The following is a 72,089-nucleotide window of genomic DNA, read 5'->3' on the forward strand; positions in this document are numbered from 1 at the left end:
TCTCTGCAACTTTGGCTGCGATGGGGAGGAGTAAGATGGGCCAGTAGTTTTTGAGGTCGGTGGGGTCAGCTGTGGGCTTCTTGAGCAGGGGCCTGATTTTTGCGCACTTCCAGTCATCTGTGAAGGTGCCTGTTTTGACTATGGTGCATTTTAGTGCGGGTGTGATGGCGGCCGTGGCTCTGTGGTAGATGTGGGGAGAGCATGGGTCAGTGGGGAGTGGGGACCCCCGAGTGGATGCCTTTCATGGTCGAGGCGGTGTCTTTGGTTGTGATCGGCGTCCAATTGGAGATGGTGGGCTGGCTGGTGTCTCTGGGGGGCGGTGGCCGGCTGTTGCGTCTGGTGGATGGTCTACGAAGTTGTTGTAGAGGTTTTTGATCTTGAGGTGGAAGTAGGTTCCAAGTTTGTCGCAGAGGTCTTGGGATGGGGTGATGTCTGTGGCTTCGCTGCGTGGGTTGGTCCTGAATGACACTGAAGAGTTCCTTGCAGTTGGGGAGGATTTTGTTGTGGATGAAGTTCCTCTTGGTGGTTCTGATTTAGTTGTGGTAGTCAGTCATTGCGTCCTTGTAGGTGGAGTAGTTTTCGGTTGTCTTGGTCTTTCTCCAGTTCTTCTCCAGGTGTCTGCAGATGTGTCTGGCTTCTTGGAGATCAGTGGTAAACCAGAGGGCTTTCCTGGGCCGCTGTTTGTCGGCGTTGGGTAGCAGGGCGAGCTCGTCTGCGCAGTCGGAGATCCAAGTGTGGAGTCCTCTGGCTGTGATATTTGCGTCAGGTGCCCAGGTGTGGCGGTTTCCGATGAGGGTGGAGTTAAGTAGCTCGTCTGTAACTTTGCTCCAGTTCCTTTGTGGTGGGCGTGGTGGTGGTTTGGGTACCTGGGGTTTGTTGACGGCGAAGTGTACGCAATGTTGGTTGGTCCATGGTGATTGTGTTGTGCGGCTGAAGCGAACGCTGTTTCCTGCAGCGAAGATGGGGTCGAGGGTGTGTCCTGCTCTGAGGGTTGGTGTGGTGACGAGTTGTTTAAGTCCGATGTCAGCGAGGTTGTCACAAAGAATTTTGGACTTGGGATTGCTGTTGTTGTTGAGGTGGAAGTTCAGGTCTACAATGAGTATGTTGTTCATTGAGGCGATGGCGTGGGGTGCGATGAAGTTAGTTATGGTGTTGGTGAAGGGTGTCCCGGGGCTGGGGGTCCATAGATGAGGGTCCCTCGGAGTGTGGCGTTGGCGCTGGTCTGGATCTGGAAGTGCAGGTTTTCAGTAGAGGGGACGGTTTAGCTGAAGGTGGTGAGGCGGAGGGTGCTCTTATGGGCGATGGCGAGGCCCCCTCCCGGGTGGTTGGGGCAGTCCTTCCTCTAGATCTTGTATGCATCCGGGATGGCATTGTTGATGTTGGGGGCGAATGTTGCATTGGTCCAGGTCCCCATGAAGAAGGCGAGAGAAAGTCAAGTAGGCTCCAGATTTCCATGGCATGTTTGTGTACAGAGCGCACATTGAGGAAGATGCATCTTAGGGTGTTGCTGGTGCTGGCTTCGTGGTTGTTGGCAGCGGGGTGGTGGTGAAGGTCTGGCGGCAGGAGAACTGGCCGTGGGTCGAGTTCAGCGAGGCCTGTTGGCAGCCTCTGGGTCTTCTGGGGTGGGGTGCGAGTATGGTGGTTGTGTTGTAGTGATGGATGGTCAGAGATCAAAGGTTCCTGGTGCTGGTCGCGGTCGGGTCGCGGACGAGCGTAAACGGGCTTGCCTTTGGCACGCCAGCGGCCCATCCACGGCGTGACCGCGGACGCAATTAAGTAGGGAAGGGACATGAAGGCTGGGAGGTGGGGGCGGAGAGAGGGGAGGGGTCAGGGGGTCAGAGGTGTCGGTGGGAACAGGTGAAAATAAAAAACAAGAACAGACCACAATACAACAGATTGACACAACAGACAGTAAAACAAAAAACGGATGGGCACAGCAGCAGAAAAGCAAAATAAAGACGGATGAGCACAGCAATAGAAAAGTGAGTCATCAGAATGGGAACAATGCAGGGACGAGCATGGAAGAAAATACCAGCACACCAAGGGGGCAAGTGCTGCTACGGGCACCAGGGAGGTGCATGAGGCACAGCGCGGAGCACAGGTTAATTTAGGGTTCTTTGTACCTCACCCTGGCAAAGATTTTGTTTGCTGCTTGACCAACATTCACACCCCAGTCGACCAACAACCCATTTTCTTACACTGCCAATATATAAATCAGGCCTTTAATTAATATGTCCCTTTATTTCTCCAGACCAATTACTCTTGAGATATAATGCCAGCCATTATGGATAAGATGTGGCTTCTACACCTTGCAGTCCTCACTGGCTTAAGTAACATTTCCAATACATTTATTTTCAAACTTGTATGACTCATTACCTCTGTATACGGTGTTTGTGATGCTAAGTACTCTGACAGTCTGCAATGTAATGAGAAGGGTGTCAGATCCCCTCTCATACAGGGCATGCAGGGGCTAGTGGGCCCAACCGTGGTGGTTGAGGCATTTTTGTCCTGATGTTCCAGGTACGACCTTCTATGGATCACGAGCAACTGGGCCAAGTACCCCTTCTGCACTTGACTATCAGTGGTAGGTGTGGTCGAGCAGTCTAGGCTCCCTTGGGGGTGGGGGGAAGTCTAGATACATGTCAGTGAACGTGCCTCAAAGTCAAAGGCCATACAATACGAACAGTAAATAAATGTCTAGTCAAATACTTGCTTATAGGCAGACAACATTTTTTTGTATTTCTAACTCTACACATGCAAATGTTTATTGCATTCGGAAGCAACACAATCCCACTTGAGGTCAGGGTTTTAGTAGTTGTCAGGCAAATCCCTGTCACACCCTTCTTTGTGTAACGTGTTTGGGGTTATTCCCCATTCATTGGTGGCCGCATCCAGGGAATGCCCACTATTACACCGTTCTCAAGAGTTTCTCTTTCACACTCACAAGTTCAGTCAAAAGTGTCTATGGTGCCACAGTACTGCTAGCAGAGTGTACCCTGGGGCCCAACATGCTCCATTCATGTCTTACCTGTTCTTGCAGCACAGAGGGGTTCAGCGGAGCAGCGTTTGCCTTTGGAGCGAGCACCCCTGAGTCCTGCTCAGTGCAGAGAAGTTGGGCTGCTTACCGTCCACACTGTAGTACTTGTCAGCACAAGCTCTCTCCTGAGCAGCACTGCTGGAGTGCTTTTCAGCTGTCAAAGCTGCCCCCAGCTTGAGAAGAAGCAGTAAGGTGGCTTTACCCAACAGAAGGAGAGGGAATCCTTTCTTCACTCCCGACTGGAGACCAGTTGAGGATTCAACATAATTCACGCCGTCTTCGATATCCCTTAGGTCAGTAAGGTGCAGTTCCATCAAAGTGCAGGTCCAACCCGCCGAAAGTGTTGCTGTAAGGTTCAACATTACGCACAAAATTTCCTTTTTAAACTACATACTTAACTTTACATTGTGTTCTAACAGTGACTTATTCTATGCTTTGCAGTTATAAGATAACATACTTAGAAATTGTTCAGCATGCAGCAAATTTCTTCATAAGCATTTACACTCTCTCCAAGGCTAGGTACGTTGAAAGATTGCCCTTCGAATTAGTTGTCCAGTTGGAAACAGCTCTGAGTCTAAAGACAAACAGGATGGGCCATCTCTAACTTTATAAGGGTAAGAGCTGTCACCTACCACACTTTTTTTTTTTTTTAATTATTATTATTATTATTTTTTTTTTTTTTTGGGCGTATCATATCAAAACAATAGACGAAACAGCATTTCTCCACACAGGGCGAATAAAACATAAATCCACAATCAACAGGCTTATGCTTATCGGATGTGATCCAGTTTATGCAGTTCACATTGGTGTATAGGTCATTTCATGGTCTGATATGTATTTACTCAGATTTGCATATTATGACAATCTTTGCAATTATAACTCAGGGTGATGTGACCTCCCTTAGTGCTTGAGATGACAGATATTGCCTCAGCGGCTCCCAGATATCCTTGGGTGGAGATGTTACTGGCAGCTCCTCTACATACAATTCAAGGGTTTCCTTGCAATACACTAAATCTTTGATCCACCCATCAATCCGAGGACTAAGTCTGCTCTCCCATGTTATTGCCACCCTTCTTTTGGCCAGCAAAAGGGCAATTCGAACTTATCTACCCATCAGTCCTTTTAACTGGGGAACATAACCAAGCAGACATTTTAGTGGATTAAGGATCCAGCCATAGCATGTAATTGGTTGACCACTTCTTCCCAGTATCTAAAGATTGATCCACAACTCCACGCAAGGTAATGGAAATCAGCTTCCCTCTGCCCACACCGTTTACAGTGATCTGAGTCACGAAGCCCAATTTTATACAGTTTAGTGGGAGTGTGATATACCTGGTGAATGAATTTGAAATGAATAATACGTAAATTTCCATTAGGCGAAAGTCAACCAGTCAAGATGTAAATGTGTCCCCATTCTTTCATAGTTATTGGGGAAATCTAAAACGGAGTTCCAGCGCTCCAGACGTTTATCTGTTGCTCTCCCTGTCTCCTCCTGTACTGTCTTGTATAGTTTGGTGATGAGGTTTTTTTTTGAAGGAGCTACAATAAGAAGCTGCAGAGACTTAAGAGCCAGTGGCTCGTCAGGGAAGGACGGGTAGTGACTTCTCATGGCACGCTTCAGGCGGAATATAGTGTAGATGAAGAGTGGGATGGGATTTGCAACAAAACTCAAATCACTATCGTCTATGTGCAATCAAGGTAGAGATCGCGCATATGTGTTATCCCCAACTCCTTTCAAGGACTTCAGGGGGCCAGCCTCCTGTGTAACAGATAGTGCTGCGTGTCCAGCTAAGGGCAGAGCCAGAGCATAAATAGGAAGCTTGTTGGCCAGTTTCCCAATTGACTGCCATGCCGCAACAGTAGTGTCAATGGTGTTAATCTCCAATTTGGGTGTGCCTCTATGCACATGCGTGATTCCCCCTGTTAAAGTTATTGGGTGGGTGTCCCCATCCTCTACAGGCATGTGGCCTGAACCAATAATAGGCATCTTGGGCTTGCGCACATAAATAATACATGTACATATCTGGTGCCCCGAACCCCCCCATAGCATATGACAGTGTCAGCGTAGCCCAGCTTATCCTGGCCTGTTTGCCTTCCCAAACCAGTTTAAGTAATTGTGTTTTGATTGTAGAGAAAAAATGCTTGGTTAGGCTAATTGGTACTTACAAAAGAGATACAAAAAAACCGGGAGAATGACCATCTTGATCACTGCAATGTGGTCTGCAAGGGAGAGTGGGAGGGGGGTCCATTTCTCTACCTGATTCACTAAAGTGTTGTATGCTCTTCCGTAATTTTCTCTGACGACTACCTCCCGATCACGATGTACCCAAATCCCTAAATACTTGACTGGGTCTGTTGTCCAGACTAGGGAGAATTCCATCAGAGGAGGAGGAGTGCACTGCATTAGAGGGATGACCATAGATTTTTACCAATTGATCGTGAGTCCGGAAAAAAGGCCAAATCGGATGTATTCACGCAGTACTGTGGCGAGATGGTCCTATGGGTCTCGGATGAAGAGAACCATGTCATCCACATACATTGAAATGCCAACAGGTCGTTGATTGAAATTAAGGGCTGTATGTCTGGCGTATTATACAAGCCAGTGGCTCCATCATGATAGCAAATAGAAGGGTCGAAAGGGGGCATCCTTGATGAGTTACTCGATCTACACAGAATGGTTCAGAAATGAGGCCACTCACCCTTACCTTTGCTGATGAACAATACCTGCGACCAACGCAACAGAAAATTGAGGAACCCTATTCTCCTCAAGACATGAAACATATAACTCCACTCTATGGAATCAAATGCCTTAGCGGCGTCAAGCATAACCGCTGCTGCTGGGAGATCAGGGATTAAAATGTGATACATGGCAAATATCGTACGGAGATTGTTAGACGTGGAGCGTTCAGGCAGGAAGCCGGACTTATCGGGTAAGACCATAATAGGTAGTAGGGACTGCAGTTTAGTAGCGATAATTCAATATTTTCGCATCTAAATTGATCAGTGACAGAGGGCGATATGATTTGCATAGTGTAGGTTCCCTGTCCTTTTTGAGAAGAGAAATACTTAGAGCTTGTCTGAGTGATGGAGGTAGAGTATCAGAATCGTGGGCCTCTGCATACGTTTATTTTCTAGCAAATAAGGGATAAGGAAATCCGCATATTTTTTATAAAATTCTTCTGTAAGCCCGTCTGGTCCATGGGTCTTGTTGTTGGGCAGAGACATAATTGCCTCTCTGACATTGGACTCATCTATAGGTTGACTAAGGTACTCATGGTGTTCATCCGACAGCCACATACAGGCAATGTCAGCAAGATAATCATTCAGGGCATCTTTCTCGCCTCCCCCGCGAAGTGTATAAATCTCTGTAGAAGCCTCTGAACTGTTTAACTATTTCTTGTAGCTTGTAGTGATCTACCCCTTGAGCATCCACTGTTTTGGTAATGTGGTGATGGTCGGACCTAAAGCGTAGCGTAGCAGCGAGCTTCTTACCAGGACGTCCGGCTTCACCATACGCACTAGTCACATGGCGGCATGATAAGTAGCGTGCCTCTGATTCAGCCAGCACGTCATATTCCGATTTTAATTCGTGGATTGTGGCTAAGGGGGTTTCAGTCGGGTTAACTATATACTGTGCTAGCTTGTTTAACAATTGCTCAGTCTTGGAGAGCTGACCCCTGATGTCCTTCAATATGCCCGATGCAGTGCTAATGCAGATCCCCCGTATTGTGACCTTGAATGCTTCCCATAGTACAGTGGAACTCTCCACCAATCCCACTTTTAATTCAAAATACTGCGTTATTGCTTGCCTAATAGTGTCCTCATATACAGGATCATGTAGGGCCTCTGCTCTAAAGCGGAACGTGAAAGGGTAATGTATGTTTTCAGGGATTTATTTGCCCAGCAAAGTCGGATTATGATCAGATCGAGTGCGCGGGAGATTATGTATATATGCCGCCCATCCGCTGGCTCCCTCATTCAACAACAAATAGTCAAGCCGCGACCAACTATTGTGAGCTGGAGTGACGTGTGTGCCCACTGTAGCTTCTGCATTACGAAGTCGCCATACATCTACAAGTCCCATTTCAGACATAGCATCTCGAACACACTGTGCAATTCTGACAGTTCGCACGACATGTGGGTTGGATTTATCTAGACTCAAATCAAGATGTGTGTTGAAGTCACCACCCCAAAGGATTGTCGTCTCCGGCCATGTGTGCAGTACTTCTAGCAGCTGGATGTCGTCTTGCGGGTCGTCCACCACTGGTCCGTATATGTTAATGAACGTTATCAGTGTATTACCCAATTTTCCCAGTGTCATAGCCAAAAGTCCTTCGCTATCAGTGTGTGATAAGATAGGAAAGAAAGGTACACCTCTCTTAATCAAAATAAGGACACCCCTTGCTTAGGTGGAGAAAGATGATGCTATCTTGTATCCCGCCCATTTGCGCGCAATGGTGTCTTCTTTCTGTTTGCTCAAATGTTTTTCCTGCAGTAAAGCGATTTGGACTTTGTGCCTCTCAAGATATGCTATAACTTGACAGATCTTTTTAGGAGTGTTGAGCCTGCGGACATTCGATCACATCAAAATATTCAGCTCCAAATCAAACCCTCCGCCCACTTCCCACCCACTTTGGCAACCCCAATTTGCCAAAGCCATGCCCCCCCAGACAGAAACTGCCCCAACAAAGAACATAATACAAAAATTGCGTGATGGGGTATACCCATAGGGGGAACGTAGCTGCACCTACTGCTCCCAGTTGTAAGAGGGAGGGGGCTGCCTGGAAAAGCGTAGGCCTCTGCCTGTGGCCTACCCGCGATTGAAAGGAATAGTCATTATACAATACTTTGTAACAAAAGCGTCTACCCTCGCTACGTAAAACAGTCCCAAAAAACAGACCTAATTCTGCGTACGTTTAAGTGATTGCCAACAAACATATTCACAACAGTTGCGTATGTGCTATTGCAGTGAGAAGTGGAAGTGGCCATGCATTCATATGCCAGCTAATTAACTGAAGTCAAATATGGGACAGGCACTACCCCAATAAACATATGCCAGATATATCAGCTCCAGCTTGTTGTCCTGCTAGAAAAAAGAATTAGATGACACCAAACAGGCATGGCCCCAGTTGACCTATAAGCGAACATGATAACTGGGCACAAACTGAAGTTCTAGTCGTCGATGTCAGAGGAGTGGCCTGAGGGCTGCTTTTTGCATCTCAAAGTTTTAGCGAAGTCCATGGCCAACTTCGGGTTAACAAAAATCTTCGCCTTGTCATCCCCTCCTATTCGAAGACGAGCAGGGTATAGCATCGCGTAGGGCACTTGCTCCTTCATTATCAGTTTCTAAACACCCTGGAATTCTTTCCTTGCCCCCTGAACAGAAGCTGTAAAATCAGGATAAAACAACAGTTCATTTCCCTGGTATTTAATGGCGCCTTCCTGCCGGGCAGTGCGCTGCACTGTGTTGCGGTCCCTGAAGTTTAATAGCCATGCTATAATGGGCCTAGGAGGAGACCCAGGGTGGGGGGCGGGCAGCAAGGGATCTATGGGCCCGCTTCACAACCAACATGTTTGAAAGATTTTCCGCTCCACAGATATCTCGAAACAGGGCCTCAACGTATTCCTCAAAGCGCCTCACGTTTGATGATTACGGCAGACCCAAAATGCACACGTTATTGCGCCTTGAACATGCTTCGATGTCCTCATTCTTGTCCCTGATGAGTGCCAGAATCTTTTCAATGTCTGAGGTCTTGGCTGCTACTTGTTGTAGTCCATCTTCGGTATCAGATATACCCTGTACTCTTTCCCCCAGCCGCATCACCTGCTTATCCAATTTAGAATACATGTGGTCTATGTGGCCATTCGGCGCTTCTATTTTTCCATCTATTGATTGCAAGCTGGCTTGGATGCAGGCAGCGTCTTCTCCAGTGTTGTTGGGGCCTGTGTCGCCGAGTCCAGCTCCGAGTCAGACGCTGCATTTTGTGCCGACTTCCCACTTTTGCGCAGTTCGAAGTTTAGGCGAGGCTGGTTTTTGTCTGGCTTGCCCATGTTGTCTGCTCGCAAACTTTTGAATGTTAAAGGGCACTGTGCAGGAAGGTCCAGATCAGATATATATCAGTATCACCAAATGACCTAGTCGGGCCAGCCACAGCTCAGATATCGTGTGTCTTTTAACCAGACAAATAGTGTATGGCCACATATACTTCCTTCTCAGATGCTGTTACTCAGACCCCACAGAGCCAGTGGGACAAGATAGAATGGGGCGCCCGGTACACTCCTATTGGCGGGCAGCGGCCATGTTGTGCAGTGAGGTCTATCAGGCAGTTCAAAGCCGGGCTCTCATGTTATACTCACTACTGCAGGACGGGCCGAGCTCCATACATAGGCCCCCTGAGGCTGTGCGACTGCCGCGGGAACCAGCGACCAATGTGTCGGGGGTATTTTAACCCCCCTTTCTATGTTTCTCACATTAGGGGCCCAGGCCAACACTCCGCAGCTCTTCAGCGTCTGTTCAGGACTCCACAGGTCATTCGCGGCCGCTAAGCCACGCTCCCCTCTGTCACCTACCACACTTGCACATCACAAAGACTCTGTCTTAGCACACTCGCAATGGGTTTCACACTAGATTTTGTGCCCCTAAACAAGCCAGGGTCAGGTCAGAGAGGAAGACATTTCAAAACACCTTTGGGGTGGAACCCTCTAGAAAATTCTCCTACCCCAAAGCTGGCACCAAGGATAAATAGTGGACCCTCTGACCCAGCTCTTCAGAACACCTCTAGAAGACTCAGAAGGACAGCTGTGTTGATCTTATGCAATAAGGACTGCTACGCTACTGCCCTTCTACTATGCTTCCCTGCTGCTTGAGTAAAAAGAACTGGACCTGCATCTTGAACTCAAAACCACCCACCCCCCTAAGTAGTGCTACCACTGTCTTGGACTCTTAAAAGTGGGCCTGGAGGTGCTTTGACAGCCCATCTGTATTCCTAGCAGAACAGATGCTGTGTTACTCATCACCTCACAGCTTCGCATCAGAACTACTCCTGCGCAACGCATAGCTGACGCAGGATCTTGCAGCTCCTCAGAACTGCTCCTGCACTCCGCATCCTTGACACAGGACCTCGTATTGCAGCTTCGCAGCTCCTCGGAACTGCTGCTGCATGATGCATCCTCGATGCAGGACCTTGCATCTGCCGCTACTCAACTTATCCTCGACACATGATCTCACAGCGCTCTGCCACCAGAATTTAATGTACTTTGTTCAGCTGGTCTAACTTGGTCACTGTATCTGGCTCATGCTCCATCACAGTTGACCTAAACTTGGACTTTTTCCTGGTGCGGCACAACCAGATAACTTCAGTTGGTGCTTTGTGATTTTACACACTATTTTACCTAAATATTTCAAATAGTACATCTCCGGTTGTACTGATTTTTTTTGTCACTTCCATGTCAAGTAATGTATTATATTTCACTCTATTTTTCTAAATTTGTGTGCCATTTTTCTTGTGATATATCTTCACGTTAATACTGGTTGTGTGCCATATAAATACTTTACACATTGCCTCTCATTTAAGCATGACTGCTTTTGTGCCAATCTGCCAGAGGGTTGAGTACAGGAGTTGGGTTTGCTTATGTTTTGCCTTGACAAGAATTGTGTTTGCTGCTTGAGTAGAGTTTCATAGCCTCAACCAGTAACCCAATGTCCTACAGCTGTGCTCTATTCTGTCAAGCAGGACTGCCCACTCTCCCTTTTCATTTATGTAGGTTGCTGCATGCAGCAGCCTACATAGAGAAAATGGCCCGGGTGGGGCGCGCTCCGCTGCGCCTCACCAATCACAAGCTGCCATTGCAGCGTTGTGATTAGCGGACGGGAGGGACGGAGGGAGGCTGCCTTTCCTGGCTGATGACGGTGCAGGAATTCAATTCAGGGACGGCGGGAGTCGGGAGTAGGACCGCAGAAGCTGAGGTGGCAGCGCGCAGGACGGTAAGTTAACCCCTTCCATGCTGATGACGAACCCCAGCCGTCATGCACTACGGTGCTCGTGTGCTGATGACGGCTGGGGTTCGTCACGGCCCGCCCCTGTTCGTGTTGTTTACAGCACACCAGGGGAATCGCGGCCGCATGGAAGGGGTTAAGTTTTATTTTATTTTGTTAATTAAACAAACCCTTTCTACCTCCCCCCATACTCCGTTGATCGACCCCATTTCCACCCCCTCTCCACCACCTGCCCGTCATGCCGGCCGCGCATTGGTCTGAATAAAGTTTGGTGGTGTCTGTGGGATTAGCTGTTGTTCATATTTTGTAAAGCGAGTTGAGTGTGTCACAACAGGCGATATAATTCCATCTGTATTTCAGCTTGTGAACCCTTTAGGTGAGTTCGGAAGGCGATTTATACTGCTATCTTTTTTTTTTTTTTTTAAGATTTTTTATTAGACAATTACGCTGCCGTGCACTGTCCAAGCTTTTCGAAACTGGAACAGAAGTGTCAATGTGTTTAACAAATCTAGCGAGTGAAGAGTATTAACAATGAAAATGTTCTTATTACCCTTGGTTGTCCAATTAGAAATATACACTTGTTGTCGTTATTTAAAACAAAATCAATTGTTCATAGAAATAAATTGTTGAGGGTTTGTACAAACAAGTGCACAAAAGTAACGTACATAGAGAGTCACAAAAGCAATTTTAAATGTGTATATATAGTTTTTTTTATCGTTATTTTTTCTTGGAGCAGGAGAGAAATTAAAATGTGTGGGATTCTGTGATGTAAAGAACGGTAACAAGGCAATGCCATGCTAATATCTTTATTACGTGCCTTTATTTGAAATGTGCTTTCCAGTTTTAAAATTCTGTATCACGTCTCTTCGTCACTAGTGAGTGCCTGGGATTTCACTCCTTCAGAATAAAAAAACATCACTCGACAGTTTGGTCGACTCCCATGTGTATAGAATGAGTGAGCGGCTGATTGTTGATAGTGCCTCTGTCTGTCAGGCAGCTGCACGCCGCTTTGTTAGAGTGACAAATGGATGATAAAGCTGAAACAGGAGAAATAGGACCCTTTCCTTATACAGGAAAGTAGGAGTACCTTATTACCTTACCTTTGCTTGTGGGTGCGGGCAGGTAAGGAGCATGGAATCCATCCTAGTCCTGTAAAAATGTCTGAACTGATGTTATTCACTGGTGATGTCTTGAAATGAGCAACATGGACACCAGCCTATTATAAGCCCACATAACTCGAGCTATATTATTTTTAGGTCTCACCTCTCAATGCGCATGCGCATTGAGCGAGACTATAGGGGCTTAAATAAGGTTTACCTAGACTGGCGATTGACTGGCGATTTGATGCTGTGCCCGTGCGCTTTTAGGTCAATGCGCAAGCGCATTGACCTAAAATGCGCGTGCACATCATCAAATCGCCAGTCAATCGCCCGGCAGCACTCCTCCCACACTTTGAAGTGAGGCTTAGCTTCACTTCAAAGGCCCCTGCTGCTTCACACCCTCATCGCCGCTCTCCCCGCTCCGCCCCCTCCCCTGCCCGCCGTGCCGCATTTCTCCTCCCCTGCCTTCCCTCCTTCTTGTTTGTAATCGTGGCTCTCCCCGCTCCGCCCCCTCCCCTGCCTGCCGTGTCGCATTTCTCCTCCCCCCTCCCCTGCCTTCCCTCCGTCTTGTTTGTAATCTTGGCTCTCCCCGCTCCGCCCCCTCCCCTGCCCGCCGTGTCTCATTTCTCCCCCCTCCCCTTCTCTGCCTTCCCTCCGTCTTGTTAATTATTTCTTTTCAGAACCTCTTTTAAACAATTCCCACAGAGTACAATGGAAGAGGAGCTGTCTAACATGAAACATTCTGGTGTGCAGTATTTTTAGGGCCAGCCGAGCACCACAACAGTTTTCATGTTCTACTTTATGAGCACCTTATAAGACTTGCACAGATGGCACACCTTCCGGAAGCAGATCACCCATCCCCCTTTCAAGAGTCAGATTTAAGACATGAACAGAGCGTTTACAGAAAGTTAATATTTTGTAACTGTTAGTTTTCAGTTCCAGCCAGAGGGAGAAAACTTCACTATTATATTGCATGTATGGGAGAAGGGGGTTCGTAAAAGTCACATTTATTACTGATGTGTGGAGGCCCAGAGATCGTGATTTACCATTAAAGCTGATCAGTATACTAGTCAGTCCAGGCCTTGCATCCATGAACTCGCTGTACTTAGGTTACTATGGAATCTCTGCCGGGAACAAAGATGACATCACAGGCTCACGCTTTGTGCATGAGCAGTATGAACTCTACAGCGATTAGAAGAATACTGAACATATGTGCGCGAGAAGTGTCTCAACAAAACTCATGTCACTGCAGTAGACAAATGGAGAATGTGCGCATGACAAATGTCTCAATGCTCTTGTCACTACGTTAGAGTTAACACATTAACTGTGTGTGAGAGGTATCTCATGTTAGGGGTGGGCTGCAGGCACAAACTCCGCCATGCGGCGGTATCAGAGTTTTTTGTCAAACTCCACGTTCTAAGTGGAGCGTGGAGTAGCAAAACACCTCGAACTATGCCCATAGAGTGGAGTTTATCTTTCACCCTTAGTGGTGATGTATTGCGCTTGCTATTATGAAGTGCTTTTATTTGCTTCATTGTTGTGTACTGTGCTTTCAGGTTAAAACTTTGGTATGAAGTGTTGTGCTGTAATGTGATGTAGTGTGCTGTTGTGTGATATCATTTGGTATACTATTTTTGAATATACTTCATTGTCATACGGTGTGCTCTGCAGTGAGGTATCCTACTGATATCTGGTGTGCTGTAATATTATGGGCTGTAATTTGGTGAATGTAATTTGATAGACTGTGATCTGGTCTCTTCCTAATAGCGAATCTCCATGCCATGTACTGTTGTTTTGTGACTGCATTTGTGGCCGCAAAACACTTGCAGTTTGCCACTGCTTCAAGTAGGTGGTAAACCACTCACAAAGGGGAAGGGGTCCCTTACTCTCAAACAGGAAGTGGTCCCCAAAAGACCCCTTCCCCTTTGTGAATGGGTGCGTTAATATTTTTTAAGATCAGTCAGTGGTAGCAGGACCACTTCCCGCCCTTAAAAAATGAAACTGAAAAGTTTAATTTGTCTTTTTTAAATGCATCCCATTTTCCTTTAAGGAAAACGGGCTGCATTTAAAAAAAACGCTTTATTTAAAAGCAGTCCCAGACATGGTGGTCTGCAGAACCCAACAGGCCAACATCCTTGGGAGTGCTTGCCATTCCCAATGGGGTCGTAAAATGTGACATTCTCATTAATATTCATGAGGCATGCCATTTGCATCCCCATTGCGAATCGCAAACAGTGTCTGAGACACTGTTGTACATTAAGTTTAGCGAGTCGCAAATTGTGAGTCGCAATTTTGCACAATTTGCAACTCGCTAAACTTAATGGTCGTACATCTGGCCCAATGACACTCTACTCCATTCTATGCCACTTTGCGTCACTCCATGTCACTCCACTCTACAACACTCTACACCATTCTACATCACTCTTCTCTATGCCACTCTATTCCATCCTGTGCCACTCCACTCTACCCAACTCCACTCTATGACACAGTACTCCATTCTATGCACCTCTACTCTACTCCACTCTAACCTGACCTACTGCACTCAAGACCACTCTAATACACTCCATTCCACTCTATGCCACTCCAATCTACACCACTCCACTCTGTACCAGTCTACTCTTTGCCACTTAACTCTACAAAACACTACTGTTCTCCACTCTATGTCACTTCGCTCTATGACACTCTATTTCACTCTATTACATTCCACGCCCCTCACCTCTACACCACTCTGCTCTAGGCAACTCTACTCCACTATGCAACACTCAACTCTTTGGCACTGTACTCTATCCCAATTCACTCTGTCTACTCCACTCTATGATACACTTCTCCACTCTATGTGACTCCACTCTACTCCAAACCACTCTATGGTACTCCACTCCAAACCACTCTACACTCCATTCTACAACAATCTACACCACTCTATGCCACTTAACTCTACACCACTCCTCTCCACGGCACTCCACTCTATGGCCGTCCACTCTTTGACACTCCACTCTACATTACTCCACTCTACCGACTCCACTCAACTGTGACTCTCCACTCAACAACACTTTACTCCACTCTACGCTATGCCACTCCACCCTACAACACTTTACTCCACTCTATTTCCCTCCACTCTATGTCACTCTGCTTTATGATTCTCCACTCTATGACTCTCTGCCACTTTACATCACTCTATGCCCCTTCATTCTCTGCCTCTCCATTATATACCCCTCCACTCTATGGCACTCTATTCCACTTTATGACATTCTACGCCCCTCCACTCTTTGACACTTTACTCTACTCCACTTGACACTTCACTCTATCACAATCCACTCTATTCTACTACTACACTCTATGATACACTACGCCAGTCTATGTGACTCCACTCTAGGACACTCCATTCTATGCCCCACTGCTGTATGACTTCCCACTCTAAGTCCCTGTGCCCTACAACCCCAGCTCTATGCCACTTTACGTCACTATACGCACCTCCACTATGACACTCTATTCCACTCCATGACATTCTATGCCCCTCCACTCTTCGCCATTCTATTGTACCCCACTGTATGCTACTCTTCTCCGCAATACTTTACTCCACTTTACACCATGTCATGTCACATCACTCTATGACACTCCACTCTATGTCACTCCATGACACCACTCTATCCCTCTCCAGTCTACACCACTCAACTCTATGCCACTCTACAACTCACCACTCTACGACACTCCAATCTATGACACTCTATGACATTCCACTCTATGATACTCTACACTACGACGCTCCACTCTGTGACATTCCCCTCCATGACACTCTACAATACTTCACTCTATGACACTCTGTGACACTCTACACCACTATGTGCCTCTCCACTCTATGCCCATCCACTCTAATCTCAATTCTACAACACTCAACAACATTCCACTCCATGACACTCCATTCAACAACACTCCACTGTCTCACTCCACTCTATGGCACTCCACTCTACAGCATTCTACAACACTCTACTCTACTCCATGCAACTCCATGCTACGCCTCTCTACTCCATTCTGAGCCCCTCCACTTTGACAGTTACCTCAACTTCACTCTATGACTATTCATGCTATGCTGCTCCCAGCCCCACCACTCTGTGACCCACAACTCTACAACGCTCCATTCTTCGCCTCTCTAAAATACTCCACGCCACTATACACAACTCCACTCTGTGCCATTCTACTCCAGTCTATATTGTTCCAATACACTATATACCACACCACTGTATGCCACTCACTCTCACATCTACTCCCCATCACACCACTCTACACCATGACCACCACTCTATGACACTCTATTCTATGACATTCCATCCTGTGACACTCCAGTTCACAACACTCTAAAATACTCCCCTATATGACAATTTACTTTACTCCACTCCACCCTATGCTACTGACTACATATAAAATGACTCAGATTTCGGTGCAAGTGGAAAACACATGGCACATCAAACATGAAATGAGGCCTAGTCAGTCTGAAATGTTTGTGCTGAATTAACATGTGTTTTTGCAGTGTAGAGAAAACTCGTGATTTCAGTGGCCTTTTTAGCTTTGAAGATAATCATGGAATGTGTTCTTTCTTCCCAGATCATTTTCCTTGTAATCTACACTCCCTGTTCCTGTCTTAAGAGACTTTGGCTTTGTTGTATATTTGGACAATGCATATTCAGTTCATAACACATCTTATAATGTGTATTAATCAACCATGCACCAACACTACACACGGAAAACACATTTTGCATGAAAAGCTATCTAAAACATTAGAGCATGTTGCCATGAGTATGTATTAACTCTGTGTGCTTTGAAAATTTGCACTGGTGCATGATTATTCTGTGTTGTACATTGCACATAATTGCATCAGTTCATGAAATTATAATTATGTACAGAAAGAGGTGATGCATAGGTCACTTTCCGGGGTGGCTGGTCTGTTCATGGGGTACCGTCTTCCTGGCGTTGGTCTGTTCCCCGTTGGCTCTGCCCGGAAGGAAAAAGAAAAAAAAAGGTCGGGATCAGTCAAACTGCTTTTTCTCCTGTAATGCTACGTGCTACCGTCACCATAGATAGTGGGGACATAAGGGAAGGTAGGGAGTGTGTGGGAAGGAGGCCGGCGTGAATCACCCAGTTATCATCCCCACTGGAAAGCACCCTTCAGTGGTACTTGCCTTGGGCCACGGCCCGTCCACAGGGCCGTGGCGTTTTCTCCCTTCCTGGGACCACCGGGCGTGAGCACCTTGTACAATCTTGGGATGTACTCCCACGGGTTCTGGTCTGCACCTCCTCCGGGACTGCTGGGCTCCTCCGGACGCTGCTCCTTGCGTGACTGCTGGGCTCCTCCGAACGCTGTTTCTCTCCTGGTCTGCTGGGCTCCTCCGGTCTCTCTTCCTCTCCTGCTCTGCTGGGCTCCTCCGATCTCTGTTCCTCTCCTGCTCCGCTGGGCTCCTCCGAACGCTGTTTCTCTCCTGGTCTGCTGGGCTCCTCCGGTCTCTCTTCCTCTCCTGCTCCGCTGGGCTCCTCCGATCTCTGCTCCTCTCCTACACTGCTGGGCTCCTCGTCTTCCTCCGGGCCCCATGGAATCGCTTCCTGTAGACGCCGCCGGGACTCTGTGAGTGCTGTTCTTTTATTGTCCCTCCTCGCTTTCCCCGCCTGCTTATTCACACGAACAACTAAACCGGCAGCTACTTCCGGGCAGTCATGGGTGTCTCCACCCGACAGGCTCCACTTCCGGTCTTCAACCGCGGCGGACTCCTCGACCTCACCACAAGCTGCTTTGAACTAATGGCTTTTGCTAGGTAATAACTAATACAGGGTACTAGTATGGGGGAGGTAAAACATAATGGGTTAAATTTCATAAATTAATACTCTTATTTTTGTTTTCTTTATGGGCCCACCATAAAATGGCTGCCTAAGAATCCAGCATGGCTGAGAATCGTGCCGAAATGAGAGATGCATGCACAGATTATACCAGCTTGCCTCAAATGGAGAAAGGTGTCAAGGCCACAGTGAACTGTATATTCTTGTTATTGTGCCAATGTACCAGTGTTTGTAGAAAGTATCCTTCCTGCATGCTATGTGAAAGGAAGGAAGAAATGGACCGATACATTTTTCTGCCTTGATGTTGCATATTTGTATAATAATTGATGGTGAAACAATAAGACTGTATTAAACATTAACGCTTCCTTTGTTAAAACTGGTATGGGTTGGATTTACCAATGAGAACAGGAGGGTGAGACCTTCATGTCATCTATGCTAACCAATCACGGTGCAAGCTTTACTGAAAACTGCAACATTATTAGTATAGTCAGCCAAGAATTAGAGTATAAATAATTACCTCTTAGGGGGTGTGTTTGCTCGCTTTTTAAGCCTTGAGCCTCAGGGGGCCTTTGTCTGAGAGGAAGGAGAGGAGAAGAAGCAGATGAGATCAGATATCATATGGGTTAGGTACGTGAACGTCGCGGGTGCAGTCTGGGAGGAGATTGCGTCCGACGAGAGATAGAGGGATGTGGGGGGCATAGGCTTGCCTTGCACGTCATATTTTTGGAGGGTGGGCTGTCTGGCTCCTTGTGAAGCATAGAAAGGCAGATTGAACAGACCAGGGAACAGGTTTAGATTTAAATGCTAAAACTCTAAGTTTATGGTTTGACTAATTAATTAGTTTTGAAAAGATTTATTTGTCCATGCATTTACTTCTCTTTATGGGAGATTTTTGCCAATTTTAATTATTGATTAGCGGTGCATAATTCACTCTTGAATCCTATTTTCCTAAACTTTTTTAAAGAATTCTGATTGACATTTGATTGCATCATTCCCTTCTTTTATGGAATGCTTTGTATGCAACCTATAATATGTTCTGTATTAATTCTATTTTTCCTGTTTTCCAAATTCTGTAACCTGATTGATATTTGACTAATGAATAAAGGGTCAGAGAACCTTAACTTTTAACTAGAAAATAAAACCCTTTAAAATACTCACCAACTGTCTTTATTGGCTTAAATATTATTTGTATTTTGATTTTTCATGTTTATGAAAAGTCTCCTGAAGGTAATACATGGTGTGAAGGGTCCAACACCTTTTCAGTGGTAAAGTAGAGGTAGATGAGGTTTTGCATTGAGAAATTACTGTGAAATTAACGCTGGATCACTACTCTAGTCTGACACTCGACCCCATTCTCCAACCCTCCTCTCTACAGCTCTCCAGTCTATGCCCATCCATTCTACGCCCTTCATTCTACTTCAATCTACGACATTACATTCCACCCCACTCTGTCACTCTCCACAAATCCACTCTTTGACACTACACTCTGGTCACTCCACTCTAAGACACTCCAATCCACTCTCCTCCATGCCACTCTACACTCCTCCACTATGCCCCTCCACTCTACGACACTCCACTCTACAACACTCTCCTTCATTCTATGCCATGCTACTCTATTTCACTCTGTGCAGCTCTATGCCACTTTACTTTACTCCATTCCACCCTATTCCACTCTACGCCACCCTAATCTACTCCACTCAACTCCACTGTACTCTACTCCATTTTAAGACACTCTACAACACTGTACTCCACTTTACACCCCTCCACAACATTCTGCTCCACTCAATGCCATGACACTCTACACACTTCCCCATGGCACTCCACGTCACTTTACTCCATTGTATGCCACTCGACTCTACTATACAACACGCTACTTTGGTCTACTCCATTACTCCACTCGACATCACACAACTCTAGTACTGAGGCTGAAAAAGATCTGTGCCAGGAAACAAATATTTAACTTCTAAGAGCAAGAAACCTGGAGAGTTGCAAAAAAACTGAACATCTATCCGAAATATGCAATTTGAGGCTGAACAGGAACAGATGTTATCAAAAAGGTATTGAGCTTTGGGTGGCTTTTGGCATGTTGAATCCAAAGAGAAACTTGTGTGAAAGAATCCTTTTTTCAGGGGAGCTCTCTCCGATATTTGTCTGTGCTCCAAGCAAGGAGGAAACCTGTCCACAGGTCAGAAAGAGAGGGTGGTTCCTCCATAGAGACAAATGCGGTAAGTGACAAGGATCTCTATCAGGAATTCTGACCTCTTCGATTTTGAACAAAGGCTTTTGGTACAGTCTACAATCATGTGAGGCAAGAAGTGCTGTAAAATGTGAATGGCAAAAGATGTGAAAACTAAATGGATTAATCCTTTAAAAGTCACAACTCACTGGCTAGTGCAGTGGGGAAAATGGCACCTCATCACCAGCTCATCAGAACACTCCTGGACCTGGAAGAAGAAATAATCCTGCCTACCCTGCATATAAAGAAATATAAGGTGACTCGTGCACTCCACTTGAACCCAGGTACCGGAAGTGTTCTTCAGTTGGCTGTCACCCTATACTGTCTCAGTGATACAAAAGGGCTCATCAGTCAGTTATAGCTTGATTCCAGTAACACAGTGAGCACAGAACCCTGCTTGGACATACCCGTCCCACTTAGGGTGACACACTGAAGTGTACAAAAAGTGGTGAATGGGATGCTTGAATAAATCTCAGCCACTCGTCCAAACTGAGGTGGCATGGTGTGTAAAAGAATGTATTTTTCACTTGAAATTTTTTATATTGCGCGAACATGACCCTCGTGGATATCAGCGCACCTTACTAATCTTTAAAGAGTGGAGCCATATAGAACCAATAATCACTAAGGGTATAGTCAAGAACAGTACAGAATATGACAACTCCCCTGACGAAGGCAGGATCACCTCATTGTTAAGACAGATAGACAATGTTAAGACAATGGACTGAGATGTGGTCCGAATAATTACCAGTGGCAGAGATTAATTCAAGAATTTCATTCATCATTTTTTGTTTACTTTAGAGAGTGATGCAAACAATAAAGGATTTTGTGGAAGCCGGAAGCTGAATAAGAGACTAAGGGGTATATGTACAAGAACTGCCACTAACTAGCATTAGCGTTAGTTAGCAGCAGTTTTCTTAAGGCGGCCTAGCACCTAAAACTATCACCCTGTTAGTGATGTATTTACAATATGTTGCTACATGGCGATAGTAACAGCTAGCCGTGGTGAAAACTGCCACTAACGCAAGCCTCAAGGCAATACAAATGTTGACGTTAGTGGGAGAAAAGTGACAAAAAGCCTGTTAGCGGCAAAACAACTCACATTAGTCAGCTCAACTTGACTTTTTTTTGCCTCTAGAGGCAAAAATAGCCTATAAGTCCACCTCCAATAAAAAATAGTAAATAAAACAATAGAATGCAGAATGGAGCAGCCAGGGCCAAGTGCAGCACAGATCAACAACCCTGCAACCCCAAACAGCCAGGATGACCAGCCAAAGTGCCGGGGGGAGACAAAATGCAGAGTCAGGGCTACAGTTATGAAACGAGGTGCATTGCTGGGAAAAACCAGTGATGTATCACTTTTCGTAGCACCCACCATGGCAGCAAAAACCTTGAAAGCGGAGACAGTCCTCATGGCCCGGAGGCCTCGCTGGGCCTGCGTCTGTGACCTGAAGTGGGAGGCAGAGGTGCTGTGGAGTTGCTGGGGGGTGACAGTTGCCATTAAGAGTCTTCGATCGCCCTTACCTGGTGGTGGAGTCTGGCAGGTTGTGCGGAGACACGTTGCTGACCTGTGTGAGAAGACCGCCTGGTGTACCTTGAAGCTGTGAACTGTAGAGGCACTCCTGCGCACCGACATATGGAGGTCTGCATCACATGCTAGGTGCCACCACTACAACGGGGTGCATGGAGGAGATTACCAATGGTGGGCCGCTCCTCTTTGCATCATAGGCCGGAGGATGTTGCGCTGGCCGGGCGCTGTGGAGGGTGAAGCCCCTGAACTGCACCTAACTTGTGTGGTGGGAGCGATGCAACTTCATGCCTAAGGGGCCCCTGTTACATGACTTCCATCGGAAGGTTCCCAAGCGGACTTGGCTGTGACTGCTGTACCCAGGCTTGTGAAATCCCACCTGGCTCAGGCTCCTGATGGCTGAGTCACAGATTTGGAGAGAGCGCAGCGCAGTGCATTTAGCCCTGGTGTCAATGCCCAGGTGAGGAGAAGGTGGAACGCCTAGCCGGGGAGGCCCGGGGGCGAGTCGAGCCCAGGCCCTTGGGTATGCAGCTTGAACCGCTGTTACTCGCTTGGGAACTGGGGAACACAGAATCTGGTCACTACTGTTAGATCGAAAGAGGCAACCGGGTGGTTCCGCCTTTACTTGCCCACTGTTAGTTTACTTTTGGGTGTACGGGGAACTAACCCTTAATGGGCTTCCTCTTCCAACAGTGCTGCGCCTTGTGGTTCCTGCTACTGTTGTCCCCATCTGCTGCTGATGTTTCCTCTGACCCGGAGGTCAACTATTCGAGTCCTTCCTCCACCCGTAGGCTCCTGCCTGCACCTCATCCCTGGTGGTCCAAAGGTAGAGTGCCACTGTTCTGCAGCTTAACTGCCCTCCTGTCCCTCTTTTCTGCTGTTCCTGTTCATCTTCCTGCTCTTCTCCATTGCTTTTCTACCTTTGTATTTTTTTATTTTTGCTTTGTTTGGCTTTGTGTTTCCTGTGCTTTTTTGCAGTTCCTTTTTCCTGATCCTCTCCCTCATTGCCGCTGCAATCCCCCATGTCCTTGCCCCCTCCAGTGTCCTTTCCCGCGTTTCCCGCCTCCCAGCTGTCCAGCCCCCCTGCAGTACTACTTAATGTTGGACGCTGTGCTGCCATGTATAACGGGTGTGCCACTGGTGCGCCGAAGGCAAGCCTGTCTGCGTCCGTCCACCCCTGTACAGCACCCAGCACCAGGGATCCTGCCTCTCAGACACTGCACCGCTACAACACTAGCACCCTCTTTGCCCTCAACCCTGGACGCCATGTCACCTGCCATCTAGCATCACCGAAAAATACCCTTGCACCCTGCGCCTGCCGAAACTGCAAATGCACCTCCTGCCACATCAGCATACCAGCCCCTCTTGCTGTCTAGCTGACCAACACAAAAACAGCAGTTGATGGACAGAATGCAGAACAATGTCATACATTCACCCCAGTACAGAGATCTGAGCCTAAATCCATTGCTTTTTTGCACTCCACACCACCCCAGTTCAGACATGGCCATATGCAAATCCGCCTTGACCCTGTGCCTCATGGGAACAGTCCAGGCGGAACTGCCAAGCCATGTCTTCCCTGGACCGGAATCAAGCATCCTAGGACCGGTTTCTGGTTATCAGCCGCCATCAGTCAGGATAGCTTGACCCCAGTGGTGTGGAGAGCACGGGACTCACGTCTGAGCATACCTGTCCCACTCGGGGTGACAAATTCAAAAACAGCAGTTGATGAACAGAATGCAGAACAATGTCATACATTCACCCCAGTACAGCCAACCAACAGCGCACCTGACTGCCTCAACTGCATCATCCTCAACGTGCGGTCCCGCCACAAATACGCCGCAGAAATCTGGGACCTCCCCGATGCCACCTCTTCAAACATCGCCTTCTTCACGTAAACCTGGACCAAACTTTGATCCGTACAAGACCTCGCCATCACCCGCAAGGACCACCCCGACTGTCCAGGAGGAGGCATTGCCATCGCCTACCAAAGCACATTTCGACTGACCACGCATTCTAATGACCCAACAGTGATCATGGAACACCTCCACTTCCAGATCAGCACCAACCCCAACATCATCGTCCGCTGCACCCTGGTCTACAGGCCCCCCAGGCCATGAACCCTGTTGGTCTTGGCCCTTTTTGCAGGGTCATCCCTGAACTTTTTTGCCTTCCTCCTGTATTTTTTCTGACCTGTTGGTGGTGGTTTTATGACTCTGGGCACTTTACCACTGCTGATCAGTGCTAAAATGCATATACATTCAATGTAAAGTGATGTAATGGATCAGTGATTCCTGATTAGTTATTTGATGTACTTGTCAGACCCTAGTACAGTGCAGCATGTGTGCACAGGGCCTGTAAATCAAATGCTGCTGGTGGGCTTGCAGCACTGGTTGTGCGACCCCCAGAAACAGCTTCTAAAATGTGGCTCAGGCCAGCCATCACAGAGCCTGTGTGCAGTCAGGGACTGCCATGTCGACTTGGCAAGTGCACACACTTGCCAGTCCCTAAACCTTCCCTTTTCTGCATGGTAAGCACCCCTAAGGTAGGCCCAAGGTACCCCTGTGGGCAGGGTGTATTGTATGTGAAAGGTAGGACATGCTCTGATGTGTGTAGAATGTCGTGATAGTGAATTACTGTCAATTTTGTTTTTCACTATTGCAAGGCTACCTGTTCTCATAGGCCAGAATGGGCAGTTTGATGATTACATCTTATAATGCTAACTGACCCAGGGAACTAGGTAGAAAAACGAGTTTAGTATGCCTGAACTTCGAATGTTAAAATACATCTTTTAGGGAGGGTGATTTTTACATTCTTTGTTTGAAAATACCACTTTTAGAAAGTAGGTATTTTCTTGCCTAACCATTCAGTACACCTTTGTCTATTCCATGTCTGGTTTGACAGGGGGCTGGAGTGGGCCTTGGCTTCAGCAGTCTGGTGGGTCAGGGCTGGGCTGAATAGGCCCTGCATTGAATAGAGAGTAGGGGAGGAATTTTCCTTTCAGCCACCTAGGCCAGGTCTGCTTTCAACAATGCCGTCTCCACCTCCTGCTAGGAAGCTGAACAAAAGAGGACAGAACTGGTTTTGACTAGGTACAGACACTCTCTCCCTTCGAACAAAGGATTTAGTAGTATAAATATTGGGGCCCAGAACTGTAGATCACTTCTGGAAAATCAAGATGAAACCTTTGCCAAGGAGAAGAGTCGGATAAGCTGGGAGGAATACTGCCCTGTGCTATTGCTGTCAGGACTTGGCTGTTTTGCTTTGTCACCTGCTTGAAGAAAAGATCTCCAAGGGCTTGAAACTGAGCTTGCCTCCTGTTCTGAAGTCTCAGGAACACAAAGACTTCCCCCCTTCTGTCTGCCTGCATTTAGAACTGCTATTTTAGCTGCTACAGATGGAAATTGCAACACCCTCGCCGGCGAGCGAAGCTGTAACCTGCCCGACGCCTGCTGCTGTGCCACATCGACTCCGAAGCCAACCTCGGAGCCGATCCTCGACATGGGTGACCTTGAATCCATCGACATTGCACCATCATAAGGAACAGTGGTCTCGGCTCCATTGTGACGTGACGCAGTAAGAAACCGTTGTCTCGCATCCCCTGCGCTGCATTAAGGAACAGAGGCTGCACCTCCTCTGGGGTCGTAGGGAACCGATGCCGCACAGCGCATATGAAACCGCACGTCCCCAATGCCGTGAACTATCTTTTTTTTTTCATGAACTCCAAGGTACTGTATCTTTGTGGGTCTGCTTGACTCCAAGCCAAACGCCCCGCACCTCGCGGTCAGCACCGTACTTTGGGATTTCCACCAGCCACGACATCGTTATAACTCCAAGTGGTGTTATTTGTTGCTAGAAGCTTGATTTAAGAGAATACCCTATTTTTAAGGATACTTTGAATACTTATTGTGGATTTTTCTAAACTGGTGTGGTGTCCATTTGTAGTGTTTTCACTGTATTACTGTATGTGTTCACAAATGGTTTACACAATGCCTCTGAGATAAGCCTGTCTGCTCGTGCCAAGCTACCAAGGAGGTGAGCAGGGGTTATTTTAGGAGTGTACCCCCCTTATCCTGACTAAAAGCAAGGGTCCTCATTTGGACAAAGGTGCAAACCATTGCCAACTGGAGACCCCCATTTTTAACAAATCCCTATTCACCAATGCCATTGTTGACCTCATTGTACCCTAGGCTCTACCATCCACTGACTACATCCTACTCGGAGACCTCAAGCTCCACTTGGACAACACCAGTGACCAAAACACAACCCCCCTCCTTTGGAACCTCGCCAACATCGGACTCAAGCAGCTAGTCACCACACCTACCCTCATAGCCAGGGGCACACTTGAGCCAGTCTTCTCCGCAAGCTATAACTTCAACTAAAGACTGGGGGGGGGGGTAATCCTGAGCCCCTTCCTGCATTTCAATGCCGCCGTCTGTAAGCATTGGCGGAGTGGTGGTGCTGAGGGAGTTGACAAGAACTGGTTAGTGCCAGTTTTTGCACTTGAACGGCCACTTTGCTTGTCATTTTCGTTAAGTCCCTCTAACAAAAGTGGCGATCTTAATAATTCACGTTTACGCCGGAAAAGTACAGATAACTGCAGTTAGCAGCAACTAGTACATACTGAGATAAAAAATACGCTGTAACGTCATAAAATTGACAATACGGCAGCGTCAAGTTCTTGTACAAATGCCCTTAAAAGTTACTTTTTCCGACATCCACCACAGCAGAGACTTTGTCATTTTTTTGTCACCTGGAGGACTGGCATAAAGTATAAAGCTCCATGAGAAAGGCATGGCCTTTCAAGTTATAAATTGCCTGCTTGGCCTGCTCAGAGCTTTTTTCCAAGGAAGTTTGAGGTTAAAGTGGGAAGACTAAAAAGAAGTATCTGACCCAATCGATCAGAATCAGTCATTGGCAAAAGTCACCTGTCTTACCCTACTGGCGAAATCAAAGGCCCAAAACAGTTTTAGGGCCCATGAGATGTCCCATCTATTCTATTTAGAGTGCATAAGCCCATTATTAGAAACCAGTCTGAAGGCAGGAGAAGGCTAGAGCAGACAATTGTGCTTTGGTAGCACTTTCATGAAATTACCCTTGAAGTTGAGTCTATCTTGGTACTGCCATTGAAGACTAATATATAACACATTATTAGTAATCTAGCGGTTCACTAGAGAAAAAGACTGCAGGCATCAATGTGCCCCCGGTTATTAGTGGCCAGCATATACATAGATGAACATGGGTGACTGGATCGATCATAGATGTACTGCTGAGAGGAGAGATGATTGGGTGGATATAATGCTCCTCCCCGGTTCTTTCTCACTGCCTCTAGTATTGCATTAGGATAAGGCTGTGGGTTTTGTCCAAGCTGTGCCATGCCAGGTTTCAGCTACACCTAGCCCACAGAACTGCACTAATAATTCTTAAAATACTAATAAGCACTAATGTGACCCTGAAAAAATTATCTAATAATTTGTGGTTTGCACTTGTATATGCTGGCTCAAAGATAATCGAACTGCTAAGAAAGTCCCTCGTGCGTGGCATAGGTGGCCACATTTGAAAAACAGCTTCTCTCTAATACTTGAATGTTAAATTTAGTCTATTGTCATTAGGAGATTATTGTGGGGATGTATGTTATTAAGCGTTACTTTTAAGTTAAATGTACTATTAAGAGGTATAACTCTCAGTAAAATTTCTGGCATGCTAACAAATGGATGTAAACATTTACTAATGCTTAGATGTATGTTTAACTAACAAATAACTTTCCAAAACAAGTCCGGGCCCGATAAGGATAGTCAGTACATTTGGCGATCTCAGTCAATCAAAGCACATAAGTTAAACTCTTTCTCATAGACCTAAAGAGGGTGTGTTACAGTATCTAGTCATGGTACTACAGAAAATTACTTCAATACTGTTATTTTCTTAAAATATCTTTATAGCACATCTGAGCGATTGATGGTGTATCCATGACCACCAGGTTTGTAAACACCCTTTATTAATTTGAACTAGTACAAATATGCTGCAGTAGAATGTCTGGGGAGAGGGAGTGAGAGAGACACTTTGGTACGGAGAAGCCTGTTGGAAGAACAAACAAGCATTTGCAATGCAGTAGGTCTGGAATTTGTGAGAGTTTAAGCTATTGGCGTTGTAAATGATAATGCCTTTAATTTATCTGTTTTAATAATGAACACATAAATAAAAGGCATTGTCATTTACAATGCCAATAGCTCAGTGTGACCAACCGTAGGTCTTTAAGTCCAATCAACCACTAAATCAACCAATCAATCATATCATTTGCAAAGCACACTACTCACCCGTGAGGGTCTCAAGGCGCTGGGGTGGGGAATGCTGCTACTGCTCAAAAAGCCAGGTCTTGAGGAGGTTTCTAAAGGTCAGCAGGTCTTGGGTCTGCCGTAGGTGGATGGGGAGGGTGTTCCAGGTCTTGGCGGCGAGGTGAGAGAACGATCGGCCACCGGAGGTCGCTCTTCAGAAGCAGGGGACTGTGGCGAGGGCAAGGTTGGCAGAGCGGAGCTGGTGGGTGGGAATGTAGAAGCTGAGTCGTCTGTTGAGGTACATTGGTTCGGTGTTGTGGAGTGCCTTGTATGCGTGGGTAAGGAGCTTGAAGGTTATCCTCTTGTTGACCGGGAGCCAGTGCAGGTCTCTCAGGTGGGGTGGGATGTGGCTGCGGTGAGGGATGTCGAGGATCAGGTGTGCAGAGGTGTTCTGGATGCGTTTGAGCCGTCTCAGGAGTTTGGCCGATGCTCCTGCGTAGAGGGTGTTTCCGTAGTCCAACCTGCTGCTGACAAGGGCCTGGGTGACCGTTCTTCTCGTATCAGTGGGGATCCACTTGTAGATCCTGCGGAGCATGAGGAGGGTGTTGAAGCAGGAGGACGAGACAGCGTTGATCTGTTTAGTCATGGAGAGGGTGGAGTAGAGGATGACCCCTAGGTCGCGTGCGTGGTCTGTCGGTGTTGGAGCAGTTCCCAGTGTGGTCGGCCACCAGGAGTTGTCCTAGGCCGACTGGTTGGATCTGAGTATTAGCAACTCCATCTTGTCCGAGTTCAGCTTCAGTCGGCTGTTCCTCATCCATTCAGCGATGGCCTTCATTACTTTGTGAAGTTTGATTTTGGCATTGTGGGGGTCCTTGGTGAGGGAGAGGATCAGCTGGGTGTCATCGGCGTAGGAGATGATGTTGAAGTCGTATCGACGGGCGACGTAGGTGAGCGGTGCCATGTAGATGTTAAACAGAGTTGGGCTGAGGGATGAGCCCTGGGGTACGCTGCAGATGATCTCGGTAACTTTGGGGCTGAAGGGGGGAGGCGGACGCTCTGTGTTGTGCCAGGAAGGAGGTGCTCCAGTCCAGGGCCTTCTCTTGGATCCTGGCGTTGTGGAGGCGTGTTCGTAGTGTGTGGTGGCAGAACGTGTCGAAGACGGCTGACCGGTCCAGGAGGATGAGGGCTGCCATTTCACCATTGTCCAGCAGGGACTTCATGTCATCAGTGGTGGCGCTGAGGGCAGTCTTGGTGCTGTGGTTGCTGCGGAACCCGGACTGGGAAGGGTCCAGGATGTTGCTCTCCTCGAGGTAGCGGGTCAGTTGTTCGTTGACGGTCTTCTCGATGACCTTTGACAGGAGCAGGGATATGGGCCGGGTGTTCTTGAGGTCCTTGGGGTCTGCCGTGGGTTTCTTGAGTAAGGCGTTGATCTTGGCGTGCTTCCAGCTCTCCGGGAAGGTTGCTGTCTCAAAGGAGGTGTTGATGACTTTCCGGAGATGAGGTGCGATGGATGTGCTGGCTTTGTTAAAGATGTGATGTGGGCATGGGTCTGATGGAGATCCGGAGTGGATGGTGTTCATGATCCTGATGGTGTAGTCGTCGTTGATGTTGGTCCAGGAGAGCAGGTGGTTGGTGCGGATGGTGGTCGTGGGGACGGAGGTCTCAGTGGTTGTTGGGCAGTCGTGGCGTTAAAGCTGTTATGAATGTCTGCGATCTTACGGTGGAAGAAGGTGGCCAGCGAGTCGCACAGGTCTTGCGACGTCGTTGGTGTTGAAGCTGGGGTTGGAGAGTTCCTTGATGATGTTGAAGAACTCTTTGCTGTTGTGTGCATTCTTGTCTAGGCGGTTTTTGAAGGAGGCCATTTTGGCAGCTCTGATGAGGTGATGGTGTCTGCAGGTGGCGTTCTTGTGGGCTGCGTGGTTGTCCGGTGTTCGTTCAAGGAGCCAGATCTTCTCCATCTTTAGGCAGGTTTGCTTTGAGGCCCGGAGGTCTTCAGTGAACCAGATGCCTTTCTTGTAGGTGTGACTGTTGGAGGGTTTCTTGATCGGGGCGAGGGTGTTGGCGCAGTCGTTGAGCCACTGTCTGAGGTTGTGGGTGGATTTGTCGGGGTCGGTGGTGTTGGCGGGTGGGCTCTGGGGGAGGGTGGTGGTTAGCTGGTCTTCGGTGACTTTGCTCCAGCAGCGGCAAGGTATCTATTGGGTGTGGTGGTGTGTGGTGGGTTTCTTGAAGGTGAAGTGGATGCAGCGATGGTCGGTCCAGTTGAGTTCGGTGGTGTGGTTGAAGGAGATGTGGGGGCTTTTGGAGAAAATGGGGTCAAGCGTGTGACCGGCGGAGTGGGTGGGTGTTGTGACGAGTTGTCTGAGTCCGAGGTTGGCTAGGTTGTCGATCAGGGTGGTGGAGTTGGTGTCGTTGTTGTTCTCGAGGTGGAAGTTCAGGTCCCCAAGGAGGATGTAGTCCATGGAGGCGAGGGCGTGTGTGCTGACGAGTTCAGCGATGCAGTCACTGAACTGTGGTCAAGATCCGGGGGATCTATAGATGAGGGTTCCTCTGAGGGTGGTGTTGGGGTCGGTGTGGATCTGGAAGTGCAGGTGTTCAGAGGTGCTGCAGGTGTCGTCGGTGTTGGTCGAGACTCCTGCTCCATTAGTGCGATCCCTGCGGGTGATCTTGTAGCCTTCCAGGATGGCTATCGCTATGTCGGGTGCCGAGGCAGGGTTCAGCCAGGTATCCGTCAGGAAGATGACGTCTGGGGAGGTTGAGTAGAGTAGGCCCCAGAGTTCAACGGTGTGTTTGCGGGTGGAGCGGGTGCTGAGAAGGATGCATCTGAGGTGGTTGGGTTCTTTCCTGGTCGGCAGCATGGTGGGGCGGATGCTTGTGAAGCTGCAGTTCCGGCAGGTAAAAGCTCTGTGGGTGCGCTTCGGGGTGGCCAGGAAGCAGGCGTGTGATCGTCCGGTGTTGCATGTGTGGAGGGTTCTGGCATCGTAGCAGTGTCGGGCATCGTGGCATTGGCATGGTCCAGGGGTCCTGGAAATGGGCGCGGTCTAGGCACGGACGGGCGCAGGTGGGCCTGCCTTTGGTGTGCCTTGGCATGCCAGAGGCGCGCCCGCTGAGCGCACGCTCCGCGGCCTCCATATGAGGGGATGTTGGAGGGAGGAGCAGCTGGGAGGTGGGAGCGGGCGGTGAATTTGGATTGCAGGGGGGCAGGGCTGCAGGGATGAAGTGGCGGGGAAAACGTGCGGGTGCCGCAGGAGAACTGAGCACAGAAGTCTGGGCAAGAAAGCAAGTACAGGCACAGGGAAATAAAAAAAAGTCTGGGCAAGAAAGCAAGTACAGGCACAGGGTAAAAAACAGGTCTCGGCAAGAAAGCAAGTACAGGCACATAGGAAAAAAACAAGTCTGGGCAAGAAAGCAAGTTAGGCACAGGGGAAAAAATACAAGATTAGGCAAAAACAATGCAGGCAGAGCCATGCAGCTGCATGGGGAGGGACTTGCCTGCGAGCAGGGTCAGAGGAACTTGGTTATCTCTTGATACTTTATTTCAAAGGGTAACTAGTAGACATATCTTTGAAGAAAGTAACATAAAGGTCCACTTTATAATTAACCATGTCTTCTTCTTTTTCAGGTTTTTTGGAGTTCCGCTCCGCCAGTACACTCGACAGAAACAAACATATAGGTAAGAATCTGTCCTTATCCTGTATTTAGCGTGTTCTGAATTAGTAGAGTGACCTCTTACTATCCCTTCTGGTAAGGGGTGTTGGTTAAAAAATCTGAGTGAGAAAGGAAAAAAAAGAGAAGAAGAAAAGAAACAAAAAACAGCACTCTCCAAAGAGAAAAGAAAAAAAATATCAATGTCCTCAGGAATATTGCACAAACCCTTATTTTTTACTCTTGGGTTCTATTGTCTCATTGCATTTTTTTATAGGTTCCAGTGGTAACCCTGCCCCCTTTTCATTCCCTTTCCCAATCCGATCCAATTCCCTCCCTCCTTTTCTCCACTACTCTATTTTCGGCTCGAACCAGGAACCACAAACTCACTGGCGAAGCCATGCCCCTCCAGGGACGCGGCGGGGCTCTAGAGGCTGCTGGCGGTAAGGAGACTTTGCTTCTTCTTCTGACGTCGCCAGAGTTGTCGGTCTCTTCCTCTGCGCAATGGGTTCCTCAGGATCTGCCTCGCCACTCGCTCCCTGGGCTACTTCTTCCACCGCTCCTTTAGCCTCGCCATCTCTCCTCTGCAAAAACGTGCCCGGACGCTGTTCTTCTTCCTCTTTTACGCGTCTTCCAGATCGCCGCGCTCCATCATCACCAGCCTCCTCCGGGTCATGCTGTGACTCCTGGCTGCTCTTCTCTGCCTGACTTCCGGGTCGGGGGAAGAAAAAGAAGCTGGTTTGGGCTCCGAAGTATCGGGCTTGTCAGGTCGGTGACACAAAGACACTTGTAAAGTGGAGACATTTTCAAAGAAGCTGCTGCCAATGTCTGGGGCTTCTCGGAACATGTAAGCGTGCATGGCTCGCTGAATGTTGCAGGAAAGCATGTTGTGCCTACAGTAGGAGAAACTCATTAAAGAAAATAGTGCTTACAGACTAAAAAAGCCGTATAACAACCAATGTAAAAGGACCAGTCCTCATGGGAGGTTACAAATGAAGACAAGGTGGTACTAAGTAGGGATAAACAAGCCTATTAACGAATCAGAAGCCAGCATTTGCGAAGGACAATGGCACAAGCCGATGACAAATATGGGCGGAGAGTGGGAGGGCTTCTGTTCCATACTCCAACAAAGCATGCGCTGCCCATGCTCGACCTAAAAACAAAAAGTTTTCCTTTAAATTTATTAAAAAGCACATGTTAGGAAATAAAGCAAAGCTACTTAAACAGTAATCTTGAATAAATGGTCAAAAACATGACACTTGGCCCTGATTACAAGTTGCTCGTTCAATTATGACCCATGCATAAACCCCTTTATATGCATGGATCGGAATTACGAATAGTTGTTTTTTTAACACATCCGATAATTATCAGTTAAATCAATCAATATTCTTGACATTTTGGCTGGTTAAACCTGCCGATATTTAACAGGGAAATGCATATGGTATTTGCCGTATCATGTGGATTCTCGTATGTTAAACACATAGGGGCAGATTTATGTTAACTGGCGCATCCCGAGGGATGCGCCAGTTAACAAGCGCCACAGTGCGCCACAGCTACGCCACCCATGGTGCGCCGCATTTATGATGCGGCGCACCATGGGGCAAAAACGGCACAGATGCGTGACGCATCTGTGCCGGAAATGTGGCGCATTGCTGGAGTTGCGTCGCAAGCGCGATGCAGCTCCAGCAATGCTCTGGGGGGGCCTATTCTTTCAATGCTGCCTCAAGCCTTACGCCTGCTTCAAGCAGGCGCAGGGTTTTGACGCAGCATTGCCCTGAAAGTGACTGAGTGAAATCTCATAGATTTCACTCAGCCACTTTCAAGAGGCGTTCCTGCGTAGGAACGCCCCCCCTGCGCAGGAACGCCTCCTCATGGCGCAGTGCTGTACAACGTGACGCATCTCCTAGATGCGTCACGTTGTAAATAGGGCGCAGGGATGCACCACGTTTCCGCGCCGTTGCATCACGCAACGGCGGCGTAAACGTGTCGCAAGCCCTTCATAAATATGCCCCCTAAATCTGCGTGTCATTCCCCAGAAACTTGTAATAGGTGCTATTTATCGTAATTGATAAATATCGAACCCCGTGTTATCAATATTTACCAGGTGCAATAAATAGCACCTATACGTGAAAAGAGGCCCTAAGATGAGCTTTTACTTTGCCTGTACTTTAGACTTAAAGCCTGATTAAAAATATAGGTGCTATTTTTCACACCTGGTAAATAACAATACCATGGTGTTTGTTATTTATCAGGTGTGAAACATGGCAGCTATTATGAGTTTTTGGCGAAAAACATGCAGATTTTGGTTTTTACGCATCAAAATCTGCATGGTACGGTATGGATGAAGAGGGGTTTATGCATGGGTTGGAAAAAAATGACTGATTTGTAATCAGACCTTTAGTGGTAATACAGATTGCATGTATAGCCGATTGTGAAATGCGAGCTCCGTGAGCTGCTCACAGCTTCTTGCAGCGCTCAATTCACATATGTGACTTGAGAACTTGGCAGCACTGAAATAAATATTTCTGGAACCCATACATTGGGGATCAAGGTGGGGCAGTGGAAAGGTGGTGGGGTCAAAATGGGCACGGCTTTAAAAGCAGAGTCTGACAGTGAACTTATATATTATTTACAAAATTAGCACCAAGGACACATGTGTAAGAAAATGTGTTCTAGCTTACATATTTGGTCACAAAGATGCTGAATTTTAAAATATCACACAGGGTTAAGATACTTGCTGCACAGATCTGTGTATGCTCAGCAATAATTTTGTTTGAGGGGATTATAATAGTGGTATGATAACTCTGGTGGTCAATTGAGTTGGAAGTGAGTTCTGTGTACGACCAATCACTGTTGTGGCTCATAAAGTAGCATAGAGGGTTAATGTGTCTCCTACAAAGCACATTATGTAACTTACAGATCAGAGATTTGTATTTTACGTCGATAGCTAAGTGGGCTACTTCTTTTGACACAGATCATTTTATTACTTCCAGTTCATAACTTGCAATCCTTCTAACACAGCACAGTGATCTATTTAGTGACATCTAGGAGCTGCATGCCACTGTAAATCCTCGGTTTGAATTTGTATTGTTTTTTTCTCAATCTCTTTCTTATTGTAAGATTGAAAAGAAGGGCTTCTCTGGAAATTAGCAAAGTTTTAATAGTGCAGACAAGCCCAATCTATGAGTTCATTTTTATGTCCTGCCTTTGTGTTTCTTTCGACCGCACACTCCTAACATAAAGCTTTATTGTGTGTCTGTGTGTGATGTAAAGTGCTCTGACAAGCTATACTGCTGTGAGTAGTGCTATTAAAGAACTGAATGGAAAATTAATTAGTAGTTGCCATTTAAATAATTATTAGTGTAATTACCCATAGGCAGAGATTCCTACAGTGCGTGCAATCTCTCACATAGTGGGGTTGAACAAACTATAGCAGCTGCCTCCAAGTCATAGTTTCTCCAAATTACTTGTGAAGTGATCAGCTGTGTGTCGTTGTTTCCTTCCATTGTGATATAAGGTTATACGCTCCAGATGACTCCAAGTCACGATGATACTTGAACAAAAGAAGTGCTGATGGCCCAATAAATCAGGCCTTTGTTCTTTCCCACTGGAAGTAAAAATAAGAAAGTCTGCTCGCTGCCTGCAGATTGCTGCACTGAACAGAATGCCGGTAACATACGGGGGCTGCAGAATTGTCTAATGGTGTTGGAAAATGATAGCAAGACAAATTCAGCATATTTCCCTTGGTCGGCCAGATCTCATATCTAGCCCAGAAATAGCTGCCGGAACCAGGATCTGGTGTGATTCCTGTAACTTCCCAACACTGGGAGAGCTTTCAACAATCAGCTGCTCACAGCTTTCCTACTACTGATTTCTCGCTTGAAAAGTGAGTGCTAGGAGAGCTGTGAGCTCTCAGCTGCACACAGATCCCCCAGAGCTAAGTTTATCACACAGCACTGGAGAGCTATGAATGACCCCACTCTTTGATGGACCACAGCATTTTACAGATAAACCAAAAAAGTATCTAGCTGCCCATTGGGCACTCAGTAGTGGAGAGGAGAAGGGGGGCAAAGGTGCAGCATGCAGGGGTGCACCAGGGCAGACTAGGGAAGGAAGTAATCCAAGGATCTGTGGTGAAGGTTTCACAAGCTTTAATGAAGACAGAGCCTATAATAGTAAATTCTAGTCGGGCAACCCCACTTGAACTACCATGGAACCTTGGGGACAGTGATAAGCCAGCTGCCTTCTTAACAGACGAAACACTATGAGTATTCCTTAAATTAAGCAAAGTACAATATATCCTTTCCCTTCAAATGGGAAAGGAAAACCAAGACTAATTCAAAGTACAAGGTACACGCTGTATGCAATAATGTATTGAGGAAAACTGATGGAAATTAAGAGCAGTACAAATGAGACAACAGGAAAAGGGAGAAAAGCTACAACTACGTAAACAAAAGAAAACAACGGGCACAGATCTTGCACAGCTTGAAAGTTCACCTATTAACAAACATTTTTTAAATTTAAATTGAATCTTGAAAATGGCGTGAAAGGATCATCTACACATGTAATCATGGTTTAGGACATTGCACCGAGAAATTGTTACATTCTCAATTGAACCATATGAGAATCCACTCTCGTCAGCATTGACAAAGACCCCACGTCGCTCCTGTGCCCACCAACTTTTGGGGTGAACCAGCATCCACATATGTCCCACCTCTCAGTGGAAGCTGGTGCAACCATTCCCCAATGAGACACTCTTCCTTGCGTACTCATCATCTCACTATCCAATAATAGTATGACACTACTGCAGCCCTCATCATCCTCTTCTTCTCCCTAACCAGGACACTGCCTACTCTCTGCCATTCCATATACCATTGTCTAACTCACAAAATCTCTTCTGACAGCCTTGGCTTGGGAAAGGCCACAAAGCTTTGAAAGACTGGACTTCACCGTGACAGGTTTGACCCTTACTCAGTTGCCACTGTGATCCAAATTCTGCTTGGGTTGATCTCTAGGGTCTTGCTCCGTCTACTAACTCGTTGAGCCTAACAGGGGTTAACACCACTCATGGAGAAGAACTGAGTGTGCTCTGTATGTTGGCCCTTTCAACCAGAACATTAACCTGAAGATTGTAGAGGGAAGTGTGGCAGTGCTTTAAACCATACTCAACAAGCAGTTCCTCATTTTTTGGAAACTAATTAGGTACCATTTTAGGTGGCAATGTAGTTTGGATGACCCTAGATAGAGAAGATTTTTCTTATCCTCTCAAAAGTGCTGTTGGTGGTGACATTCATGATTACTTCAGCAAACCACAAATTGCTTGGTAGGCAATAAAAAGTGCTTATAAAGTCTAAGAAGATCTTCTCCCAAAGCTTCCCGAGTTCCTCAGTGTGCCCTGAGGGAAATCCTCCCACTTTCAATCTCCCCTTGCCTTCCTTGGTAAAGCATGGAAACTACTTAAGAGCAGCAGCTAAAGAGGGTTGTTGCAAGGCCCACTAGTCTTTGTATAGTATCAAATTGTCATTTAAAAAAGTTTTTAATGACATGACGTCCACCAGACGTCTAAAGCTGTCATTATCCAGACTTAAAAATGAGTTTTGAGCATAAAGATGTGATTATTTTTGTTTTCAGTTTGTCATGTATTTCCCGCATGGCTCATTGTAGTTTTCCCTATGTTAGCCTAACTGTACACATTGTAGGCCTCATTTTTGTTTGCACTCGCTACTATTTAAACTCCTTTTGCTTTTGTATCACATTGTACTTTTACACGGAAACTGCATATGTTTTCGTGTTCTGTTCCTTTCCTGGGATGTAGTCTGAACATCATAGACATGGTCAAACAACAATGTTCCTTGTTATTTTATCCGGCCAGGCACTAACACCTAGGCATAACATAAGAGTGCAGCTGTTGTTTATGTGCAGAGAAGACCTATCATATAGATAAGTACATGAGCAAAAAACAGACACTTGAAATGAGATTTCTGAGCCAAGAGCGCTGCGTCTGCTGAGATATAGAACATCCATCTGTAAATGCTAAAGTACAACTTCTGCCCGTAATCCCAGAGATCATATTGTAAATATTGTGGATTTTAGCACAATCAGCTCCCTGGGCACTCCCTACCTGATAGCCCACGCTCGCGCTCACCTCGAAATCCCTCAAGCAGCCGATTAGGCGCTGCTCCCACTAACTTCGTCCGCCATCTTGGGTGAGTCAGAGGGCGAGTAGACCAATTGCTCGGCCCTCCCACCCTGACCACCACTATAAAAGCGCTGTGCACCCTGTGGCCCCATTCCTGAGAAATTGACTGAGAGTAAGGTCCTTGAGGCGGAAAGCCGGGGATGCTTAGCATTTTAAAAATTGTATTTTCGTGTGTGACGCTTATTTTTTTTAAAATTGTAAATATTGTGGATTTTAGCACAATCGGCTCCCTGGGCACTCCCTACCTGATAGCCCACGCTCGTGCTCACCTCGAAATCCCTCAAGCAGCCGATTAGGCGCTGCTCCCACTAACTTTGTCCGCCTTCTTGGGTGAGTCGGAGGGCGAGCAGACCAATTGCTCGGCCCTCCCACCCTGACCACCACTATAAAATGTCCCCCCCTCCCCGGAGGCGCAGCGGACGAGCGCAGCGGGCGCGCCGGATGAACGCCGAAGGTGCGCCTAAGGTAAGCCCGTCTGCGCCCGTCCGCGGACAGGCCGGGCCCTAGGGCCAGCCATGTTGGCCATACCATGTCATACTCGTCACAATCCCTTAGAGAGTTGCAGCATCCTTACGCCCCGCCGTCTCCTAACACCATCAAGCGCATACACACAGCCGGTCTAATGTGCCCTGCCCCTCATTCTTTCTGCGGACGCAAACCTCCAGCTAAACCGACCAGGAGCGACACTTCCATCAGGGTGACATGTCTAAACACCCGCATTCTAGTAAAACACCACCACGACATCTACATCCTGCTGTCCAATAACAATCCCGACATACTTCTGCTCACGGAAACATGGCTAACTACAGAGTCTCTCCCAGATATTCTGGCGGCCCTCCCCCTGATTACTACATTCTCCATGCCGACCGCCCTGGTGACCGGCCCGGGGGTTGGGTGGAAGCCATCATATCTAAGCGCCTGAACTCTATCTCTTCATACTCCCTCCCCCTCCCTGAGGTGGACAACTTGCTCATTTGCCTAGAAACTGACGCTGGTGCCCTCACGCTCCTCCTCTTATACCGGCCCCCACACCCTATGCCATCCTTCTCCACCATCATGAGTGAACAGTTGTCCAATCTATTAACACAGCACTCTAGTCTCGCCCTCTTCGGTGACTTGAACTACAGGTTCAATGACACCAACGCAGGCCCCCATGCTATCGAGCTCTTCGAAACTCTCAATAGCTTGAATTTGACCCAACAGGTCACCTCACCCACTCACATCAAGGGCCATATCCTCGACCAGATCTGGACCCATAATCTGGCTCTGTCCCAGCCAGCTATATCCCCTTGCGTCTGGTCAGACCATTACCTAGCCGACACCACCATCACTGTCGTCGGCAGGACTCATGCCCCTCTGATGGCTGGTGGCTCCTCACGAAAATGGAGCACATATGACTCCCAGGGCTTTCTCACGACCCTGGCCGACACCCGCCCAGTCATCAACCCCACAGACAACATCGACGCAATAGAAAGTGACATCGGCTCCTGGCTGAAGACGGCCAGTGACCAGTTCGCCCCCCTAACTAAATTCCCCCGTACTAGGCATCACAACTCCCACAGATGGTTCTCTGATGACCTTAAGCAACACAAACTGAAAGTGCGCCAGCTGGAACGGATCTGGAGACGTGATTACTCCAACTCAGCCAGACTGTCTTACACGGCTGCGCGCAGAGAATACAAAACTGCCATCACCCTAGCCAAATCGGAACACTCCTCCAATAGGCTCTCGTCAGCGGTCAACAAATCAAAGGAGGTGTTCAAAATCATGAATGAACTCACCACAGACGACAGAACCCTCCCAGCCCAGACCCCCACCCAAGAGACATGCGATGCTCTCAACCTCTTTTTTTTGGAAAAGATCATAAAAATCAAGAACTCTATCCCCCCTCCACCCCAGTCACATCCCTCGGACACCTCCCCCAATAACCCCCTGACCCTTACTACACTCCCTGCCCTCAACCCCACTTTGTTAGCGGAACTCACTACCCGGGTCAAATCAGGCTCCCCAAATGACTGCTGTCCGCCATCGGTCTTGCGGATAATCTGCCTCAATCTACCCGACTGCATTGTGGTACTTGACTTTGGTCAAATGGATGTGAGAGGAGGTGACAGACTTAAAGAACTTCGGAGACTTGAGTCCAAGCTCAACATTCAATATAAAACAATGACCCTGTCAGGCCATAACCTTGATGAGGAATTAGCCGTCCACCTGGGATGATGCTAGTAAAGACTGCTGTCTGATAGTTAAATTCTGACAATTGCACTCCTTAGTTCTGTAGAACAATTTTCTTTATGCCCTGAGCCTATGAAGTTTTTATGTAAATGTCTTTTTACTGTTCGTTGTTGTTTTTCTTTGAGGTGACACACATTTTATTTTCTTATTTTTAATTTAATTTAATTTTATAGATCTTATGTGACTGAGCTGAAGACCGAAAAATGTCTAGACTCGAAGATTCTTACATAAAGCCATCCATTAAGCTCCTGCCCACTTGGGCTTCATTCTTGAAGAGACTAAAACAATGATTTAATACCTTTCTTTAGTGTGTTCCAAAGATACTACAATGTACCCACATGTTTCTAATAACGTTACGAAAATAGTGTGTGAAACGGAAGTATAATTTGCAAGAAGCACTATTGAGGTTTTATGTTAATATTCAACAAGTTAACAAAACGAGCAGAGGCATAATGTTATTTCACAAAGTGAAAGTGTTGCATCAGAAATGTAAATACGAGTCGCAGAGCACATCTAGTTAATTAAGGTCTAAACGCAAGTCTGTTTTCATTTTTGTTACTTTGTAATCACGTGGTGTTATAAAAAAGAAAGCAACGCGAAAACAGGCACTCGTGAACAAGGGAGTGTTCCTGAAACGCGTTGAGTGTTATTTGCCATTCTGACCTGAAAATAAACGGAGGTTAACTGCAGCAGATTCTGTGTCCGTGATTGCTGTCCTGCTTCGAACGTAAGACGGCTTGGGTGCATATATATATATATATATGTATATTACCTACTGGCGTGTCGCCAGTAGGTATATATAGTTAGGATTTTTACCCTATGGGATTTTTGAAAATTCTATGTCTAATAACTTTGGCGTTTGTGGACGGAATCGGCTGAAATTTTCAGGAAAATGGCACATTTTGTTTCTGAGTAGCCCCTGAAAATTTGGGGGGGTTTCGTCAAGGAGGGGCCGAGAAAAAAGGGGGGTCCCAAAACGCGTTTTTCCCATGTTAATTTCCATAGGGCCTTTGGCCTCACTTTTAGCTCGAACGGCTGAATGGATTTGCACGAAACTTGGCAAAATTGTAGGGACTGTTAGCCCGATGTGCCTTTGCTAGGTCTCAATATATGTGCTCCAGTGGATTTTGAGAAATTAACGTTCAAAACAAGATATATATCTGTAACAGCGCTCCGGGCTGCGCTCCGGTCCGCTTACTTTTCGCGAAACGGAACTTTGCGATGCGAAGCTGATTGGCTCCCCGGTGTCTGTCAACATTCTAAACAGTCCGGAGCGGCCGCCATCTTATCTCTCGGTAGGATCGAGAGAGAAGAAGAGGTGAAAAACGAAGGGGGAATTTAATGAAAGGGGGCAAGGTATACCCCTCTTGACCCCCTAGGAATGTTGTTGGGGTTATTAAAGGGTCCCGTGGGGAAAATAAAAAAAAATTATTTTTCACGGTAGAAGCGCTTCCCGGGCCGCGAACTGGGCCGCAAACTGGTAGCGAAACGGGAATTCGCCATTTTGTGCTTCGTTTTAATTAAATTACTAGGTATAAGGGGGTGCGGGAGACGTATCCTAATCCCTTATGTTTTCTGAGGGTGGCTGAGGAGGCTCATATATGTTGATATATGTCTTCCAGCGGCTGTGCGTGCGCCATCTTGTCTCTCGGTAGGATCGAGAGAGAAGAAGAGGTGAAAAACGAAGGGGGAATTTAATGAAAGGGGGCAAGGTATTCCCCTCTTGACCCCCTAGGAATGATGTTGGGGTTATTAAAGGGTCCCGTGGGGGAAAAAAAATTGATTTTTCACGGTAGAAGCGCTTCCCGGGCCGCAAACTGGTAGCGAAACGGGATTTCGCCATTTTGTGTTTCGTTTTAATTAAATTACTAGGTATAAGGGGGTGCGGGAGACGTATCCTGATCCCTTATGTTTTCTGAGGGTGGCTGAGGAGGCTCATATATGTTGATACATGTCTTCCAGCGGCTGTGCGTGAGCGTTTTTTTTTTTTTTGCTGCGTGACGTCTGTTAACGTTCGATTCGATGGAAATCAGGAAGTGTTGACCGCCAATTTGTCACTGCGATAAAATATTTTGTTATAAATGAATCCTTATTGATAAACATTGTCTGCGCCATCTTGCCTTTTTTCCAATGCCACAATTTTGTCGTGCACGGCAGCCATTTTAGATGCCAGGCCGGTCCCAGGCTATCACCTAGCCCTGCGGATGTAGTTTATGGCCCCAGCTGTAGAGAATCCAGACATGCCAACCCTCCTGATTCAGGCGTGAGACTACTGATTTCAGTGCTAGTCTCCCGCCTCCCGATTTCTGCAAGCAAAAACCCGGGGGCATATTACCAACAACTAGCGATAATTTTTGTCTCTAACTTGTTTTTCCCATGTTAATTTCCATAGGGCCTTTGGCCTCACTTTTAGCTCGAACGGCTGAATGGATTTGCACGAAACTTGGCAAAATTGTAGGGACTGTTAGCCCGATGTGCCTTTGCTAGGTCTCAATATATGTGCTCCAGTGGATTTTGAGAAATTAACGTTCAAAACAAGATATATATCTGTAACAGCGCTCCGGGCTGCGCTCCGGTCCGCTTACTTTTCGCGAAACGGAACTTTGCGATGCGAAGCTGATTGGCTCCCCGGTGTCTGTCAACATTCTAAACAGTCCGGAGCGGCCGCCATCTTATCTCTCGGTAGGATCGAGAGAGAAGAAGAGGTGAAAAACGAAGGGGGAATTTAATGAAAGGGGGCAAGGTATACCCCTCTTGACCCCCTAGGAATGTTGTTGGGGTTATTAAAGGGTCACGTGGGGAAAATAAAAAAAAATTATTTTTCACGGTAGAAGCGCTTCCCGGGCCGCGCACTGGGCCGCAAACTGGTAGCGAAACGGGAATTCGCCATTTTGTGCTTCGTTTTAATTAAATTACTAGGTATAAGGGGGTGCGGGAGACGTATCCTAATCCCTTATGTTTTCTGAGGGTGGCTGAGGAGGCTCATATATGTTGATATATGTCTTCCAGCGGCTGTGCGTGCGCCATCTTGTCTCTCGGTAGGATCGAGAGAGAAGAAGAGGTGAAAAACGAAGGGGGAATTTAATGAAAGGGGGCAAGGTATTCCCCTCTTGACCCCCTAGGAATGATGTTGGGGTTATTAAAGGGTCCCGTGGGGGGAAAAAAATTGATTTTTCACGGTAGAAGCGCTTCCCGGGCCGCAAACTGGTAGCGAAACGGGAATTCGCCATTTTGTGTTTCGTTTTAATTAAATTACTAGGTATAAGGGGGTGCGGGAGACGTATCCTGATCCCTTATGTTTTCTGAGGGTGGATGAGGAGGCTCATATATGTTGATACATGTCTTCCAGCGGCTGTGCGTGAGCGTTTTTTTTTTTTTTTGCTGCGTGACGTCTGTTAACGTTCGATTCGATGGAAATCAGGAAGTGTTGACCGCCAATTTGTCACTGCGATAAAATATTTTGTTATAAATGAATCCTTATTGATAAACATTGTCTGCGCCATCTTGCCTTTTTTCCAATGCCACAATTTTGTCGTGCACGGCAGCCATTTTAGATGCCAGGCCGGTCCCAGGCTATCACCTAGCCCTGCGGATGTAGTTTATGGCCCCAGCTGTAGAGAATCCAGACATGCCAACCCTCCTGATTCAGGCGTGAGACTACTGATTTCAGTGCTAGTCTCCCGCCTCCCGATTTCTGCAAGCAAAAACCCGGGGGCATATTACCAACAACTAGCGATAATTTTTGTCTCTAACTTGTTTAGAGACAAAAATTATCGCCGCACATCGGCGATTTGTATCGCAGATAAACCTTGCTATTAGCAAGGTTTATCGCAAATGCGATAAAAAACGGCCGCAATGCATGAATATCGCTGAAAAGTCAGCGATATTCATGCATTATCGAGCAAATGCTCTTAGCCATGTTATCCACCTCCCATTGGATAACATGGCTAAGAACTGCTCAGGGCAGGTGTTAGCTTTTGGAGATATTCGCGCTTAGCGCGAATATCTCCAAAAGTTGGTAATAGGAGATAGCGATGTTAGGGACTGTTTCCAGTCGCTAACATCTTGGCACGCCCACTTTGCATGTCATTAGTGATAAATATCACTGACATGCAAAGCGGGGCCCAAGATGGTCGCTATCTCCTTTTAGCTGTCACTAACTGGTGTTAGCGACAGCTTGGTAATAGGGAGATAATTTTATCTCCGCTTTCTTGGCTTTTAAAGCCAAAAAAGCGGAGATAAACCCCCTTGATAATATGCCCCACGATTCCTCGGGGGTTTCAGCTGACAGGGCTTGGTATTGTGGTACGTGGTAATTCTTCCAGGAAACGTCAGAGGGTCGATGCAGGGGTTCTAGAAGGGGTGATAAACCATTTAAGCCACATGAACAAGCGCATGGTCTTTTAAAGATCTGTGAAGTACTCGGGGCGGCGGTGTGTGTGTGTCCTCTTTCAGGAGCGGGCGGGGGGGGGGGCACTGCCAGCAACTTGCCAGGCCAGGCAGTGTTCAACACTTGCATCACCCTTTCTCTGCCTGCTATTGCGCTCCATGCTTCGGAAAGGTAAGAAAAAGAACGTGCATTTGAGTTTGAAATGTCCGATCCTGTAGCAGTACACTTGCAAAGCCCACACATGACAATAACCCGATTCAAGGCCCCATTCACCCGATTTTTTTAAAATATATAGCACTCCAACAAAGTAGGATTATAAAACTTTATTAACTTTTAAATATAACGAACGCAACAAAAACTGTAAAAACATTTAAACATTTTTGACAAAAAAAAGCAACAATGGTCAGAAGCTGTCTTTTGTGCGAATAGTCCCAAGGCAGCACAACGTGCTGAGTTCTGGACGGCACCCAGGTGATGTCACCTGGGTGCCGCACTGGTTTTTGGTTTCCTACAATGCAGCTCAGAAAAACAGCGTGGGGCGTCCCGGGTGGTGCGGGGGGAGGCCTCATCAGTAGCGGTCTGTTGTGCGAATAGTCCCAAGGCAGCAGAACGCGCTGAGTTGTGGATGGCACCCAGGTGATGTCCAGTAAACTGCCGCACTGGTTTTGGTATCCTACAATGCTGCTCCGAAAATTGGCGTGGGGCGGCCCGGGGGGTCGTGGGGGAGGCGGCGTGAACGGGCCTCCCCAGGTGGCGGCCATCCAGCTGAGTTGCGCCCGCTCTTGCGGCTACAGCGTCTCGCTCACCATGTAGTTGACTTCCGCCCACTCTTGCAGTGCAGCGATAGGCGGCTGCCACAGGACTCTTAAAATGGCGGACGGCTCTTCGGTTTTGGGCCTGGTCCACTAAAATGGCCCTGGGACACCTTGGAACTCGGACGCTTGCCTGCTAGGGCTCCATTCTTGAAAGCGTCCCCTCAGCCATGAAGATTCTACAAAAGTCTTGGGGGCCCTCGACTCCTGCAGGCTTCCGGTGAGGAGCGGCTGCCATGATTGCTCGCGGAATGACCACGACGGAGCCACGAGATGGTGGTGCTCTCATGCTGACGCCAGCTTCAGTCTGAATCATCCAGAAACAAGGTGGGGCTTTCATCGTTTGGGAAAAAAAAATGTTCTAAACCAATGAAAAGTGTTATTTTTAGGTCATATGACCAAGCCTCCCATCTTTAGGAAACCAAAAGTAAAATGAACCAATGAAAAGTTTTATAAACAAGTCACATGACCTGTTATGCGGCATAGGGCTACAAAAAGCGTAGAAAATCCGTTGGCACGTGAGGCGGCATCAGTAGCGGACCGATGTGCGAATAGGCCGAAGGCAGCACAACGCGCCGAGATCCGAATGGCACCGAGTTAGTGTCCAGCAAGTTGCTGCACTGGTGTGGCTATCCTACAATGCTGCGCCGAAAGTCGGCGTGGGGCGCCCCATTGGCCTGTGAGGTCGCGTCAGTCAGTGGGGGCTGTGCGTCTCCCCCAAGATGGAGGCTCCTCAGCTGCAGTGCAGCGCCCCTTAGCGTTTCACTCGCCGTCCAACTGAGATGCGTCCGCACTTGCGGCTACAGTAGGCCGAAGGCAGCACAACGCGCCGAGATCCGGATGGCACCGAGGTGGTGTCCAGCAAGTTGCCGCACTGGTGTGGCCATCCTACAATGCTGCGCTGAAAGACGGCATGTCCAGCTGAGTTGCGGTCACTCTTGCGGTACAGTGACTCGAACGCGCCGAGATCCTGATGGCACCGAGGTGGTGTCCAGCAAATTGCCGCACTGGTGTGGCCATCCTACAATGCTGCGCCGAAAGACGGCGTGTCCAGCTGAGTTCCGGTCACTCTTGCGGTACAGTGACTCGAACGCGCCGAGATCTGGATGGCACCGAGGTGGTGTCCAGCAAGTTGCCGCACTGGTGTGGCCATCCTACAATGCTGCGCCGAAAGTCGGCGTGGGGTGCCCTGTTGGCTTATGAGGTGATGTCGGTAGTGGACCGATGTGTGAATAGGTCGGAACCAGCACAAGGCGCCAAGATCCGAATGGCAAGTCCTGGATGTTGAGTGCCATAGTTGAGAGTTCTTAGCAGTGCTTGTAAGACTGTCAGAAGCTTATTTGCACCTGCTTCAGCTTCACTATTGCCCTGGTGTGGCCAAAGATTGCACATGACATAGGCGGCCGGCTCCCGAGGTCCGGCGGAACTTTTTTCCTTTTCCTTTTTGCTTCTTGTCCCACAATCCGTTTCACCTGAAGACACGACCAGGTCCCTGAATGTGTGCAGGGGGACGTTATTGATTGAATCAAAATGGCGGCTTGACACAAAGCTGACTCAAGCGTTGCTGTTGATGCTATACAGACAAAAATTGGTTTTCAGTTTGTACATTCTTCAGGATTTTTTTTTCCATCCAAGGCTGATTGAGAGTTTGTAGAAAAATGGCTTCAGATTTTCCACATACTACTCTTCAACATTCTTCCTAAATGTAACAATGTGAGACTCACTAGGAGAACGGCTGTTTATCTTTCCTTTCAAAATGCTGCCAACAATATTTTCTGAATGGAAGACACCATCTTGTAGCATAAAGGGCCGAAATGGGTTCTGGTCTGGCCGATGGTTGGTGGAGATATTTTGACTATATCTTGGACCTGCCCGGCCTCGCCCAAAATGGCGCCGGTATAAATGGGACTCGTAACTCCTTGTTGTGTACTGGTTGAACAACCTTGATATCACGAGATACGTATGCAGTTTTGAAGCACATGGCGGGCGGGGACGAGAATTGATTGAATATTTTGACATCCCTATTGATATTAAGTTCTGATGTGTTATTGATTACTGTAGTATTGAAAGTTCGAATTAACGTCACGCATGGTACTTGCCCGCAAATGTATATCTAGATAATTTTTTTGTAAGTGGCCCTGTCGTAATTTAATTACAAAATGTACGTCCACCGATTCCGCAACTGTTAGACACCTTAGTTCTTGCAACCTAATGGCCCGCTCATTACGTTCCTCTATAATGTAAATGTCTCCTCATCATATACGATTTCAGTTTGCTCCGTGGCCGGCCCACGTGGTTATAGGCCCGTATTTGTATACTGACATTTTCACAATAAAGGTTTTTAAAACAAAACATGGTAGTAGTATTTACATTGGTAAAGTTTTTACTTTTAGTCACTGTTTTCGAATCAGTAAAAGGCAAGTGAAATAAAGCAGTCCAATTACATGACGGATAAAAGGTATAATATGTAGGAACGCAGTAAAGATAAATGGTCAAGGGCAGTTGTGTTTTCCACTCCTGCAACATAAAGTGATCGATAAGAATCTGATAATCAGGCGTATCGGCGACTAAGACAGCAGGCCGAGTCTCTTTTACTCAACGGCTCCGTCATGGAACGAAGAAACGCCCTTTTTCTCGAAAAAGGAATATATTTTACTTGCAGGACAGTTGTAAATTTTCCGGGAAAGTACATTAGCCTGGAATATTATAACATATATGTTTAAAAAAAAAAGTTCGAAATCAATAAAAAGCGTATTTTTTAGGTCATATGACCAAGCTTTTCATTATTGAAATAACAAAAGTAAAATGAACCAATAAAAAGTTTTATTAACAAGTCACATGACCTGTTATGCTTATGTTACGCGCTGCGCGCCGCGCCCCGGATCACTTCCGGGTGCGCTAACGCGGCGTGTCATATAACGCATTACGCGACAACGTAGGTCAAGAATATAGTCAAAATGTCTCCACCAACCAGCGTTCGGAACACAACCCCTTTCAGCAGTCCAAAAAGTTCTGTAAAATGACAACAGAGGGGACAGGCAACAGGAACCATCAGTCAAAGAGGGGAGGGCAAGTTCTTCTCTACCGGGTCATGATGGGGCGCTACCGGAACTGATCGAATTGGTAGTCTACAGTGTTTCTGGATGTTTCAGACTAAAGCTGGCGTCAGCATGAGAGCACTACCATCTCGTAGGTCCGTCGTGGCCATTCCACGAGCAAACATGGCAGCCGCTCCCCACCAGAAGCCTGCGGGAGTCGGGGGCCCCCAAGACTTTTGTAGAATCTTCACGGCTGAGGGGACGCTTTCGAGAATAGGACCCAAGCCCTATCAGGGAAGCGTCCGAGTTCCAAGGTGTCCCAGGACCATTTTAGTGGACCACGCCCAAATCTGAAGAGCCGTCGCCATTTTGAGAGTCCTGTGGCAGTCGCTTATCGTTGCATCGCAAGAGCAGGAGCAACTCAACTACATGGTGAGCGAGACGCTGTAGTCGCAAGAGCGGGCGGTAAACAGCTGAATGGCGGAAGAGGCACAGTGTAGCAAAAGCGGGCGGAATGGCAACTAAAACGGTAAAGGGGCGCCCCACTACAGCGTGTCTTCAGGTCAAACGGATTGTGGGACAAGGTCCAGAATAGAAGAGTCATCAAAAGGCAAAAAGTTCCGCCGGACCCCGGGAGCCGGCCGCCTATGTCGGGGGCGATCTCAGGCTAAACCGGTGCTATAAGACTTGGGAAGGGGGTCGGAGCCAAGCGTCTTCTCCGAGTCCGTGCCATCTCACCGCCCCTCGGGGGCCTCCGTCAAGCGGTTTAGGGAGGTACCATATCACATTGTTTTCAAATGCAGTCAGGTCCACAAACGACCCTCACTTACTTTGAGAATAGTGAAGCTGCAGTAGGTGGAAATAAGCTTCAGACAGTGTTACAAGCGCTGCTCAGAACTCTGAACTATGGCACCCAACATCCAGAACTTATGCCATTTGAGAATGGCAGTGACATCGAAGCAACTCAGGGACCAAAACCATTAACGTACTTTCACGTATGAAAATCTTACTTGGGGAGGGGGCAGGAGCGAAGCGCCCCCTCCCAGTCCGCGCCACCACACCGTATGTTGAAAATCTGAAGCCACCGTTCTACAAAGTCAACCAACCTTGGATGGAAAAATCCAGAAAAATGTACAAACTGAAAACCAGTTTTGGTCTGCATAGCATCAGTAGCAACGCTTGCTATCAGAGTACATGAGTTTCATGCTCGATCGATTGAGCTAGCCGGATCGGGCAATAAAAAGTATAAAATAGTTATGTAAATAGTTATTTAATAAAATGTTTTACCCTGTTTCTTTGCTGGTGTGTTGTATATATTTTTAATATTTGCATAGGGTTTGTCGTTATTTTGGGCGGGGTGGGTGACGGAGCCGAGCTGTTTTGCAGCCCTCATGGTGTGGAGCTCAGTTCATCTCACTATTTTCGTATTTCTCATGAAGGGTTGTTCCTAATATTTCTATTTTAGCGAGGTCAAAAAGAGATCCAATTAGTGGCCTACTGATTTTGCTCGATTAATTTTATTTTTTTACACGATTTTTCACGATTTTTCACTATCTGCAAAGACTAAACAGAGTATTGCGACTTTGTGCTTGTTTGTAAATAGAGAATGAACCAAAGAGAATCAATTGTAAAACAGTAAATGCTTGGATAACAATCAATCAAATGGAGAGACAAGCAGGCACGACGGATTACAACGGGGTAAAGGCCTGCGTTAACTACTCTTCACTATCTGCAAAGAGAGAGTACTACTGAGAGAAAAGAGGGGGGGGCAGCGTTCAAAGCACATCAGCGTGCATAAACACGAAAAAGTTTTTACCTATCACGTACTTGACATTTGACAGCTTTTGATATTTGCTATTAAAAAACCATTGAAATTCACAGAAAAAACATAGGTTTTAGGCCATATATAGTTAGGAATTTGCATTTACAAAACCTTGAAAATTCACTGAAAAAACCATGGGTTATAGACCATATATAGTTAGGAATTAGCATTTACAAAACCTTATTTTACTCACACAAAACCATTGAAATTTCATATATAGTTAGTTGCGCTAACTATATATCGCGCAGCCGCAATCCACTGCTGATGATGTCACATATTACATCATTCATGACATGGTCAGTGACATCACTGATGACATCTCAAATGACATCACTGATAACATCTCACGTGACATCACTGATGACATCAATGATGACATCTTAAATGACATCACTGATGACATCTCATTTGACATTACTGATCACATCAATGATGACATCATTCATGTGATAATACGATGAACCTCTTCAGACTCTAATATAACCTTAGATACACACAGTGTAAACAGACACTCACAGACTGTCACTCATCCATGGAGTTACTCACACACCTAGTAAGTCATGCAAAGAATCAATCACATCTCCATTTCCTCAACTATACAGTTATACACACCTTACTTATTCAAACATATACTAACACATATTTACTCCCTTATCCAATCCCTGATACAAGTTCACAATGATCCATACAGCCACTCACATATTCACTGGCTCTTATGCACAGTTATTTATATATGTCAACTTTCACATGTACTGTGTTTTACATATGTACTTACTTTGACATGTAGCACTGAGATATCCATTCACTCACCAATACACTCATGCACACAGTCAACCGCTCATACAGCTGTTTCCACATGCACTTTTGAACCCATGCATCTAGTGAATCAACTGCTCACACATCTATGCACAGAGTCATACACCTCCCAGCCACCCACACACACACTCAGTCTCCCATACAAATACTTGGGCAACCAACCAATAACCCATATAGTTACTCATATAGCTCCTGATCAACACATGCAGCAGTTTACAGTACAACAGACATAATGATGCAAACATTAAGACAGTTTAGTCACTAACCCATGCACTCAGTGAGACACATTTAATCACTCACTCATACAGTCAGTCATGCACCTACTAAATCCTTCATCCAGACACTTATACATCCACTCATTCTTCAAAATGTAAGACAAATTTTAACTTTTCAGAAACAGACAGCCACTGAATGATGTCATCAGTGATGTCACTGACCATGTCATGAATGATGTAATATGTGACATCATCAGCAGTGGATTGCGGCTGCGCGATATATAGTTAGCGCAACTAACTATATATGAAATTTCAATGGTTTTGTGTGAGTAAAATAAGGTTTTGTAAATGCTAATTCCTAACTATATATGGTCTATAACCCATGGTTTTTTCAGTGAATATATATAGATATATATATATATATATATATATATATATATATAAATATTTCTCCATTGCTGATGATATATATATATATATATATATATATATATATATATATATATATATATATATATATATATATATATATATATATATATATATATATATATCCTACTGGTGGTTGCCAGTAGGTACTTATAGTTACAAATGGGGGTGGGGTCGCACACTACTCACACACCGGCGGTGTCGCCCCTAAGGACTGGTCAATGTAGTAAAGTGTTCGCGATGCATCATCTTTCGATCTTCTGCTATCTTCGCTGTCTTCGCCATCCCTGGACACGTGTTTCGGGGTATTACCCCTCATCAGCAGGGATAGGCCGTGTACTGGGGTTGCCGATGGCTGCCAATATCTGCCAGGTATAGTACCACTCAGGCTCGTAGGTGCGGGATCCCAGGCTCGTCAGCCCGCTGCTCAAGGGAGCTTTAAAGTTACAAATGGGGGTGGGGCCGCACACTACTCACACACCGGCGGTGTCGCCCCTAAGGACTCTGGTCAATGTAGTAAAGTGTTCGCGATGCATCATCTTTCGATCTTCTGCTATCTTTGCTGTCTTCCCCATCCCTGGACACGTGTTTCGGGGTATTACCCCTCATCAGCAGGGATAGGCCGTGTACTGGGGTTGCAGATGGCTGCCAATATCTGCCAGGTATAGTACCACTCAGGCGCGTAGGTGGGGGATCCCAGGCTCGTCAGCCCGCTGCTCAAGGGACCTTTAAAGTTACAAATGGGGGTTGGGGTCGCACACTACTCACACACCGGCGGTGTCGCCCCTAAGGACTCTGGTCAATGTAGTAAAGTGTTCGCGATGCATCATCTTTCGATCTTCTGCTATCTTCGCTGTCTTCGCCATCCCTGGACACGTGTTTCGGGGTATTACCCCTCATCAGCAGGGATAGGCCGTGTACTGGGGTTGCCGATGGCTGCCAATATCTGCCAGGTATAGTACCACTCAGGCGCGTAGGTGCGGGATCCCAGGCTCGTCAGCCCGCTGCTCAAGGGAGCTTTAAAGTTACAAATGGGGGTGGGGTCGCACACTACTCACACACCAGCGGTGTCGCCCCTAAGGACTCTGGTCAATGTAGTAAAGTGTTCGCGATGCATCATCTTTCGATCTTCTGCTATCTTCGCTGTCTTCGCCATCCCTGGACACGTGTTTCGGGGTATTACCCCTCATCAGCAGGGATAGGCCGTGTACTGGGGTTGCCGATGGCTGCCAATATCTGCCAGGTATAGTACCACTCAGGCGCGTAGGTGCAGGATCCCAGGCTCGTCAGCCCGCTGCTCAAGGGAGCTTTAAAGTTACAAATGGGGGTGGGGTCGCACACTACTCACACACCGGCGGTGTCGCCCCTAAGGACTCTGGTCAATGTAGTAAAGTGTTCGCGATGCATCATCTTTCGATCTTCTGCTATCTTCGCTGTCTTCTCCATCCCTGGACACGTGTTTCGGGGTATTACCCCTCATCAGCAGGGATAGGCCGTGTACTGCCTGTCAGATGTTCATACTTGGATGGAAGAATCTTCCCTCAAGCTGAACGGCTCGAAGACGGAAATATTGCTGCAGGGGATTAAAACTCCCCTTTTCCCTTCGATTAGCTGGCCGAGATGCATGGGTGACCTCCCGGCCCCCAAAGAAGCGATTAAGAGCCTGGGAGTCTGGCTAGAACCAGACTTGTCATTTCGCACCCAAGCCAAGAAAACTGCAGGAGTGTGTTATGCCCTGCTTCGGTCGGCTCGAAAAATCTTCCCTCTCTTACCGCTAACATCGAGGAAGCTGTTGATTCAGGGTCTTATAACATCTAGACTTGATTATAGTAACGCCATTTTTCTGGGCGCCCCTGAATATACCTTCAAGACCCTTCAGCAGGTCCAAAATGCAGCGGCAAGGCTGCTTATGGATATCCCGAGGACGCAATCAGCGAAACCGGCATTGAAGGCGCTGCATTGGCTCCCAGTGCGGGAGAGAGTGACTTTTAAGGCACTTTGTACTTCCCATAAAATCCTCTCCGGGAAAGGCCTCCTCATTTTAAAAAATCTAGTTATTCCATACAAAGCAAGCAGAACGCTGCGATCTGATCGGAAACATCTCTTGCTAGTCCCTAGAGTCAAAAAGGCCCGTACGGGTGGGAGAAGATTCTCATTCAACACGGCAAAGCTTTGGAACTCGCTTCCTCTAAAACTACGCGCCGAGTCTTGCACATTGCGTTTCCGCAAAGGTCTTAAAACCTTTTTGTTTCCCGCTTAGTGCGTTAATTTTGTCCCCCAGTACCATCGGATGTTGTCTGGAAAAGCGCTGGGATGCCCAAGGGTAACTGCGCGCTATATAAGATTTTAAATAATAATAATAATAATACTGGGGTTGCCGATGGCTGCCAATATCTGCCAGGTATAGTACCACTCAGGCGCGTAGGTGCAGGATCCCAGGCTCGTCAGCCCGCTGCTCAAGGGAGCTTTAAAGTTACAAATGGGGGTGGGGTCGCACACTACTCACACACCGGCGGTGTCGCCCCTAAGGACTGTGGTCAATGTAGTAAAGTGTTTGCGATGCATCATCTTTCGATCTTCTGCTATCTTCGCTGTCTTCGCCATCCCTGGACACGTGTTTCGGGGTATTACCCCTCATCAACAGGGATAGGCCGTGTACTGGGGTTGCCGATGGCTGCCAATATCTGCCAGGTATAGTACCACTCAGGCGCGTAGGTGCAGGATCCCAGGCTTGTCAGCCCGCTGCTCAAGGGAGCTTTAAAGTTACAAATGGGGGTGGGGTCGCACACTACTCACACACCAGCGGTGTCGCCCCTAAGGACTCTGGTCAATGTAGTAAAGTGTTCGCGATGCATCATCTTTCGATCTTCTGCTATCTTCGCTGTCTTCGCCATCCCTGGACACGTGTTTCGGGGTATTACCCCTCATCAGCAGGGATAGGCCGTGTACTGGGGTTGCCGATGGCTGCCAATATCTGCCAGGTATAGTACCACTCAGGCGCGTAGGTGCAGGATCCCAGGCTTGTCAGCCCGCTGCTCAAGGGAGCTTTAAAGTTACAAATGGGGGTGGGGTCGCACACTACTCACACACCGGCGGTGTCGCCCCTAAGGACTCTGGTCAATGTAGTAAAGTGTTCGCGATGCATCATCTTTCGATCTTCTGCTATCTTCGCTGTCTTCTCCATCCCTGGACACGTGTTTCGGGGTATTACCCCTCATCAGCAGGGATAGGCCGTGTACTGCCTGTCAGATGTTCATACTTGGATGGAAGAATCTTCCCTCAAGCTGAACGGCTCGAAGACGGAAATATTGCTGCAGGGGAGTAAAACTCCCCTTTTCCCTTCGATTAGCTGGCTGAGATGCATGGGTGACCTCCCGGCCCCCAAACAAGCGATTAAGAGCCTGGGAGTCTGGCTAGAACCAGACTTGTCATTTCGCACCCAAGCCAAGAAAACTGCAGGAGTGTGTTATGCCCTGCTTCGGTCGGCTCGAAAAATCTTCTCTCTCTTACCCCTAACATCGAGGAAGCTGTTGATTCAGGGTCTTATAACATCTAGATTTGATTATAGTAACGCCATTTTTCTGGGCGCCCCTGAATATACCTTCAAGACCCTTCAGCAGGTCCAAAATGCAGCGGCAAGGCTGCTTATGGATATCCCGAGGACGCAATCAGCGAAACCGGCATTGAAGGCGCTGCATTGGCTCCCAGTGCGGGAGAGAGTGACTTTTAAGGCACTTTGTACTTCACATAAAATCCTCTCCGGGAAAGGCCTCCTCATTTTAAAAAATCTAGTTATTCCATACAAAGCAAGCAGAACGCTGCGATCTGATCGGAAACATCTCTTGCTAGTCCCTAGAGTCAAAAAGGCCCGTACGGGTGGGAGAAGATTCTCATTCAACACGGCAAAGCTTTGGAACTCGCTTCCTCTAAAACTACGCGCAGAGTCTTGCACATTGCGTTTCCGCAAAGGTCTTAAAACCTTTTTGTTTCCCGCTTAGTGCGTTAATTCTGTCCCCCAGTACCATCGGATGTTGTCTGGAAAAGCGCTGGGATGCCCAAGGGTAACTGCGCGCTATATAAGATTTTAAATAAAAATAATAATAATACTGGGGTTGCCGATGGCTGCCAATATCTGCCAGGTATAGTACCACTCAGGCGCGTAGGTGCAGGATCCCAGGCTCGTCAGCCCGCTGCTCAAGGGAGCTTTAAAGTTACAAATGGGGGTGGGGTCGCACACTACTCACACACCGGCGGTGTCGCCCCTAAGGACTGTGGTCAATGTAGTAAAGTGTTTGCGATGCATCATCTTTCGATCTTCTGCTATCTTCGCTGTCTTCGCCATCCCTGGACACGTGTTTCGGGTTATTACCCCTCATCAGCAGGGATAGGCCGTGTACTGGGGTTGCCGATGGCTGCCAATATCTGCCAGGTATAGTACCACTCAGGCGCGTAGGTGCGGGATCCCAGGCTCCTCAGCCCGCTGCTCAAGGGAGCTTTAAAGTTACAAATGGGGGTGGGGTCGCACACTACTCACACACCGGCGGTATCGCCCCTAAGGACTCTGGTCAATGTAGTAAAGTGTTCGCGATGCATCATCTTTCGATCTTCTGCTATCTTCGCTGTCTTCGCCATCCCTGGACACGTGTTTCGGGGTATTACCCCTCATCAGCAGGGATAGGCCGTGTACTGGGGTTGCCATCGGCCTGGGATCCCGCACCTACGCGCCTGAGTGGTACTATACCTGGCAGATATTGGCAGCCATCGGCAACCCCAGTACACGGCCTATCCCTGCTGATGAGGGGTAATACCCCGAAACACGTGTCCAGGGATGGCGAAGACAGCGAAAATAGCAGAAGATCGAAAGATGATGCATCGCGAACACTTTACTACATTGACCAGAGTCCTTAGGGGCGACACCGCCGGTGTGTGAGTAGTGTGCGACCCCACCCCCATTTGTAACTTTAAAGCTCCCTTGAACAGCGGGCTGACGAGCCTGGGATCCCGCACCTACGCGCCTGAGTGGTACTATACCTGGCAGATATTGGCAGCCATCGGCAACCCCAGTACACGGCCTATCCCTGCTGATGAGGGGTAATACCCCGAAACACGTGTTCAGGGATGGCGAAGACAGCGAAGATAGCAAGAGATCGAAAGATGATGCATCGCAAACACGTTACTACATTGACCAGAGTCCTTAGGTGCGAAACCGCCGGTGTGTGAGTAGTGTGCGACCCCACCCCCATAGGTACTTATAGTTAGGACCTATTTTCCATAGGAAATCCGCAACATTCTTTTTAGAATAACTTTGGCGCTGGTTGATGAATCTTTGCGAAATTTTCAAAACTAATGACCAGCTCCATTCCGCTCCTTTCATGAAAGTTTTGGGGTGATTGGTCAAGCGGGGGCCGAGAAAAAAGGGGGGTCCCAAAACGTGTTTTCCCCATGCAATTTCACAAAGCACGAATGTAGAGCTTCCACAGCTACAGCCCGAACTGCTGAACGGAATTACGCCAAATTTGGCAGAGATGTAGTCCTCAGTTCAGATTTGTGCCTTTTTCTTAAATGGTGTCAATCTGTTCAGTAGTTCCTGAGACAATAACAGTTAAAAGCATATATATATCTATGGGCGCGTGGATCCGCGGACTCTGAGCGCACCGTGAGTGTATGATAAGCGCACCCTTCCGATCACGCGCTGAATGCTAATTGGCTGTCAAGTGGTTGTCAACATTCGACATTCGAAACCAGGAACTGTTGGCAGCCATTTTGTGCCTAGGTAGAAGCGAGGCTGAAGAAGTCAGTGGAATAAGTGTGGAAAATGTAGAAAGGGGGCAGGGTAGGAATACTTTGACCCTCTAGACCTACTTAGGGAGTCCTAGAAGGACCACCAAGGCCCACTTACATTTTTTTGTTTGTTGAAAAAACTACAAGTGGCGTAGAGTGCGTGGACTCTGCCCTAAAAAAAAACGTAGCTTTTTTCATAATTAGCACACGGGGGCCAAATCACAAGGGCAAAATTATTACATTTTATGGGGTGCTCAGAGGGGCCCCCCAGCCCCGGGGACTGTCACCCCCTGGGGCTACAAAGAAAATGGTTGGGGGGACTCCAAGGTCCCCAAAGCCACAGGTACCACCACTCCCCGGGGCTTTATGTATTGTGGGGGAGGGGGCTGCGTGGTCACCCTCCTGGAGCACTCGAGGGCCCTGTCAACCCCAGGGCTACAAAAAAAAATGGTTGGGGGGCTCCAAGGTCTCCATAGCCCCGGGGACCACCACCCCTGGGGCTTTATGTATTGTGGGAGGGGGGCTTTGTGGCCCCCTCCTGGAGCACTTGAGGGCCCTGAGGACCGCCTCCCCACAGGGCCGGCTCCTACAGTGTCCCGGGGTGCTGTTTGCTATGGGAGGGTTTGTTTGGATTTTGGAAGAGAGAACAGGGAAATCTGTTAATTCTTTCAAAATCTAAACCAGATTAGTTTTCCACATGGGGAGCTGCATGTTAATAGCTCTCCATGTGGAAAAGCAATGCTGGCTTCCAAACGCGTAGATGTTGTGCACCAAAGGCACTGGAGTCGGGCACCCTGCAGATTATGATTTGTGCATCCTGCGCATGCACACCAGGGGGCCGCACTGAGCGCAGCGCTGGGTGCGCCACTTTTAATTTTACCATTAAAAAAAAATAGCCCCTATCAGTAATTTCTAATATCCCCGGAGACCCCATCCCATCCTATAAAAAATGTTGGGGACCGTGGGGGGAGCCACAATGCCCCCACACTCCCGCCGGCTCCCCGCGTCCTTCGGGAGCCGGCATTGCTTTTCCACATGGGGAGCTGCTAACTTGCATGTGGAAAAGCAATCTGGTTTGGATTTTGAAAGAGAGAACAGATTTCACTGCTCTCTGTTTCAAAATCCAAACCAAGTTTGCTATGGGAGGGCTGGAGCCGCAAGACTCCCGCCCTCTCATAACAAACAGCATTGTCCCGGGGGTAGGCACTGGCCTTGGGGGTTGGAGGTCCCCAGCACCCTCGAGGGCTCCAGGCGGGGGTCCAGGCAGTCCCCCTCCCACAATACACAAAGCCCCAGGGGGTGGTGGTTCCCAGGGCTTGGGGGGGTTGCTGCGGCCCTCCCACTTCTAATTTTGCAGGGGGTCCTTGGAGCACCCCCCAATCATTCATTTTATAGCCCCGGGGGTGCCTCTCACTCTTGCATAGCAAACAGCAATGTTGAGAAAATCTTCGGGTAAGATAACAAAGGATTTTAAAGTCCATTTTTGGTGGGTTTTTTTTGTACTTTGCTGCCGTTAAAGCGGCGACAATTTTAACGCCGTCCTTGTAAATATGCCCCATAGTTTTGAAATGTCTACAATAACGTTGCCCATTTAAATAGGCACAAAGTATTTATTGAAGTGCATTGTGAATCATGAAGCAAAACTGTCTAATTGTGATCGATAATGAATTGAAAGACTTGCGTACTTCTTTTGCTCGTAATGTGCACAGGGGCAGATTTACAAGGTCATTGCATTACTATTGCATCAATTTTAAGATGGGAAAAGTTATGCAAAAGTGACGCAAGGGGGTTGTAAATCTGGTACACAGTGTTCTTTCTTACTTTGCTTTCCTTTCTGTCATGTAGAGGATCCTGGGTAAATATAACGGTTTCTTTACAGCCAGAACCTTTCAATTCTAACCTCAAACTGCTTACTGCCTGTTACCATAGTAACAGTAACAGTTCATGGAACACTTAAGTGAGCACATAGGTTAGAAGTTCACCACACTATGTTGCTAATCAAAACTGTTACTGTCCTGGAGTTTTAAAAGTTTTCCATAGGAATTGTTAATCGTAGCTATAGACTCTGGTAAAGAGTTAGCCTCAGTATTATACTTCTACTTATAAATATCATTTCTATTTTTAAATGTTTTTTAAGTGTATTATCACACTAAATAATAGTGAAATGTTGTCAGAAAAAGAAGACGTATATACATTTTTTTTCTAACTTTTATTGAAACAACAATAACAACAATAAATAACTGGAAACATAACTTAAAGATAACAATATAATAAATAATTAGAAACATAACTTTAACAAAACAATATAATAAACAAAATGTGATATGTACTCCAAAAGAAGTAGGGTAGGTAATCTGCAAAACAAAAATGAAAATAAGTGTTCAAAATTAGATCGATATGACTAAAAGTGGTCAAACATTACAAGTTAAGGTAATACTTGGCAATATTTTTTGATTTGCACGTCTGCAGTGTGCCTCATACATTCCACCTCTCTTATAGGCCCGCGTTCAAGAGGTGTCTGTGCGGAAGTGCCTACTGCTTCAGATTTACAGTATAGACCAACAGGTCTTTAAAATGATTCAGAGATGAGGTAGAATTAGGTGAGAGATCAAGTCATTATGCAGGACAATATTCTTTGACGCTTAGTTACAAGACCCTTGCGCCACTTTCGCGTTACTTGCCCCATGTTAAAAGTGACACAAAAGTGGCGCAAGGGGCTTGTAAATAAGCCCCTTTATTTCTAACGCATTTAATCAGGGGCATTGTATATCTAGGCCGCTCTGCTTACCTTGTGTAAACACTGTGACCAACAGAGTTCACAACTTGAACTCAGCTTTGGTTGTAGACGGAAGAGTGGACAGTAGCGTCTATAATTTTAATAGAGAAAGAGAAGCAATGTGAGAGAGAGTGAGAGAGAAAGAGAGAAAAAACTACATTAAAACTGTGAGAGAGAGAAAGTTATAGATGGAGAAGTTAATACTGGAGAAAATCTTCGTAGCTCACCTTTTGCCACTGTTGTGTGTCCAAGCCCCTCGTGGTTCATAGTGCACCCTCCAGTTTAGTGATCTGAAAGATAGAATATAGAGTTAGTAATAGCATAGTACATACAACTGCACGAGTATATTTTTGCTTTATTTCATCAACTTCCACTTTAAGGTGGTGTCTGTGCGCTGTTTTCTTTTTAAAGTAGTATATCCCATGCCCCATGCACTCCCACTGCATAACGGTGAGTTCTCAATACTGCGTACTTAGACTGTTGCACCCCATTTACTTGCAGAGTCCGGAGGTGAGTGGTTTTTCTTGCGAACTCAAAGGCAGTTTTACAAGCTCCTTGTGCCACTTTTCCCAAGTTAAAAGTGACACAAAAGTGGCGCAAGGGGCTTGTAAATCTGCCCCTCAGACAGTTGTAACCTATCTATTTTCACTTCCTGGAGGTAATTGTACATTACTTTGCAGTTAAGCTGCTTCACACTACCCACTCTCTCCCACCACAGATGACTTGTCGTTGCTTCGGAAACAAGCTTCTTTGCTCATCTTGCGACATTGGCGTGATTCAAAGAGGGTGCACCATGTGTTGCAGCAGCCTTCTCAGACGTTGGGACGATGGCCACGCATCATCGCAGAATGCACTAATGTAGAGCTTTGAAGGTGTTTGGGGGAGGGGGGGTGTCAATTTGTGAAACACAACCTGTAAGATAAAAAAGAATTTAACATTGTGTGTCATTTTTTTATCAAAGGAGAGAGGAAGTGAGAGAGTGACTGAAATGAATATTTGCAGCTCAACTTTCTGTCACTGGTGTGTTTTTCACCACGTGCTGGGACATAATGCACCAGGAAGCTCTACATCTAAAAGATAGTAAAAGAAAGATGTTATGATTGGTATTTGTTACTATATTAATGTGGAGTAGAATTACATCATCTTTTCAGAGACCTCCCCTCCAGCATTTAAAAACAACACTTTGTACAGTTCCAATTTGTTTAATAGGCTTCGATTTTTAAAAAATTACTATAGTACTAATGTTTTTATGCGGTTGTGAAAGCAAGTGGTGCAAAGTGATACACGTGGTTTCAATTATCACGAGCGTCGGACATGTGACCGATTATAAAAACGTTCCTGCTAATGGAAAAAAATATATAAATGCAACAAGATATGGTATATAGGACTGCATACGCCTAAATCGCAGCGTCGCCTTTTTGTAGCCAGTCTGGTGCACCCCATCGACTCCCTCTGATGCGCACCCAGGACTCATTGCTCACCTTTTCGTTGACAGGACACCTTCTACATCATGCAGTCCCGCTCTGCCACCAAGAAGTCTCACATTTTGTGCTGAGTCTTGATATGGTTATGGGAAAGGACATACTCGTGCTCCCATCATCATCGCTGATTTCTCACCCGCTAAGTCCTTGCGGTACCACTAACTCAGTGACCAAAGAACCCACGCATGTAGTGGTGGACCGTTGTACTCGGTGATTCGGGCCTACATGAGGCATCCGAACCACTAGGCCGGGCCATCACAGCGCTTGTGATGGGAGCAAATCTAAAATGGCGTAGAGCCCATCTTTTTTATTGGAAGGGTCACGTGTGTAGTGACGCATGTGCTGGATGGGTATGGTGTGGGTGTATACCAGGCATGAGGGAGTGTGTGCGTGCCGTTCTGACAACTAGACCTGTAACTAAGTAATCAGTACAATGGAAATCTGGGCAATGTTGTGTTTTTGTTTTTTCCTGGAAGCGTAAGTGGAGTGGGCTGGACTGACGTATCCCAGTGCTGCTCGAGGCTCTGAACCTTGACTCCGGAGCTATGGGTGTGGTTCCCTCGTTAGCTATATGAGAAATCAAGTGATTCGGGTGTCCGTTTTGTAGTGCTGATGACACCCGGGACTTAAAAGCAAATGTATCATTATATCTGTAAATTTTCACAACATGGCCAACATCACTTACTCTATATTCATCCATAGTTGCACACATAAAAGATGGTGATCATGACGCATTTCTGCGATTATGAATGTTTGTTGTACATTCAGTGGAGTGTTGTAGCTGTAGTAATACAGGGCCGTGAAAGGTTTAAGTTGTAGTTTTTGGCACATGAAGGGCAGATAATTTATATACGTATGTGGTCATTCAGGTATACTGTCGAACCTGGTGCTGGAAATCAGTGTTCGAGGCTCGGAGTTGCGTCCACTTCCTGTTATTGTAGAGTAATGACGTAATCTACGCATGCCTGAAAATGTACTGTAAATACGGTGCTCATGTAAATTGCTGATATAGTTTTGGGTTGATTTTGCGCTATTTAAATATGCTAAAAAATAAATTTAAAAAAGGAGGAATAGCTCAAACTTACTGTCAGAGGTAAGATGGTTGCATTCGCTATTTATAGCACAATATAATGTGGTAGGGCGCAGAAGCAGCATTTTACAAACATAATAAATACATATACATATATAGATAGATAGTTGAAGTGGGTATGGGCTTGTGTGCTCAACTCCATTTTATTACGTTGCTGTTGGTAACAAGTAGAATAGTAATCATGATATCATACACAGATATTCAATCATAAACAGTTTATGACTTCTGCTGTACAAAGGTAGGAGCACTATCTGTGAAATAATACGCAGAAGATTCTATCGTGAAGGGTTCATGAGTTGTGGTATTCTGAAATAGGGGTGGTTTGTGTAGAGCCTGCGATGATGCGTGGTTCAGACAGAATGCACTGATACGAATGTCTTTTGGCACATGAATTTTGCCTTAATAAGGCCAGGTGGCGATTATTTATGGTGTACTGAGTTAGTGGTACATGTGGTGCTCAACGTGTGCTCATCCTACGATGATGCGTGGTTCGAGCGGTGTGTGCTCAAAATATTAAGTGTTGCATACTGGTCTGCATGAATTTTGAGGTTAAAAAAAAACTACCATCAATGGTCATCAATTGCTCTGCAAACTAGGTCTACTGATTGCTCCCCTTAACAAATTAAATGATTGTTTTTCCGGCAGTGCATTCTAACTTTCTCAAAATGGGGACGTATGTCTGGTTGCGATGTTGAAGGTGATATCCCAGAGGTACTTGGTATTGCGGGTGGTCCAGGTACATTTTGGCACTGTCTTCTACTTTCTTTGTAAACATTGTTCACAGGATGTAGGGATTAAAGGTGCTGGTGCATACTAGCAGTGCCACATGAGTATTTATTTCTGTGTCTTAAATACATCAAGGCTAAATTCCCTACTGTCTGTAGTGTAGATACAAAGCAGAATTCAAGTTGTGAATCCTACTGTATGCAGGGTACATCAAAGCTACTATTCAGCACAGTTTAAAAAAAATGCTTTTTTTCACTTATTTTCACAAAAACTGAATACATACAGTATAATTGACTGCATTAAATAAATCAAGGCTGAATTTCCTACTGCCTATAGTGTAGATGAAAAGCTGAATTGAAGTAGTAAATCCTGCTGTCCACAGTGTAGATCTTAGGGTGGACTGCATTATCTGTAATCATGATTGAAGTGAAAAATAGAGCATGTATGCAGCATAAATTTTTATTATTCAACTAAATCTATAAGAGATATAAAAGAAGTTTTTGAAGGAAGCATACTAAAGGGATATTGTGTAGGGTTTGATAGGTGTTATTCTTAGTTTGGTTTGCACTGAGTTAGTGGTATCTGTAACAACAAGGTTCGGGCAGGCCGTACTGATAGTAATGTTTTTGTCCTGTGAATTCTGCCTTAGGAAGGCCAGGTGATAATGATTTTTGGTGCATTGAGTTACTAGTACCTTTGGCGCTTAGCGTGTACGTATCCGGCGATGATGCGTGTTGGGGAGAGGGGGGTAAAATAGTCTCTGCCTTAAATAAATTAAGTCTGAATTAAATGTTGTCTGTAGTGCTGATGCGCTTCTAGTATCAAGTGGTGAACTCTGTTGATCCCAGTGTACATTTGAAGGCTACATTTCCTACTGTTCATACTTTAGCAAAATCTGAGGACATAGTACAATGGTCTTTGCTTTACATAAATCGAGACTGAATTCAATTTTGTCTGTAGTGCTTAAGCGCTACTGGTATCAAGTTGTGAACTCTACTGACCGCACTGTAGATCGAAGGTAGTACTCAGCACAGATACCAATGACAAATTTGTATCACTTATTTTAACAAAGTCTGAGGATATAGACTAGAATTGTCTCTGCCTTACATAAATGAAGGATAACTTCAATGCTGTGCGTAGTTTAGATCCATAGCTGAATTCAAGTTGTGAACCCTGCTGTCCGCAATGTAGATCGAATGCAGTAGTCGATACAGACATAAGTCTGTGGTGCTGTGGCGCGGAGTTCGTAATTGGCCTGTATCGAGGAGGCACATGATCATGGCGGCAGCCACGTGGCAGAGTGTGGACCTTCACTGTGGCAGTCTTTTCTCTGCAGAAATGAACCACGTCCAAGCCGTAGGCTAATTATTTATACTCTTGTGCTGACGTTGCGTACGTTGGATCAGCCCACTTCCGTTCTGCTTCAAGAGGGGGAAGCAACACAGCAACATGACCTAGATATTCCCCAGAGTCTCAGATACTATGGTTGCGTCCACTGTGCAGTACACTCGTATCAATAATATATCTACTCAAAGAAAAGTTTTTGGTTTCTATAGTGAGATGTGTATAGCATTTTACCGGTAGTCTTGGCAATGTGTAAATTATTGTTGATGTGCGAGTTCCTTCCCTTATACATAGTTGGTTGCCACATCTCTGAACATTGAGCTAGTTTGCTGTTGAGGGGATATATTATTTTGGGAAGGTTTGTTGTCCTGTTTTGCGCTGCCTCTGAGGTAGTAGAGGGGGAGGGGTCAGGAGGGGTGGTTGTTGTGGTAGTGGCGCTGGGTATTGTGATTTTGTTGGGTGTCGGAAGTGTAAAATTAGTACCTCTATCACATATTGGTCTTTAAATATGGGTGTGAGTTGAATGTAATTCACGCAGTACATAGTCGACGTCTTTACACTAGTTAAATGTTGATGTTAATTTGTTAGTGGTAAGTAGAACTATTGCCTGTTTTTTTATGTAGGATTGCAGATTTGGTTTCTTTTTGAAGATATGGGGAAGTGGTCACCAATATAATTAGGAATTGTCATTTAAAAAACCTTTGACATTCACTGAAAAAACATAGGGTTCAGGCAGGTTATAGTTAGGAATTATCATTTAAAAAACCTTTGAAATTCACTGAAAAAAACATAGGTTTCAAGGAGGTTGTAGTTAGGAATTATCATTTAAAAAACCTTGGAAATTCACTGAAAAAACATAGGTTTCAGGGGTGTTATAGTTAGCTGGACATTTCACTCATACAAAACCATTGAAATTCCTCAGTTATAGTTAGTTGTACTAATTGTAGCCCTCGCGCCCGCAATCCACTGCTGATGATGTCACATATTATATCATTGATGACATGGTCAGTGACATGATGACATCACTGATAACATCTCAAATGACATCACTGATGACATCATCCATGTGACAATCAGATACACCTTATCATACATTAGTATAACCTTTCATCACTCACTGAAAAATACAGAGTAAGTCATGAGTCATATGCTCTTGTATAGCGCACGTTTCACCAAAAGGTCTCAAGGCGCTTGGCAACAGAGAAAGAGACGACAACCTTGCTTGAGTGGAGGGTGGGGAGAAATTACTTGGGAAAGAGCCAGGTTTTTAGGCCCCGGCGAAAGGCCAGGTGATTGGATAGGGACAACAGATGGGAAGGCAGCTTGTTCCAGAGTTGGGGGGCTATATATGAAAAAGCCTGACATCCATTTCTTGAAGTCCGGACCCGTGGCTGGACTAGGAGTATCATATTTGAATCCATTGACACACCAATACAAGTATGTAAAAACTTACTAATTTCTAGATCTAGATAAACATCTGATCAATTACCTATAGATTCACTCATACATGCTGTTAATGATAAATAGAACACTATCAAATATACTTATACACCTATATTGATAATACACACCAGCACACATCCTATTCACGTATGCAGTGATCCTACTCACTTTTGAAAATAATGTATAATATTTACATTTACTCAGCTACATATTTATACTAATAGCACTTCATTTATTCATATAGAGAGTAACTGATACTTAGTGTGTTATGAAATCACTATTACAAGTATGCAGTTAGCTAGACAGTCACTTATGCTATTAATGAGTTTCATGTATATTTATTTATATACGACTCAGGAATCACTGAGTTGGTTTTTAGAAACTTGTATTGGTGTGTTATTGATTTCAAATATGGTACTCCATATTTTTTAATGAGATTTGAAAGGTTATACTAGTGTATGATGAGATGTATCAGATCGTCACATGGATTATGTCATCAGTGATGTCATTTGAGATGTCATAAGTGATGTCATCAGTGATGTCACTGACCATGTCATGTATGATGTAATATGTGACATCATCAGCAGTGGATTGCGGGCACGTGAGTTATACTTATTACAACAATTATAACAGAGGAATTTCAATGGTTTTGTACGAGTGAAATGTCCATCTAACTATAACACCCCTAAAACCTATGGTTTTGTCAGTGAAATTCTAAGGTTTTTTAAATGCTAATTCCTAACTATAACATGTCTGAAACCTATGGTTTTTTCAGTGAATTTCAAAGGTTTTTTAAATGCCAATTTTTTAATTTATTAATTGTTATATTTATTTGTTTGATACTGATTCACTACATTTTTTTAAAACTATTTATTTTTAGATATTTTATTTTTTAAATTACATTATAATTACATTATACATTACATTACAAAATATACTTTCTCAGAATTAATTACTTTAGTTTAAATACTATGGAAATAGGCAATAGACTTTTAAGTACAGTAGTTACAGTTGTTGCAATGGGCTACACAATTTCAAACACAATGCAACATTGAGATCAATAGGAATTTCTAGTTAAATGCTATTAGTTTGGATTACTTTTCTTACCACAGTACTGGATCTTAGATTCAGTCCTGGGACATCTCCTGTAAACAGTTGAGTAAAAGCGTTTTGGTTACAGTAGTGATTTTTAAGGAATATTATTGTTTTTTAAAAGTTGACACAAAAACCTTTTCACATAGAATCACCAATGTTATCGTATGGGAGGAAATTCACTTAGCAGGTAAGTAGTGTTATCGTTATTTTTTCTTAATCAATGGTGGATTACCCCGAACACTCCTGAGGCGGAAGCCGGGAGAGCACTTACTTTTAAAATTTGTGTTTCTCTGTGTCACTTTCAAGCAATCTCTGCTTTTTAAAAAAAAAACACTCACCCTTCTGGCACCACCGGAGCGTGCTCCAGAAACCGCCGAAACAGCAAACCCTTCGCTGCACCAAAACAAACAAATCAGCCGCCATTGACGGCGAGGAACGAGGCCACGCCTACTATTAGGCCACGCCCACTCGCCCACCGACAGAGTATAAAAACGCTGCTCACAGCGCATCAACCCAGAAACCCCGAACACTCCTGAGGCGGAAGCCGGGAGAGCACTTACTTTTAAAATTTGTATTTCTCTGTGTCACTTTCAAGCAATCTCTGCTTTTTAAAAAAAAAACACTCACCCTTCTGGCACCACCGGAGCGTGCTCCAGAAACCGCCGAAACAGCGAACCCTTCGCTGCACCAAAACAAACAAATCAGCCGCCATTGACGGCGAGGAACGAGGCCACGCCTACTATTAGGCCACGCCCACTAGCCCACCGACAGAGTATAAAAACGCTGCTCACAGCGCATCAACCCAGAAACCCCGAACACTCCTGAGGCGGAAGCCGGGAGAGCACTTACTTTTAAAATTTGTATTTCTCTGTGTCACTTTCAAGCAATCTCTGCTTTTTAAAAAAAAACCACTCACCCTTCTGGCACCACCGGAGCGTGCTCCAGAAACCGCCGAAACAGCGAACCCTTCGCTGCACCAAAACAAACAAATCAGCCGCCATTGACGGCGAGGAACGAGGCCACGCCTACTATTAGGCCACGCCCACTCACCCACCGACAGAGTATAAAAACGCTGCTCACAGCGCATCAACCCAGAAACCCCGAACACTCCTGAGGCGGAAGCCGGGAGAGCACTTACTTTTAAAATTTGTATTTCTCTGTGTCACTTTCAAGTAATCTCTGCTTTTTAAAAAAAAACACTCACCCTTCTGGCACCACCGGAGCGTTCTCCAGAAACCGCCGAAACAGCGAACCCTTCGCTGCACCAAAACAAACAAATCAGCCGCCATTGACGGCGAGGAACGAGGCCACACCTACTATTAGGCCACGCCCACACGCCCCTTTTCCACCTCTGAAAAGATGTGCAACCACCGGACGCGCAGCGGACGGGCGCAGCGGGCGTGCCGTCAGCGCGCCGAAGGCGCGCCAAAGGCAAGCCCGTCTGGGCCCGTCCGGGCCCAGACGGCCTCAGGCCCAGACACTATGCCCAACTCGCAGAAACGCATACCCTACACCCCGGATACGCTCCGAGCCTGGAACACTAAAAAACATCCTCAGTGTGAATTCGTCCTTAAGGATGATACCCCGTTCACAGGATGCATCCTCTGTAACACCCCTGAGGCCACGGAACACGGCCAAGCGCTTCGACTCGGCCTTCTGAACTGCAGGTCCCTGGTAAAACACTCCCACGAAATAAACCTCCTCGCCCAAACTCTCTCGCTAGACGCCCTGTTCCTGACCGAAACATGGCTGACCCCTAACAGCGACTTCGACATGGTCAATGCAGCCCCTCCCGGCTACCAAATCTGCTGCCTGAATAGACCGGTCGGAAGAGGTGGCGGGCTAGCCATACTCTATAAAGATCATCTCAGCTGCAGGATCGACTGCGGCACTGTCAAGGACTGTGAAAACTGCAATTTCACCTTCCAGATCTCCCCAACCACTTCACTATCGGGACTTCTAGTATACCGACCGCCAGGCTCGCTAGGAGATTTTTCCAGCACCCTGATGGACCACATCCTTCTAAAATCAATCTCAACCCCCAACTTCCTCCTCCTAGGGGACCTGAACCTACACTTCCTAGACCCGGCGGATAACACTGCCGCCAACCTACTAGCAGATCTCATATCAGCTGACCTCCACCTTCTGAATTCAAAAGCCACCCACGAGAAAGGACAGCTCCTAGACCCAGTCTTCACCAACATTAGGAACCTCCAAACCCAAGACCCCACCCCCCTTCCATGGACTGACCATTTACTGGTCCCTATGTACTGGTCCCTCCAGACCACCCCTGCTCCCAAACAGAAAACTAGGATACAAACCAGACGATGGCACAAGCTAATACCAGAAGAATGGGAAGCTAAGCTACGGGAATCCGCTGGCCCCCTCTCCACTGACCCTAACACCGCCGATAGAGAATTCAACAGCTGGCTCACCAACCCCCTAGACAGCCTTGTCCCACTAACCAGCTCCCTTAAACATGTCAAAAGGATCAACCATGCTCCATGGTACACTCCCCCCCTTAACATTTTAAGGAAGGAGTGCAAAAAGACAGAACGTACGTGGAGGAAAAACAAATCGGCGACGGAGAAAGACGCTTATCAAACAGCCATGAAAGCGTACAAACAAGCCCTCCATAACGCAAAAAGCTCCTTCTACGAGGAAAAAATAAAGAATTCCTCCTGCTCAGCCAAAGAGACTTTCTCTATCCTTAAAGAGCTCCTCCATGTTCCGGCCCCCCCGCAGATACCCTTGGACCCCAAAGCAGCAGAAGAAAAATGTGTCAACCTGGCCACTTTTTTTGACGATAAGATCAAAAAAATCCTTGCCTCCCTTCCTGCTACCAATCCTGCCAACTTAGAAAAAGCCAAGGACTCATCCCCTTCGTTAGGGAACTCCCCTGGGAAACCCGACTCGCCTCATTTAGCGTCATTCGGACCAGTCACCGAAGAGGAAGTGGCAGCAACATTGGCATCCACAAAGAGTGGCGCCCCCAGTGACTCAGTTCCTATACGGTTCGTTAAAGACATCACTCGGACCATTATGGCCAAACTCACTGCCCTCATTAACACCTCGCTAGCCCAAGGAGAGGTCCCGCAAAGCTGGAAGGAGGCAGTCGTCAAAGGACTGCTCAAAAAGCCTTCGCTAGACCCCGCGGACCTATCCAACTACAGACCCATCTCGCTCCTCCCTTGGATAGGTAAGGTCGCCGAGAAGCTTGCAAATAAAAAGCTGTCTCACTTCCTAGAAGCAAACCATCTCCTTAAAAACTCCCAGACAGGCTTTAGACCAGGTCAGGGCACTGACACCGCCCTCCTTGCAGCCGTAGGGAAATCATCGACACTGGAGGATCAGTGGCAGTGGTCCTCCTAGACCTAAGCGCGGCCTTCAACACTGTCAGCCACCAGGTCCTAACCCAGCGTCTGGATAACATCGGCGTGAAAGACAGCGCGCTGAAATGGCTCACGTCCTTTCTCTCCCAACGCTCCTTTCAAGTCTGGGAAGGAGAAAGCCGCTCCCCCTCTATCCCCATCCGGTGTGGTGTGCCACAGGGCTCATCACTGAGCCCCACGCTTTTCAACGTGTATATGGCCCCACTGGAGGAGCTGGTCTCACCATTCGGAGTCACTATCGTCAGCTATGCTGACGATACTCAGCTGGTGGTAACACTCTCCCACCCCAAGCTAGAGCCCTCCAATCTCCGAGATTGCCTCTCCAACGTCCATCAATGGATGAGTGACTCAGACCTTAAACTAAACGGGTCAAAAACAGAGATCCTGCTCCTAGGTCACAAAACCATGAGCCTCCCCTCCAACCTCTGGCCCGCCTGTATGGGTGAACCCCCTACTCCCAAGACAGAGGTTAAGAGTCTGGGAGTATGGCTGGAGTCAGATCTCACCTTCAGGACACAGGCAAGAAAAACAGCCGGCATCTGCTATGGCCTACTGAGATCATGCAGAAAGGTGCTCCCCTTACTACCATTCCAGTCCCGACTTCTGCTGATTCAAGGCTTAATCTTATCCAGGCTGGACTATAGCAATGCCATTTACCTCGGAGCACCGGAATCCACTCTCCAAACACTGCAAAAGACCAAGAATGCCGCAGCCCGTCTACTTACGAACACCCCAGCCAGAACATCAGCCAAACCAGCTCTGAGGAAACTACATTGGCTCCCTGTGAGGGAAAGAGTCGCTTTTAAAGCCCTCTGCCTGGCCCACAAGGTTCTGCACAACGCCGGCCCCCCAATTCTGAACAATTGGATCACACCATACAGACCGACGCGAGCGCTTCGGTCAGAACATGGAAACCTTATCATGGTCCCCAGGGTGAAGAAGGCCCGCATAGGTGGCCGCCGCTTCTCAGTCAACACAGCAAAAAAATGGAACGCGCTCCCCCCGAGTCTCAGAGCTGAACCAAACCTCCTACGATTCAGGAAGTCCCTCAAAACCCTACTTTTCCCCTGATTCATCATCAGCTTCTTTTTGCTCCTTCCTTAGGAGTCTGAGGTTTTAGCGCTGGGATACTCGAGGGTGACTACGCGCTCTATAAAAACCTAAAATAAATAAATAAATAAAATTCTGGATCCAGCACTGGTGCATCTCCTGTAAACAGTTGAAAGAATGCATTTATGTCATACAGGCGATATTTAAGGAATATTTGCAGTTTTTGAAAATAGACACTTGGAAACTTTTCTGGTGAAAACCAGAAAATGGATTCCTATGGAAGGAAATACAAGTTACTGGTAGGTACTGTTAGAATTACTTTTCAGG

This window comes from Lissotriton vulgaris, chromosome 7 (assembly GCF_964263255.1).
Source record: "Lissotriton vulgaris chromosome 7, aLisVul1.2, whole genome shotgun sequence".
Lineage (NCBI taxonomy): Eukaryota > Metazoa > Chordata > Amphibia > Caudata > Salamandridae > Lissotriton > Lissotriton vulgaris.